General features: G+C 38.2%; 2 protein-coding genes across 3 annotated transcripts; both read left to right on the top strand.

Annotated features, from left to right (window-relative positions):
* Nucleotides 1-19,236: 19,236 nt before the first annotated feature.
* LOC113275841 (zinc finger protein 385A-like) lies at nt 19,237-21,883 on the top strand. Its single transcript, XM_026525404.1, has 2 exons — nt 19,237-19,735; nt 21,232-21,883. Exons 1-2 carry the CDS (start codon nt 19,391-19,393, stop codon nt 21,853-21,855), a joined length of 969 nt encoding a protein of 322 aa, XP_026381189.1. The 5' UTR covers nt 19,237-19,390; the 3' UTR covers nt 21,856-21,883.
* Nucleotides 21,884-22,330: 447 nt separating this feature from the next.
* Nucleotides 22,331-26,540, top strand: LOC113275842 (hyaluronan mediated motility receptor-like). Of its 2 annotated transcripts, none has more exons than XM_026525406.1 (9): nt 22,331-22,505; nt 23,045-23,125; nt 23,478-23,540; nt 23,888-23,990; nt 24,219-24,744; nt 24,996-25,131; nt 25,446-25,613; nt 25,716-25,826; nt 26,027-26,540. In XM_026525406.1, exons 2-9 carry the CDS (start codon nt 23,045-23,047, stop codon nt 26,216-26,218), a joined length of 1,380 nt encoding a protein of 459 aa, XP_026381191.1. In that variant the 5' UTR covers nt 22,331-22,505; the 3' UTR covers nt 26,219-26,540. The 2 variants fall into 2 exon arrangements, with proteins under 2 accessions (XP_026381191.1, XP_026381192.1); XM_026525407.1 differs by having other exon boundaries at nt 23,481-23,540.
* Nucleotides 26,541-72,089: the final 45,549 nt, after the last annotated feature.

The following is a 72,089-nucleotide window of genomic DNA, read 5'->3' on the forward strand; positions in this document are numbered from 1 at the left end:
CGAACATTAATTAATAAGAACTAATATAACATCAATCTATATACAGAACTAGTACCACTAGATAGATCTCGAAAAGTTATGCGAAATAGACTACTCGAACGTGTCGATCGGATATTGGATGAAGAAGATATCATCTAATTTATTTGAATGGCAAAAAAGTATTTTCGCAGTGGACCGACCTGGCTTCCCATATCTAAGTGATGGGTTCCTTTATCATTTTTCGGTGGTCTTATCACCAAAACTCGGTCAAAGAAAATCATTTCTTCTTATCTTCTTCTCTTTCTTTCTTTCTTCTCTTTCTTTCTTCTTGATCAAAGAAAATCATTTCTTCTTAATAGTTGGGTCTGGCTTCTCTTTCTTAGAATGTAAAGACACGCAAGCTCGTCAACGCTATTGGACCAGTCAAGAGACGCAGCCGATAATAACTCGATTAGTTTAACACGAACATTAATTAATAGGAACTAATATAACATCGATCTAGATACGGAACTAGTACCACTAGATAGATCTCGAAAAGTTATGCGAAATAGACTACTCGAACGTGTCAATCGGATATTGGATGAAGAAGATATCATCTAATTTGTTTGAAGGGCAAAAAAGTCTTTTTGCAGTGGACCGACCTGGTTGCCCATATCTAAGTAATGGGTGCCTTTATCATTTTTCGTTGGTCTTATCACCAAAACTCGATCGAAGAAAATCATTTCTTCTTATCTTCTTCTCATTAGTTCCTTTGTTCTCCTGTTGCTGTTTTGAGAGATGATTTTGAGATTCGGTTTGAGAGAATCAGTTAATGTGGGAATTTACATTTATCTCTTTTGTGATTATTGTTGTTTTCTTTTACAATGCATTGTTTCATTTATCTCTTTTGTCTGATTGTGTATTTCATGCATTGTTTTATTTAAAATTCCGAAAGTACTATTGATTCCTTTAATCTTTCCATGGTTTGGAAAGGAGTTGTAATGCTTTGTTTCTCTCTATGAATTGTTTGGGAGATAAGAATTTCCATTTGAATGCTTGGAAAATAAGATTTTCCATCTGTGGTATATAGGATACTGCTCCTTCTTTTATATCTACTTACTTTCAGATTTTATGCAATCACTAGGGAGATACACCGCAATATTATTATTGAGTGTGGTTAGCACAAATATAATACATTGTTTGACGAAGGAGTTAGTTCCATATACTTGAAAGTTAAATGTTATTTCCACTGGGCACCCCTTTTAGGGATGATGTCTCACCCATTCCACTTTCAGTTTCAAAGACAGATCAAGTTGCGCAGCGAAAGCTTCAAAGGTTGAGTATGTTAGTTGGTTAACTTCGGCTATGTTTATTATGTTGTTTATTCTATTTTTAAACCAAATGACTATTTTATACTATCGTATGAGAGGAGTTCTTGTATGTATATTTCAGAGAGAGGCTAGTTTTTGGGTTAATTTTTGTAGCAGATTTCTTAATTGAATGCTTAAGTATATGATTTAGATTCTTAGTGCCTCTTTATTTAGTAAATCTCTTGGATTAGTAAGTTGCTAGCTTTGGGGGCGCTACAGTTTCCCAGTTGATAGAGTTCTCCTTTATATAGTCTCTCAATCAGGGTTTGCAAGCAATGTTACCTTGGTAACAGAGCATTCAATATTCAGCGTTAGATGAAAACCTGATTAGATTCAAGCTAATATATTTCAACCGCTAGATCGAACTTAGCTTGTTATACACAAATGAAATGTACCATCATTTAGATAAAGGTAACCGTACTTAAACGTGTACACTTAGTTGGTTCAACAATAGTTAACCAATGGTTATCCATATGAGCACTTTCATATCAGCCTTATTCATCTTTATCACAACTAGTTCAAATGACTCAAATGAAACTAGTTAGAGAGTTGTTCAATTGCTTAGATCTCATAGAAGTATACAAGAAAAAATTGAAGCAAAATCGATTTTGATTCACTCGGATCATTTCATGAACATTATAGCCACGGTTTGCAAAATATTGCATTCTTTATTATATAAATGTATTAGTTCATGAACAACCGATTTTAGAACATAACCTACTTAAGTATGCAAACGGGTACGCATACCTAAGTAGCCGGACTGAGTTGCCAGTACGTGTACGAGTGCGCGTACCATTATACTTTGAATCTCCAGCAGATATTCACGGACTTGAACTTCTGCCAGTATGCACACGGGTACGCATACTTAGTTCCCGGACTTCCAGCAACCAACCAGTATGCGTACAGGTACGCATACCATGGTTCCCGGTTTCGGACTTTACACAAATTATTAGAGGATGACAATAGTTGTTTTCACTAGCTATTAGCATCAAAGCAATTTTCAAGTTATTGAAATAATCAATACGAAATATTCCAGGTCTACATCAAATGACTGTCTCACACAAATCATGTAAGATGTTACCAGGCAATTTTCACATGATCATCTTTTGACTTTCGTCAAGAATAAAATATGAACTTGGTTAAAGCGAAAGCTTACCAACACATATTTCGAGAAATAGATAAGCGAGATAAACTCCCTCGAAATATCAAATATGTATAATTGAAGTATATATAGCAATACGACTTATGTCTCAAATAGGTGATAGAGTAGATAGACTTTTGAGTGATAAATAAGTTCAAGTCTCTACATACCTTTTGTTGATGAAGTTCCACAAGTTCCCTTGAGTAGTTTTCCGTCTTCATTCGATGAAAGCCGTGGAGTCTAAAGCTCAACTACACTTACTATCCTAATCCGAGACTTAGCTATAAGTAGACTAGAAATCAAGACTTTTAGTTTTGGCAACTAAACTTGACAAACAAGCTTGAGATAGCAATGCTTGCGAGTTCGACCGAGCAGTGTTCTAACGACACACCATGATGCTGACTTAAAGTTTTGGAAAATCTCTAATAAAAAAAGACTAATTCCACATTTATCTAATTAATGATTATATTTAATTATATTTCGAGATGTTGTTGGGTTGAATTTTACACATATGAACTTGTGGATCAGGAAATCTCATATAAATAATCCTTAAATTTGGTTCAAAGTACAGTGGATTAAAGAGTAATTACTGAAATTAAATCTTGCTAGTCAAATTTTTTTATCGTGTTAAATTTATTTATTTTTTATAAAGCAAACAAAAACAACATAAGCTTGATCAAGCTTGGATTAATATACAATATCTTTAAGATTGTTTCATCAATCCATTTAACAACCCGAAGCATTTTACTAATTCATTTTAGTAAATAAATAAAAAAACACATATAGTTGTTATCTAGTTTACTTGATAATGAATTCGTACGTATTATTAAATTTATCTTGAAAAATATCTTTTTGATCGATCTCTTGTTTCTTCCTACTAACCTACAAAATAAGGGAGAGCATAACATGATCAGTAAAGGAATTCTTACCAACATACAAAAAGTATTTTATTTATTTTTTTTCAATTCTACTTGATTGACGAAGCTTGACCGAAAATAATAATACTTTTAAAATAAATTTGCATTGAATTTATTTGATTTGAATGAAAAAATTCAATCAATAATGAATTTTATGACCCTAATTCCGAGGGAACCCAATCAATTTAAATTCATAGTAAAAGAGGTTATTTGTATCCAACATGGTGATTCCAACATGGTTATTTGTATCAAATAATTAGATAATTAAAGCTTGTAATGACCCGTCCCTCCACCGATACTGTCCCCACTTAGACACTGCGGTTATCCGACAGTGTATGGTTTTCAACGGGAATCCCTGCGGTAATCTAGCATCAACTTCCCGGGAGGTCACCCACCCCTGGATTACTCCCGCCCGAGCACGCTTAATTGCAGAGTTTTCTGCCAACTCTTGAGCCAATTGTGTTGAAAAGGCCTCGGTATTAGGAAAGGACAAACCATTACTTATATTCTATCCGGCCAACCACCGCCGAATATCGGGGTATTACAATACCACCACCTTAAATTGGAGCCTTCCTCGGCTTCTGAATATATTCTCAAGCCCAGATCTCCGGCGTTCCCTTCCCCTCATGAGAGAGGTAGCTGACATATCCCTTCCAGTGTACTCTCTCACCCTCGGAAGGTGAACCGTCCTCGCCTCTGATACCATTTGTAATGACCCGTCTCTCCACCGATACTGTACCCACTTAGCCACTGCGGTTATCCTACAGTGTGGGGGTTTCAATGGGAATCGCTGCGGTAATCCAGCATCAACTTCCCGGGAGGTCACCTATATCTGGATTAGTCCCGTCCGAGCACGCTTAACTGCAGATTTTTCTGCCAAATCTTGAGCCAATTGTGCTGAAAAGGCCTCGGTATTATGAAAGGACAAACCATTACTTATATTCCATCCGTCCAACCACTACCGAATATCTACAAAGCTAATGATTTTTATTTGTATTTATTTTTTTCATATTCAGTTTTATTTATGATCTAATTATGAGGGAACCCAATCAATGCAAAGCCATAATGAAAAGAGGTTACAACTCTTACGTCCATCGGATGTCTTTGGCTGGGATGAGACTGTGGTCGGATGCAACGTTTGTCTCTCAGAATGTTATCCGACCGTTCAAATCTCAAAAACCCCTTTTATTTTGTATTATAGATTGCTTTATATAAACAATATGAACCTTGCTTTACATATATAATAATAATTACTTTCTTCGTTAATGTTTATGCATATGTCATCTGATTTTATATGTATAAACATTGCTATACATATAGAGTATGATAATCATTACTTTCTTATGCTGCAGATTCTAGTAACATGCTTTGTTGATGCCAAGCAGAATTTAACAGAATACTCAAAGATTAAGGTGGAGGTCTTCCATTTGGATATAGTCCTTCAATTTCTTATCATTTTAAAACTTATATTTGTCTATATTTATCTAACCAACTTTTTTTTTTTTGGGACTGAACATGGCATCTCCAAATGAAGTTGGCAGACATGGTTACCACCTATGAGAAAAACCTCTCTTTGGTCACAAGTGTAGAAGTTTTAAACATGAAATATTGTATCGGAAAGGCCAATTGTAAAGTGCGAGTAGGTATTGGTGTAAGGAGTGATATCAAGTTGTGGGTAGTCAGCTTTACTCTTCAATTAAGCAATAAAAATTACACCAAAGTGAACATTTTGATACATTAGGAGAAAATACACTGAACCGAATCTACGTGCTTATTGCATATCTTTAGAATTTTCGGTTATGAAAATTCCTCGGTGTCCAAACTACATTGGTCTATAAATAATGAAGTTTGTTATTCTTACAAACTTATCATGAGGCAGGCACTCCATTTTTTAATCAATGTTGTAGCCGACTAATAATATTATTTGTAATACTATCTTGGAGAGGAGAGTAACCTAATCAGGCGAGATCTCTTATGTTTGCTAGTTTAAAGACTTCTTTGGGATCAACAAGCGTCTACTAGTACTGTTGGTGGGAACTAGCATCTTCATTTTTATTAATTTTAGTTTTTGATTATTGATTTGATTGACCAACGTTTGTTAACTCTTGATTGTAGCTAGTTTTATTATTCTTGAGAGTCCTCTTCTGACATAAGGTCACTCAAACTAGATCAAGAGATTAGCGGTAATTCAGATCTGATTTTTAGATCTAAGGTTGACCTGTGATCATCAATTGTTAACACACTCAGTTTTGTGTGTGATCGATTATAAGTTGGAATCAAATTTTTTATTCAGGTACTGAAGAAGACTATTTGTTAGAGCACTGATCAGTTGAACCCGCCAAACGCTGGTATGTTAAGGTTGGTTGTCATATTTTAGTATCAAAACTCATAAGTCGCTTGATTATATTACTAGAGTCAACCTCGTTAGGTTAGACTAGGAAGTCTAGAAATTTTGAGACATACAAGTATTACTCTGAAGACCTGAAAAATCCGAAGACGTGTTGGCACCATCTTTTCACTTGAGATTAGTAATGTAACACCCCGAGTTTCGGACCAGGGTCATACCCGTATGGATATCCGATTTCGGAGCGTTATGGGACGAAATACAAGACTTATGCGTATATTTTGACAATATATCAAACATAATTGAAATTTACATATACATGAATTTAAGCACAAGAATTCGCTAATCATTTTTAACAACATATCTACAAATATATTAATTCAAATTAAACTTCAACAAATACAATTAATAAGCTAACTTCTTAGTTTCCACTTCCATATTCGGTAATACCTGCAAAATTTAAATTGGGGTTAGATGACACCTCAACAGAATATACTCCCGTTCTTAAAATTAAGATGCAACGAAATATCAAACAATCAGAAATAACATACAACAAGAGATTCGGGCACAACTTCAAGGATTCAGTTATATATTTGATAAACAAGCTCATGATACCAATTCAACTTTAAACTTATGAGTTCACAATATTAATAAGTTTCCAACAAATCGTACATTTATGATTCAAAACATCAATTCACAATATTAATAGGTTGCACGAGTTTCCTCAGTTTGTTCCCTGACAATCCGTATATCGGGGTCATTCTGATAAGTTTCAAGAGTTTCCTCGGTTCGTTCCCTGCAAACCTCTTATCGGGGTCATTCCAAAAAGTTGCACGAGTTTCTTCATTTCGTGCCCTGCCATTCAAACGAACATATCGATTAATTTTTAAACCATTTTTACAAACAATATGTAGTTCGCAATTACGATGCTTTCAATATTACTGAAATCTTCAGGTCTTCAGAGTAATACTTGTATGTTTTATATTGGTATATTATATTACAAAGATTATGTTTTGACAACAACAACATCAAACTACATCAAATCCAGCGATATCATCTCTATAGAGTTCATAGCATTCACAATGTTTAAACTCTCTTCCGTTTCTTCAGTAAACTTGACTTGAGCGATGGGTTTCTGAAAAACAAAAACAATAAGTTAGTTAAGATATTTTATGATGAAGTTTCTCAATGAGAACAAGGGTATTAAGATATATACTCACCAGTTCTTCGTTGGACAATCCATAATTACTACGGTGTACCATTCATAAAACTTATGTATAATATTTGATATCATTAGTGATGAATTCAAATCTTAGTTCTAGGCTACTGTTGTTTCTTATATATTCATTTCGGAATGCCACAAACCTTTGCAACACTCTTTCTCAGAAAAGATCACTGCTTACTTTTCTCGTTATACGATGTATCCAACATTGAACAAGAGTAACATCTTCTTCCATGGTGTTTTGGGGTAAAAAATGTTTTTGCTGGTTTTGGTAAATTTGGGTGTGTTGATGAGAAACGAATTTAGACCTAAACAAATGCACTGCAAGAGAGAATTTTAGATTCGAGAGACCAATCTGTATAATCCTTCCCTAAACCAAGAAATGGCATTCCATTTTTGCTTCTGTCACAAAGTGAAGGAGAGGGTTGGTCTTAGGAAGGGAAGCAAAGAAGGTGTTGAGAACTGAATGGTTAATTCTGAAGGTGTGGTTATTTTATGACTTGTATCAGAATGTGGAACTGGCTTGCGGAATGTAAGCTATCAGTTCTTTTGTGTTTTTCTGGATACTTGTGTTGTTGCTAACGAAAAACTCTTGTTATTTGGTGGAAACAGGTAGAAACCTATTTATACAAGTCATAATTGAAAGCACCCTGATCTCGTAGAAGTGGGAGTGGTTGAGTGGTGGAGAAGTACGGTAATGTGTAAATGCTAGGAATCACTTCCCCATTATGAAGGAAACGGGTTAGTTTACACCCACTACTTCATGCCGCCACTAACTGACTTCTTTCCTGACACTTTCTTATAATGGGCGTGTTGCACGCCGCATGCTGTAAACCTCCAGACCAATACCCTGATGAGCATCCCCCAGTTTGTGACATGTTTGATATCTCGAGTATTTTCGTGGAAAAGTGTAGAGGATTGCTGAGTGTGTCTTGTGTGCAAGACCTAATTATTCTGATCAATTGTGCGCCAGCTAGGTGGCGGATGATCATGTTGTGGAAAGTCAATCCATGAGACTTGCAGCAGGATAATGGCGTGTGAACCTAAGACTTATTATGGGACGGTTAACTCCGTGGCGAGATTGGATGACCGTGATCGCAGTTTATGAAAAAAGGCGGTTGTTGATTATGGCCACATCTCGTTGGCACCTGGTGATGGCGTAGTGGCGCATTTGGAACATGCCAGTGGCACAGTGGCGCGTTTGGAATGTGCTAGTGGCATAGTGCGCGTGAATAGCTCCTGACGTACCCGCGGTCGTTATATCTTTGGCATTTGGTGTTGAATCCAAATATGCGTCGACAACATTGGATCTAGTTTCCGTATTAAATTTAATGCCCTGGGTAGCATTATTTGGCATGGTTGGCGTAGCAACATTACCTAAATTACGGTTTGGTATGCCAAAATCCTAATTAGCGCGTGTGGCATGTGGCTGCGGCACGGTGACATTCTTTGTGCATGGTTGCGCCAAAGGAATTATGACAGGGCCATAATGTGGTAATGAACACAGGCGCAAGGATAACCGTGGGTGGCCATGGCATGGCACCATTTTTAGGGTTTCCTGGGCACTTCATGGCTCGTGGCATGTTGTGGAGCCAAAGTGGCGTAATTTGGGTCACGGACAGAAATTAGGGTTTCGACTAATGACACTGAAGCAAAAGTCGTGTTTTGATCATAAAACCCTAATTGGAATTTGTTATGGCGTTGTCTACAATTAAAAAGTGGGTTATCACGTAGCCGCGCTTATTGTGGCATGTTGGCGCGAAATGGAATGTTTGGCATTGTGGCCATTTAGTGTAATTTTCCTCTTTTAATACTGTGGCGTTTTTAGAGCGATGTGATTGGACGGTGGAAAAGAAGGGGTCCGGCAAGGCCTATCCACAGTCTAAGTGCGTGTGGCGCATTTAAAGCGACCTGATTGGTCGATGAAAAGAGGTCCAGCAAGCAGCATGGGGACGTCCTCATTCTAAATACGTGTGGCACATTTAGAGCAACCTGATTGGTCGATGGAAAGAGGGCCAGCAAGCATCATGGGGCCGGCCTCATTCTAAATGTGTGTCGCACATTTAAAGCAACTTATTGGTCGATGGGAGAGGGGGAGGGAAGAGAAACATGGAGCGTGACCAACGGCCACAGGCGGCGCCTATTGGAGCGGATTGGCCGGCTATGTGGCGTGGCCGCGCCTCTTTTGTCATTGCTCTTATTTGCCATAATTCCTCTTTTGTTTCTTGTTTTCTGGTAGGACTTTGCTCTTACTAGCTCCATGGCGGATCAGTTTCCTAGCTTACCTAGGTTTGGCCTCGACCAATAGGGTTCGAGATATTTGCACAAGGCGCAAAAGACCTAATGTTTGAAAATTAATTAAGCCGAAAACTTGAATCTTGTGAGTTATCACAAAATTGAACAAATTTAACAAATTCTATGTGTTGAGACAAAATTCTTTTATTCTCAGAGAGCAGTTATCATGTCTTCTAATTGAGCATTTTCATGCAGACCTTAACTTTGATACTTCGGGAAATTCGTGTTACTCAGCTGCGAATGAACAATAATTATCATGTCATACCAATACTAAGGGTTCAGCTAGGGAACATAGCATAGGAAAATACTCAGAAATTTACAGAATATGTGGGGTTGTTGCTACACGCACCATTCTGGATAAATTTTACATAAATATACTGAATTGATCAATAAATATGTAAGAGGCTTAGGCACTCATCACTTTTAAATGGCTAAATATTCTTTGCAGAATGATGGCGCATCAATTACATGGTTTCATAATTTTATCCCTGAACTGAAAACCACCATCAACATTAAGTCCTCTGCTTAGTATGTAACAGTTACATTTTTGCGGGGTAAGCACTAGATAGTGACAGACAAAGCTAAAAATCAAAAAGGCAAGACATGTAGAGGTTACCAGGAAAAGTTCGACTGACCTTTGGCAGCAAGTACGAGCGGCTGGTGAACTTTGTACTGGTGCGATGTTAGCTTGGCCACGGAGCGTTGCAGATTGAGCGGCTGGCTTGGCCACAGAGCGTTGCAGGTTGAGCGACTGGCCTGGTCACGAAATATTGCAGATTGAGCGGCTGGTGTTCGTGATGGCGCGCTGCTGGTTAGGTCATGGAGGTTGGTTCCATGGAGCGTTGGCGCCGCGGGCCCAGTTGCCTTCTTCCGTGCATGGTCCAAACTCTTCCCTACTCGAATCCCAAAAATGCTATGTATATAAAAGGGCATGCTAACTTCCTCCCCTTTTATTATTCGCTCGTCTGCTTTTTGTGTTCGTTTGCAGCAGCTCGATCATAGGTGTGGCAATCTTCAGCGGCAAGGTAAGTTCATGTTGTCTTCGTATTTTAGATGTGAGTGTAATATTCATGAGTAGTTGATCAAACTTGGACATTTAGCTCGGTGTGAATGACTTTCTTTGTTAGCAGCGTCAACGGCAACAAAGCAATCTCCAATAGTTATAATCAGCAGCAAGACGAGCCAAGAGAACTCAAGGTAGGTGCTCTTTTCTATTTTGCTCATGTAGTCACCCAACAGTACCATCGATCTTCTCCCGAATGTGTAATAAGGTTCTGAGTCCAGAAGCATGAGCATCTAAACTCTCCAGTGGATTTTAAAATTTACCAAACTCCATTGCACTCCTGGGATGGATGGATGAAATATATGCTCGACAATGATCATGTCAGGGATAATCTTGGAGAGTGTAGCTGCATTGTTGATCCGTCCTTGACTTTAAGTTATTTGGTGTCTGGACTGCTGAGCCAGTGTCTGGAAGGCTTATTCTTGACTTTCTGATTGCGATGATGACATACTGTGGATGCTTGTATGGTCGAAATCTTCCGGAGCCGTTGGGTGAAGTAGATAAGATGAGACGCGTTCCGTTGCCGACATGATGCTATCAAGTCCTCAAGGACTTCTTTCCAGGTGACATCCTTTGAACCATCTTCTGAATCTTGAACTATTGTATGAAATGGGATACGATGAGCAGTCCCCAGTTACACTTTTGGCTGGTCACCAGAGTAGATCCGACGGCATGGCCGGATATGTGAATATATCTGTGCGGCGTACTTTTATATGAAAATATCTGTGCGACATACTTTTGGAGTCTTTGATGCAGTATACAGCCGTGTGTTGAGAAATTCCTGCGGCTCGTAAAGCTTTGACAGTGACGATGCGGATATCAGAAATAACCTGGTTGAGGGACGTGAAGACATCCAGTGCTGGCAGTCCCCAGGTGTAATTATCCAGATCCTATTTTCTCTTGAAAGACGTACTTCTATTGCATTTGTTGGTAAGGTGGTGACTGCGTTTAAACTTCTAAACCTGAAGGAGGCTTCGGTCCCCAAGTGTAGCCTACTTTGATTGTATCACCTTGAATCCACGCCTCTGGGATTTGATACAAGCTTATTGTACTCTCCTGGATGCGATGCTGGCATGCTTGGAGCATCACATGGACTAAATATTCTGGATAACAAAGAGGTAGAAGTGAGAGAGTTATGTTGTTAATCGTGCCTCCCCCTGTTTCTTCAATAAAAATGTTTCAGCCGCGTTTCTGAAGTTATCTCATGAATCTTTGATTGTTTTCGGGGATGAATGCGATGAGCAGTCCCCGGTCGCACTTCTATTTAGTTACTGAAGTTGTTTTCTCTAAGTAGGCTTGGGATCCGTCGCGGCCTCGTAAAGTATTGCAGGCGCCTTCTAGACAGAGAGGTGATGATATTTTTACGCTACGCCTTTGAAGAGTAGATGACCTTGTCATGGCTATGACTTTTTGGTTGACCGTGTCTTTTTAGCTTCGACAATGAAGGGATTCCGTGTAGAGCCTCAGTCCCCAAGTGTGGTTTACATGTTTCTATCTTGTATGGTCGGTGGGTTTACCATGATAAAGATATCACCATCTTGCATCCGTACTGGTGACTCTATTACTTCTTCCATGTGAAACTAAAATATGGAGAAATACAGATTACCTTTGTAGTTGTGGTTTCTATGGTGAAGCTCTGGATGGTATCGACAAACGAGCAGCGACGGTTCTTGGCAGCAGATGTGATCAGAAGAGACTACATTGTCGTGGGAACAAAATAGGTTGGATGGAATTGCATGGGAGTCCATGGAAGCAAAGGGATTGGTTGGATGTGTAAGCGAGTAAAACTTTCCACGACCACGAGTTTTGGCGGGATGGGACAAAGTGGCCACAAATACGAACCTTGGACGGTTGCGATCACGATTATTGACATGGAGGAGTGTGGCGGCTACGACACGATCCTTGGCAGGAAGGAGTGGCGGCTACGGGCACGAACCTTGGAAGGAAGGAGTGGAGGCTACGGGCACGAACCTTGTCAGGAAGGAGGCGTGGTGGATATGGCACGATCCTTGGAAGGAAGGAATGGTGGCTACGACACGATCCTTGGCATGAAGTATTGGCGTGGCGGCCACGTCCACGGACTCTGGTAACACGCAATGATTTGTTCGGACATTATGTCCCAAAAGAAGGATTCTTTCTTTTTAATATAACTCATGTCCGTGAGGTTATTTCTTCTTGTTATTCTATTTTCTTATTTCGAAGAAGTATCTTTTCCATGATTCTCTGCGTGCGACATCTTTCCTATTGTTGCTTTCCTGTGACCTTGGTGTATTGACTTGATGAAAATTTCAGATTCGTGTCTTCTTTCCAAAATGCCGCAAAATCTTCGTCCGATATCGAAATGAGGTGATTGAACTCTCATTTTTTTGCTAAGAGGAAAATCTAACTTTTGAAAAAAGAATTTATTCATTCGGAGTCCGTTTGGTGGGTAAAAAGTACCTGACACCGAGAATTCAGAACTTTCCAGGAAGAATTCTGTAGGTTTTCAGCTGTCACGTAGTCGAGAGTTTCAGCTTTTATTTATAGCTCATTCATAGGATTGATGTACCCTTTTAGTATGTTGTGGAAGACTTCCATACGAATCGTCTAGTATATGTATCACTCCCAGATTCTTCACCAATTAGCACCAGTTTCAATTCTTCCGGAGAGTAGTGTAAAAACGTTTCTGATGGAGTTCTTGCAAAACGACCCGTAACCTTTCTAAACCACATGCCATGTCCTTGGGTGACGTTGTTGATGAGGTGTCTCTCTTTGTGAGTAATATTTTGATGTGGTAGCACCTGATGCGGTTTGTCTGTGTGACTTGCTAAGGCATTGAAGCGGCTTCGGATTTTGGAGAGGATATCGAAGCGGCTTCTTGAGGAACTTTGAAGATAAAGAACATTGAAGAGAAGCGGCTTCTGGAGCGAACGTTGTAGCGGAGCGTCTTCTGGAGAGAACTACAGTGAGGGTGACATTAACCATTGACTTCGAAAAATGAGTTATACGATATGGCAGATGGAAATACGACATACAAATAGTGTTGGTCGGGCGATGCGCCTTGGAGAAATAGAGAATCTCACAAACATACTTCATCATAGATTACACGGTTTTGCAAACAGATTCCCCAGAAAGAATTAATACGCAACTCCATCAATTGATGTTCACTCACATTGGCCATGTCCGTCTGCGTTTTGGCAAGAACTTCTTGTCTCCCCATTAAATCGATAATGGTAATGGGAGGTTGGTTTCCTCTGGCTCCTCCAGTCTCTCATCCTGAAGAAGAAGTGGTGGCAGCCCTGGTGATGATTGTAGGCATCATGCTCGAAGAAATATTAGGTGAAGCGGCGTCTCTGGCTCTGTAATAGGAGGCGACACGCCAGAGGGGACGCTTCCGGTGTTGCTGGTATTGGTGCTAGAGTATGTCACGCCATGGGATGTGTTGATTGTGCTTGTAGAAGGTACATTGGTGTTGGATATTCCTTTTTTTCTCTTGTTCGATACGGCCACATACTCTGTCTGCGTCGTTGGCGGAGGCACAGACCTCAGACAAGGATTCAATATTTTGTGTCATCTCTGAAATTGCTAGCATTCTCCGAGCAAATGTTTGTTGTCTCTTGCCACAGCCGGTTTTCCATACTCTTTTAGGAGAAGAAATGTCTCATTTTGCTGCTTGACAACACCAGCTTGATTTGCGACAACATCTTCTAGCATTTTTTTGCCATACCTTCTATAGTGATTGGGTTTCGAGCATTGGATTTGGAAGAGTTTGGATGACCGGGTACATCATGAAGCGGAAAGTTGGGATTGGTGATTGAAGTGAATCCTGGTTAATGATTGAATTTATATCTAAGATACACCATCTTGAATTTGGGAAGATTGTCAATGAAATTAAAAATTGATATTGCAACCGTGAGATTAATCTCCCACTATGGTCGCCAATTGTTTTGGGTTAAAAATTGTTTCTGCTAGTTTTAGTAAATTTGGGTGTGTTGATGAGAAACGAATTTAGACCTAAACAAATGACGGGAGTACTTTAGATTCGAGAGATCAATCTGTACAATCCTGCCCTAAACCAAGAAATGTACGTTCCAGTCTTGCTTCGGTCACAAAGTGAAGGAGAAGGGTTGGTCTTAGGGAGGGAAGCAAAGAATGTGTTGAGACCAGAATGGTTAATTCTGATGGTGTGTTTATTTTATGACTTGTATCAGAATGTGGAACTGGCTTGCAGAATGTAAGCTATCATTCTGGATACTTGTGTTGTTGCTAACCAAAAACTCTTGTCTTTTGGTCGAAATAGGTAGAAACCTATTTATACAAGTCATAATTGAACGCACCCTGATCTCGTAGAAAGTGGGAGTGGTTTAGTGATGGAGAAGTGGGGTAATGTGTAAATGCTAGGAACCACGTCCCCACTATTAAGGAAACGGGTTAGTTTACACCCACTATTTCTTGCCGCCACTGGCGTGTTGCACGCCACACACTGTAAACTGCCAGACCAATACCTTGATGATCATCCCCCAGTTTGTGACATGTTTGATATCTCGAGTATTTTCGTGGAAAAGTGCAGAGGATTGCTGAGTGGGTCTTGTGTTCAAGACCTAATTATTCTGATCAATTATGCGCCAGCTAGGTGGCGGATGATCATGTTGTGGCAATTCAAGACATGGTACTTGCCGCAAGATAATGACGTGTGAACCTAAGACTTATTATGGGCCGGTTAAATCCGTAGCGAGATTGGACGGCTGCGATCGCAGTTTATGAGAAAAGGCGGCCGTTGATTATGGCCACATCTCGTTGGCACCTGGTGATGGCGTAGTGGCGCGTTTGGTACATGCCAGTGACACAGTGGAGCGTTTGGCATGTGCTAGTGGCATAGTGCGTGCGAATAGCGCCTGGCGTACCCGCGATCGTTATATCTTTGGCATATTTGTGTTGAATCCAAATATGAGTCGGCAACATTGGCTCTAGTTGCCGTATTAAACTTAATTCCCTAGGTAGCATTATTTGGCATGGTTGGCGTAGCAACATTACCTAAATTAGGGTTTGGCATGCCAAAACCCTAATTAGCGCGTGTGGCATGTGGCTGCGGCACGGTGACATTCTTTGTGCATGGATGCGCCAAAGGAATTATGACAGGGCCATAATGTGGGAATGACCACATGCGCAAGGATAGCCATGGGTGGCCACGGCATGGCGCCATTTTTAGGGTTTCCTGGGCACATCATGGCTCGTGGCATGTTGTGGAGCCAAAGTGGCGCAATTTGGGCTACGGCCAGAAATTAGGGTTTCGACTAATGGCACTGAAGCAAAAGTCGTGTTTTGATCATAAAACCATAATTGGAGTTTGTTATGGCATTGGAAACGATCAAAAAGTGGGTTATCACGTAGCCGCGCTTGTTGTGGCATGTGGGCTCGGAATGGCATATTTGGCATTGTGGCCATGCGGTGTAATTTGCTCCTTTTAATACTGTGGCGGGGTTAGAGCGATGTGATTGGCCAGTGGAAAATAAGGGGCCCGACAAGGCCTAGCCACACTCTAAGTGCATGTGGCGCATTTAAAGCGACCTGATTGGTCGATGGAAAGAGGGCCAGCAAGCAGCATGGGTTCGGTCTCATTCTAAATGTGTGTGGCACATTTAGAGAGACCTGATCGGTGGAAAGGGGGCCGACAAGCAGCATGGGGCCGGTCTCTTTCTAAATGCGTGTCGCACATTTAGAGCGACATGATTGGTCGATGAAAAGGGGGCCAGCAAGCAGCATGGGGCCGGCCCAATTCCAAATGTGTGTCGCGCATTTAAAATAACCTGATTGTTCGATGGGAGAGGGGGCCGACAAGAGAAACATGGAGCGTGTACAACGGTCACAGGCGACGCCTATTGGAGCGGATTGGCCGGCTATGTGGCGTGGCCGCGCCTCTTTTGTCATTGCTCTTATTTGCCACAATTACTTTTTTATTTCTTGTTTTATGGTAGGACTTTGCTCCTACTAGATCCATGGCGGATCGGTTTCTAAGCTTACCTAGGTTTGGCCTCGACCAATAGGGTTCGAGATATTTGCACATGGCGCAAAAGACCTAATGTTTGCAAATTAATTAGGCCGAAAACTTGAATCTCGTGAGTTATCACAAAATTGAACAAATTTAACAAATTTTGTGTGTTGACACAAAATTCTTTTATTCTCAAAGAGCAGTTAGCGTTTCTTCTAATTGAGCATATTCATGCAGACCTTAACTTTGATACTTCGGGAAATTCGTCCTTCTCAGCTGCGAGTGAACATTAATTGTCATGTCATACCAGTACTAAGGGTTCAACTGGGGAACATAGCATAGGAAAATACCAGAAATTTACAGAATATTTGGGGTTGTTGCTACACGCACCATTCTAGATAAATTTCACTTAAATATACTGACTTGCTCAATACATATGTAAGTAAAGAGGCTTGGGCACTTATCACTTTTAAAGGGCTCAATCTTCTTTGCAGAATGATGGCGCATCAAATACAGGGTTTCACAATTTTAGCCCTGAACTAAAAACCACCATCAACACATGGTAAAAACAGGGAGTGCCCTTATGATGTAGTGAAGATGTGATTGAGATGGACCATTTTTTAGAATGTTGAAACAAGCTTCGTAAAGAAAACACTTGTCGTGAGTTTCCTCCCAATTACCCAGAGTTGTTTGGATCACTTCAGCTTCAGTTACACCAATGAATTTTTCTCGATCAATTTCCCTTACCTAATCAAAGAATGGAGTGACAAAACGATTAATTGAATGATAATGAAGATACAAACCATGAGCATCTCGATTTTCGGGGTTCCCCATTTCTAAGACGAACATTATGAAAATGTTCTGCCAAAAAGACGCGTCCGACATGTTTGGATCTTGCATAATATTTTCTACCCTGTGAAAAACGTATGTTTCACGTATAGCTAAATCCTCTTCTTTAATAAATTTAGGACCACGAATTCTAACAGACATTTTTCAAATTTTTGTGTAGTGAAGGTGTGGTTTTGGAGTTGAAATCGTAAGAATTTTGTAGGAAGTGGAATGAAAGTCGTTAGTTGATACTAGATGTTGTCGGCTCAACCAACGCGGATCGACCTATTGTGAGACGAAAAAACAGCTTTATATTGTAACGGTCAATCTATCCTTATATATATCATACACTTTCTCCAATATTTTCCAAACACAACCAAAAACATTCTCATCTGAATCGTTTTCCAATATTTTCCAAACATTCTTCATCCAACACAATGTTTTCCAAAAGCAAAGGAAGAAAAATACTATGTGTGGAAGCAAAATAGGTTTGTCCATTATGTTTCATGCATAGTCTCATGCAATGTCCTTGGATGTATTCCAAGTGTCCACAAGTTGGATTTTCAGCTAACAGAATGATCGTTGAATCACAACCAGAAAATATCAGGTATTTGCAATGTCAAGATCGTAACTGCCGTGCAAAACCACGAATGTTAACTGATGTTATTAAGGAACAAGAAGAAAACAAGCTAGCAGCATCTTGGAGAAACTTGAAGCTTAAAGTCAGGTTGAAGAAGCCACAGCCCGATTATTGCGGAGAAGTAAAGTTTACAAAATAGATGATTAGGGATTGCTCAAGCCCTGGTTGCAATTTTTTTTATGCATTTGCACACTTCTACGGAAGAAGACACATATGGAAAAAAATTCTGGGAATGTTTTTCTTGTTTTAAGTTGGAGTGGATTGGTTAAATATATGAATTGATTCCACCATTATAATATCGATAATAGCTTAAATAATGAAAATGTCTATGCATTTGCACAACTCTTATGTTTATATCAAACAACATTAGATTTCATTAATCGTTACATTAGCCTCACATTAGCTTTCATTAAATATTATATTAGACTTAATTACTATTAAATCCTAGAAAGGAAGCAACAAAATATCCTCATTCATGGAGCGGATGGAGGAGCGACTTGTGGTGCGGCTGGAGGAGCAACTTGTGGAGCATCTAGAGTGCAGAAGAGGTTGAACCTGTGAAGAGCTCTAAGGATGTTAGTACAAGCTAACAACTGAAAAGGACTCCCGTTATTTACTGCCACATCGCTCCAGCTCTTTGGATCACTTCATCTTCAGTTTCACCGTTAATCTTATTTCGATTAACTTGCATCACCATATCAATAAATTGGTGGACGGCATGAGAAATTGTTTGAGTCCATTAACGTCACGATCCCTCAGGTATCCCATTTCTGCAGCGAACATTACAAAAACTTGTTGCCAGAAAGTCGTTTGCGTAAAATTCGCAACAACGTGGATACCATTTCTTGTTTGAGAAACATAAGTTGTGCAAATTGCTAAATCTTCTTCCAGAGAAAACCTAGGACCATGAACTCTGACAGCCATTTTTTGAGATTGAATGATGAAGATTGAAGTAAAATTATGAAGAATTTGTAGGTGTAGATTGTGGAAAAGTGATTTTGGAGTTGAATCAACTCAATTTATAGGGAGGGGATTCATAGTCGTTGGATGGACTAGCCGTTGTCAGTATGAACCGGATGGCTCTGTGTGACATGACTCTCGGATCTGTAAGAACCGAGCCTCAGCTCAATATCCACCGATCGAACTTGATGGAACCGCTCGTCCCAAATTGAGTCGATCGACTCAATCAGAGATGCGATGAACAAACCCTTGTATCTGGAATTTGCTCGTCCGTTTTAATGATTTGTCAGCCTCACTATAGATGTATAATGGGCAAACCTGGATGTTGTGCCCATTGGAGTTGCTATAGCAAAATAACAATAAAGTTCATTTTTGCGGATACTCTAAATCTAAAAGCATCAATCAAGTGTGAGCTTGTAATATGGTAGTACGATAGTATCCAACGGTACATTAATCGCGTGTCAGAAAATAAACAACTAAGATCTTAATATAACATCGTTCGCAGCAGTCAACAAATGTTGCTAAAACAACCTCATCATTTCTCCATATGTATCGTCTCTCCGTGAGAGAAAAGAAGAAGCTGGTCGGTCTAACTGCAGGTTCTCTCTGATGTCTTTCCCCTTCCTCCTATTCTACTGATTACATTGCAAGAAATTCAATCACAAAACCCTAATTCACTCTACAATGAATCCTCCTCCTCAAAATCAATTTCAAATGCCAACTATTTATCCCCATTATTACCCTCCTCCTCCTCATCAAGACCCACTTACTCAAATCCCTAATCCTAATTATACAAACCCCTCTTCATCATCATCGCAATTACCAGTATATGCATCTTCTATACAACCACCTGGAGTTGAATCATCTAATTTTATAAATACATATCAACTTCCACCTCCTTCACGTTCTTGTTATGAAGCTGCTCAAGCTGCTGCTGCTGCAGCTTATCAACAACAAATCCAGGAGTGGCAAGCAGCTCATTTTCATCACAAACCAGATGCTGCTGCTGTTTCCCTGACTACGACTGCGGTAGAATTTTTTCTATTCATTTTTATTTTTGGAAATTTGAGCTCTTTTTTTTTTGCATAGAAAGTTGTATTTAGCTAAAATGTGCTAATTTGGGTGCAAAATATGTGAATCTAGTTATATAATAGGAGTAGTTTTTAGAATTGAAGATTTTATGTTTAGGGTATGTACTTGATTAGTAAATGGACCGTGTTTTATGTGGACTTCCTTTATGAGTGATTCTTGTGGTAGTTCTTCCATTTTTGTCCATTATGATGTTATGGATTGAGCCAGTTTTGGAGTGTGTCCGTTCAAGGAGATGGTTTTCTTCGTTTTCTCCTGTGTACCACTCAATGACCAATTGTTGTTTGTGCAAATTTCATATAACAATGGTTTTTTTCTTATTCATTCTCGTGCTTAATTACATACTGAAGTGGAAATGTGTCTATTCAGATTTAGTATAAGGTTATTGTCATGGGGAGAAGGGTCCCAAATTCTTCAAAGGCTTCTAGTCTCCCTGCTTTTCCTGTCGTAAGAGTGTATAAGTGGTTTTGGAGAATATAGCATGTCAGAATGGTTGACCTATAAAATAACCAGCTACACCTTGTCTTGCATAAATTTGGTTGTGTGTTGATAGATTTTTATTTTATCCACATTTCAACCACAATAATTTCACACCTAAATGTTCTCTTGGGTGCTTGCTCTCTTTTTTTTTTAGCTTACCTGAATCCTAGAACAGGAGAGATTTTTCATCTAAGTCCAAGCATAGAAATGTGGTGGTTTCTCCATCACTATAATGATCTCCCAGAACTCCAACTGCCTTCACTTAGAAAATGATAGAAAAAGAAGTTATTCTAATGAAAGTACTGTTTGTGATGGGGCATGACTATGATAAGGCCGTGTTGATCCTTCTGTAGAGAAATGGCCTGTGAATGTAGGATCACTGTGGTAAACCTGTGCCATTCTCATAAAAATCCTTGTGAAGGTAGAGTTTCACTATAGTAAAACCGTGTTGATCCTTCTGTAGAGAAATGGCCTGTGAATGTAGGATCACTGTGGTAAACCTGTGCCATTCTCATAAAAATCCTTGTGAAGGTAGAGTTTCACTATAGTAAAACCGTGTTGTTCTCCTACAAACTGACTGAAGCATACATGCTGTGGGTGCACGTTCTCAGCCTATAAAACTCTACCCCTGGTTCCTTTCCTTCTGTTGTTAATCCTACTCTGCCATCATTTATGGCAAGTAATGTGGCGAGTCTGGTGACTGAGAGCAGTTGTTGGATTTTCTCATGTTCTTTATATTATATGCTGTAAAGAAACCATAGTATCAGCATAGCTTTAGTATTCATTTTGTTATTCACGATTATTTTGCACTTTAAATGTTGTTCTTGCTCCTGCAACAAATCCCACATCAATGAACAAGTTGTAAATATATGAACTGTATCTTAATGCCTTTAAGTTTTAGGTAGGACTTGTTTATATATTTCTCAAGATCAAATTCATTACGATATTCCTTGCAGGCTACATCGATGGGTACATCAGTGCCAGCAGTTGCTCCAACTCTTAACACGTCCGCTCAATGGACCTACCCGGCGGTTCAACCTTGTGTGAACGGTACTGCTCTTAACAAGGGGTTAAAGAAAAACAAGGTCGTACAATCTGCATACTGTGAAGTCTGCAAGATTGATTGTACCAGCAGGGATACACTTGCAAACCACAGATCAGGAAAGAAACACAAGAAAAAACTGGAGAAAATCAAAGAAGCTAAGCGAATTGCAGTTCAACCTCCCGAGGTTATTGTCCCCCCTCCAATCGTTCCTTCACCAACACCTATTCAAGTTATTGTCCCCCCTCCCGTTGTTCCTTCACCAGCACCTCCTCCTCCAAATGTGGTCACGGCTCCCACTGTTGGTCCACAAGAGAAGCCATCAAAAAACAAGAAAGCAGCATTGTCATCAAAAGAGAGCTGGGACACCAAAAGAAGGAAGCTTTTGGAAGGTGGTACAGCAGTTGAAGCTGTTAGGATTTGCAAGTTATGCAATGTTGTATGTAATAGTCAAACTGTTTTCCATTATCATCTTGCTGGGCAGAAACATGCTACCATGGTTAAGAAACTTACAGCAGCAGGAACAATTGCAACTTAAAGTAGGATTAATAATATTTATCTTCTTATCTTTATCTTCTTATCTAGTAGTGTATTATACGTCCATAATGTCATTTCAGTGTAAACTTTCTGGTGATACCATGGAAACAGAAACCGAAGATTTTACCTTGCGGTTCTGTTGCAAAATAATCAATGTATCTACTCTTAACAGCCAATTTAGGGAAGAAAATAAGCAGTCATGTTCCTCATAATTATATAGGTTAAGAAGATAAAGTAGCCGTCGGCGACGGTGAATTGTCTAGCCGCAGTAGCTCAGTCGTTGGAGGTTATCACTTTGCCAGCCGGAAAATGTCTTCACAGAGTGCCCAAACATTTCTACTAAACAAACATAGTTATGCAGCCAGCTCATTTGTCACGTGCACATAATCACCTTGGAACAGGATACAATTAAGTGGTGCCCCTCCAGGATTATAAAAACTTTAGATTCAAAACTTTTCTCTGTTTACACAGCTTCCGTCATTTCTGATATGTCGGACCAAACTCTAATCCTTTTATTTCTTGTCTGAATAAATTTTTCAAAAACTAGCGCTGAAATCTGAAGACAAATTCTCTTTGCTCTCCCTGTCTGTCTGTCGAGGTATCAAGAAAGAGATTAAGAATTACATGTATTGAGAAGCAATTTATTCATCCGTAAGTGGGTATTTTTTTCTTTTATTATCTGTTTCAAACACTCAATCCTCAGGTTTTGCCGTATTTTAGCTCAAATTCAAGCAAATTTCTCGTTGTTTTCAATCAAATATTTCATTTTTATGTAATTCTCAATTCTGGGTATCTTATGAAATTGCTATATTTTTTATCTTAGAATTACAAATATATGCCCCAAACCCAAAAAGCTTCCAATAGACATAGTTGGAGATATTGTAAAAGCATTGTAATGAAATCAGCACCAATTGGCCCTTGCTATTGCTAAATTTAATTTGATTATGTTGTTGGCATGTTTGAGCTACTAATCTGTATGTTTTGTATTTTGTTTTGAGTATTATCGGCTAGGATAGTCTCCTATTTGTGCTTTGACTGTTTACAAAAATCGCATAATTTAGCGACCAAGACTGCCGGTTTTGTGATACCTATAGGACCATAGCGGCAGTGGATTGGATTCTCTTAATTTGATGTGAGAGCAAGCAGAAATGTTTATTAGTTGTTCTTCATCCTTACTTTTGTTCTTGCAGATGTCTAGTAACTTCAAAATTGGTCACAATTATTCTTTCAATGCCGATGAACTCTTACATATGGGAGCAACGCGTTCGGAGGTATAAATTTCTCCTTGTCTCTCTCTATTCCCCGTAACAATGCGCACATTTGTAAGAAAGCTCAAAGCAAATTATTTGCTAATTGTGGCCAAAACAAGAAACTGATAGAAACATTACTCTTCTCGGCATCACCTGTCCCTTGCAAAGTCCACTTCTATAAACCTGTTAGTCTTTGATATAGTTCCAGGATTAAAAAGTTCAGGGTTCACAGATAGGTTCTGTTTAATTTTTGATTGATTAGTTTGTACATAATGATGGTATGATGACGGTCTTCAGTTATAATTAGGAATCTGTTAAAGCATTTGTTTTTTCTTTATTCCTTTAAACATTTGTGATCTTATTGTCTTGATAGCAGTTGAGGAAAGAAAGAGACATGCTTAAAGAATCACAGTCCAAGAGCGATGAGGAGATCAAAGTAAGTTTTAGCATTCAGAAGATTTTTTTTTTTTGTTGTTTGTTACTTATATGTATGTGCAATTCTATGAAACTCTTTGAAGATTTTACCAGTTATAAGATTTTTTTTTTGAAGCATACCAGTTATAAGATAAGAGACTGTTGTCTAATATTTCGGAATATCTGCTAGGCAAAGGGAGTTTAATATTTGGGCTGGAATCCTGCGTTTTCACTAGAACAAGTGAAACTGGTTTTGGAGGGCATAAATTGTTCCTCTACAGCAGATGAACTTTGCAAGTATAATCTTGTAGAGGTATAATGTTTTAATTTGGTAGAAAGTATCTCATTTCCAAGATATGTTCAATGCAGAAACTAGAACTGGATTTACAGTCATTATCAGAAGCTCATGCAGCAGATAGGAAACACATTCAGGAGTTGCAAAGAGAACTGAGTAACTGCTCTCAAGAAATAGGTACTTATTCTTGCATGCATTTTTGTTATTTTCACTGTAATTGTTTATAGAAACCCGTGGACCTGCACAACTAGTTGCAGGAATAAACTTTTCGTTGTGTAGCATCAAGTGCATGCATATCTGATATCAAAAATGCAGAATACTAGTATTGGATTTGCAGCAAAAATGTGTTGCCTGAGAATCGAATTCAGTTTCTTGCATATAAAGTTATCCAGCCTTTCTTTACAGCATACCTTCAGGACCAATTAAATTTGAGGAACATAGAAGCAAACTGTTTGGGTGAGCATGTACATAGCCTTGAACTAAAGCTGGTGGAAGGAGGAAAATTACGTCAAAATGTTAGCGAACTGAAGGCGGAGTTATCTAAAGCCAATTCCGATCGTTTTTTCTTGATGCGCGAATTAGAAAACAAGGAAGTTGAACTACAAAATTCTTCCTTATTTATTGAGAAACTGGAGGATACAATATCATCTGTTGCATTGGATTCGGAATGCGAAATTGAGAGCTTAAAGCTAGATATAGCAGCCTTGGAAAATAGTTCCTTTGAGGCTAAAAAGTCTCAGGAACAAGCTGTTCAAGAAAAAGATAGGTTTGAGTTCCTATATCATGATGCCAAAAAGATGATCAAGCGCTTGGAGAGAGAGAATACAGAATTGAGGAAGAATATAAGAGATTCAGAGGAGAATTCAGGAATGTATTCTCAAAAGGTTGGGGAGCACCTAAAAGTCGAGCTTTCAGCATCAGATGTAGTCGGGTATGTTGCATTAACTTCTGATTTACTACTATGAAATGACAATATGTCACCTATGTATTTAGTTCAGTCAAGGAGAAGAACCTCTTTCAGTGTATGATGTAGTTGGTAGGCTTAAAGTCTCCTTCTGGTCGAGCGTTCCTTTTGATAATCTTTGGGGATTCCTTTTGAAAGTTTGTGCATATACATATTGAGACCTGACGTGCATCAAAGTTCAAGAATTTTATCTTGACGTTCTTAATTTATTTCTATAGCACTGCTGAGGAACTTCTTAGCCCACTACTATCAAGATTGGCTGTTGCAGCAGAGTCGGATAAAACATTAAAGGATGACATAGATAAGATGTCCCATCAGATCTTCGAATACGAGCGTCTTGTGAAGCAGCTAAAGGTTTGAGTTGTTTAACCAAATTGTAAATTTTCTTGGGAACAAGTAGTTAAGGAACTTATCGATGGGTGGAGGTTTTGGCCCTCAATTTGATAAAGTTATACACTCAGATTGATTAGATCAAGTTTCAAATGCTGCTAAAATTGAGATGACACCTGGATAACTTGACCTAGCACTTGAAAACTGTCATGAATCAGTATCTAGTTGTCAATCAGTTTGGGTTGGGTGCTTTTCAGTTTGTCTTGATCTCTAGATCTTTTTCTGCGAGTTAATTATGAAGGAGTATTTCTTAGAGTAACATTGTGTACTTTTACTAGGAGGATCTGAGAGAAGAAAAGTCAAAAGCAAAGGATGAAGCAGAGGACCTAACTCAAGAAATGGCAGAATTAAGGTACCAAATCACGAGCATGCTCGAACAAGAGTGCAAACGCCGTGCTTCTGTTGAACAAGTATCCTTACAAAGAATAGCAGAGTTAGAGACACAGGTAATATTATTATTATTTGCTTTTTTCTACTTGAAAATGCAATGTTGTCCAGACATATTTCTTCAATTAACAAACTCTCTTACTCTATGCATTGCCCTCCAGGTTCGGACAGAACAGAGAAAAGCCTCCTTGGCTAACAGGAATTTTCGCGAGGCACAGATCCTAGCTGATACCAGATCCTTGGAGATCCTCCATTTGAAAAATGTCTTAAAGGTAATTTCTCTGAATAGCCACAGTAGATTAGTGCATGACCAGACAGAGTAGCTGTTTTGGAGAACAACTTAAATAGAAAACTGAAAAGCTAAAGATGGTAAAAATGGTCTTCAAAGCTCGAAGAATCACTTTCAGATACTGTATTTCTTAGTTCAATGCATTTGCTTATAAATCATGATTTCTGCAAATATCTTTTTCAGGGAGTACAAGTAAATATACATAGAAATGATATGTGCAGTTGCGGCCAGTGTAAATTAATGGTAAATCTAATCGGAGATTGCTTTGACAAAAAACCTTTAGAAGCTGAACCTTCAAAATCAGTGGGTTCCATCGCGGATGATGAGATAGTATCTGAAGAATTGAGAATAGCATGGAATCCGGAGGAAACTTGAAAGTTAAAAAAACTTCCAACTACTTTGAGTCGTTGACACTTAGTGGTGAGAAAACATGAAATCTCAGCACTTAAAAGGCCTAGATAAATAAAGCTCTCAAGCGGTGATGAAATCCTCGCTTCCTATCAGACGAAATAGGGTCGTTTGTTTTTTTCGTGATGCATCAATTCTGGTGAGGACAGTTTCCAAAACTTGATTGGTGTTAAGTATTTTTAAGGATCAGAAACTTAATCTCCAATTGGCAATTATGTTTAAAAAATATTACACTTCTTTTAAACTCAATTTTCTTTACTAAGTTTATCAAGCCTTGGAAATTCTAAAATGCAGTTCAACCCAGTATTTTGTGCCTCAAGCAGCAAGCATGGAACAATATTTTGTACATAAAACAATGGGCACTTTGTCCGATTAGGACTTGACTAACCTTAATAGAGTTTTAATGATTTAGGGATAGTCATTTCTTATTTCTAATACTTTTTTTTTTAAACTAAAATTAATCATAACATAAAAATGCACATAGTATCCCACTTGCTATACACATTCTAGAAAGGAAAGAAAAGAAAATGATGATGATATTTAATACTAAGACTGGACTGATCATGATACTAAGACACAAATTTTTATTGGTAACAAACCTCTGAGATAGAAGACAAGTAATTTAAATAGATATAACGTAGTGACCACGTACGGCGATTATGATGAGTCAATGATGAGAACGATGTTATAAATGTATGTGTTCTTTTCTTCATCGACAACAAGCTCGATTGTGATGATACCAGCAGCAGCACTGATGGTGATTAATCCTACCTGTTAGAGATGGGATTTGGACCACTTGGGACTTCATGGTCACTTGCTTCAAACTGTTTGGATGAACGCTTTGGATGATTGTCATCATGAGACGTGGGTGTAGATGTAGTTGTAGTTGTAGTTGTAGTTGTCAATGAAGTTGTAGATGGTTGAGATAAAAATCTCCTTGTAATCAGCGCTGAAGGATCCATGGGTATCATCATCTTCGATTCGTCTGTACCCATAACCCATGTTGGATTAGGGTCACAAAGATGAGTAAAGAAGATAAAGCTTATAAAGAATAAGAAAACAAGTAATGTTTTTGAAATGTTCCTTTTGATGATGGTTTGATCATGAGCTGATGAAGAAGAAGAAGAAGAAGAAGAAGATGATGATGATGATATTTTAACTGTTGCCATGCAACCAGGACTACCAGTAATACACCACCCCCCAAGAGCCAACAAGAAATCAATATCCATGAACTAGGTAGAACCACCAAGGGCTGGGGTAGCAAATTTAGAATAAGTAAGAATAAAACAACAAGCTTCAAACAAAAGTAGCTAAACAGAATCGAGAGAAGATAAAGATGGGAAAGAAATAAAGGAAAAAAGAAAAAGAAAGTAAAGGCTAGTTTTGATATTTGAACCACATTCGTTCTTTTTCTTAGTACACTATTTTTTTTTACGACGATTGTCCACTTTCAAAGTGAATATACAATAATTACACCAGCAAGACATACCGGAGCAGTAAAAAAAGAGCATGCTGCATGGATGCCAAAAGCAACAGCGGCGGATTACACCACAATATGTAAATTAGCAGATTCGAGAGGAGTTCAAAACTTCAAATAGTTGTTTTGTTTTTCCTCTAAGCATTGAGTTCAAATAGTGGTTGACATTTAATTTGACAGTAAAATAAAATAACACCAAAAAAAATTGCATTGACATTTGATGCATCAAATGCCAAATATAGGAGTACTAGTCAGTGGACTCAGTACACACCGATCTCCTCGCCTGTATATATGGAAATCAAACAGTCGAATCCACGTGTCTCTGCTCTCTCCCGTCTCTAAGGGGACCCTAAAATCCTATAAAAGGTCTACTGCCGTCAACTATTAAGTCTGGTCTACTTTGGACCGCGGGGTCTTTTTTTTTTTTTTTTTATCAGTAAGGCCGCAGGTTACTTCTCAGATACTTGCTTTCTTTTTTAGTTGTCTAATAGAGGTCGTTGCTTTCAATGTCATATTTCAACGTTTTTTTGTTTCTTTTTACTTTGACCCATTTGTTCGTGCTTTTTCCTTTATGGATATTCTCTTTGCATTTTTATGACATTTCTTTGTGGTTCTAATAGAGATGTTTTGTGGACATTCTTAAAGAATGGTGATCTAAATTCAAAATTTTGGACATACTGCTCTCTTTAATGAAATTATCTTTTTTTTTGGAAGAAAATTTCTATCAAAATGGTTGGATAGATAGTAATGGGTTCCTTCAATCTTTGGATTGCTCGGTACTCTTGTTGGAATTTTGTTATTTCTCTTGGTGGAATACTCGATGTTAATACCTTTTGCTTGTAATTTGAATTTTGATCATGATGTTTTTGGAGTCCATGTAATCTATATTTTATCATGAATGAAATTATATGAGATGTTATCAAAAAAAATAAAAATAATTCCACATGTCTTCTCCAGCTGCAACAAACATATTTCCATGTTTTGACTTCAATGAAGCCGATTCCACACTCATGACATGTCATAGCTCATCAGTAATCCAAAAACGCAATGCAACAAGATAAAACATGTGTACATGATATTTATAAGAGGGAGGATAATAGTTTAGTTTATAAGCACTTTATGTGTGGTCATACATACTAAAAACGTCATTAAAGAAATTGCTATAATTTTAATTAAGAATACAAAGCACAGTTTGGCTAAGTTAGTCTGTGTAAGTGGCGGTCCAAATTTACTTTCCAAGAGATAAATTTATGGATGTGGTGCATTCTTGGTAATGTTCATAAAGAATTGGGAATTAAGGCTCTTCAATTTATATGGAGAGAAGACCGAAAGTTTATTATTCTTTTTATCTGAATAAGAAAAACAAATATTTTGGGAATTTTTTTGTAGGGAGTTAAACTTAAACATTATAAGTATTTTATTGATTGCTCGTAATATCAATAGACATTAATGGCGTAGTGGAAGAAGCAGTGGGTGGGGGAAGTGGGGACGATTCTTAGAAAATGTTGGAGCGGAAACATTAGTGTTGGTCAGGGGCGGATCCAAGCCTAATTGTAGTTATTTTTGGTCTTTTATCATAAAATGGTCTACTAAGAGCGTCCACAATGGACGACCAAAACTAAAAATTTGGTTCTTAAGCCAAACACAGTGGAACAGAGTAAAGACTAAAAAGTGGAGTAAAACCAAATATCAGATTATATTTGGTCTGAAATCCATACCAAAACCATATTTGGTCGAGCGGAAGTTAAAAGTACGTTCGATACCCGGTGCATGTATAAATTACGTTTGAGGTGAGCGGATGTATATTTCCCGTGCGTGTAGTGAGGCGTAGATATAAGTTACGTCTCAATGAGGCGGATGTATAAAATTGTTGATAGGTTTCTAAAACACCTAATTTGATATTTAGTATTTATGTTTTCTTTGCAAGTTTTCACGTAAATTATGTATCTTATGTGTGCTTTCGAGTTATTTAGGTACTTTGGAGTCATTCGGAGCGAAAAAAGAAGAAAACGTCCACTTGAAGCGTTAAGGGAAAAAAGGTCAATTCACATGCGAATGATACTTGGAGCCGACGAAGGTTATGCAACAAAGGAGGTAAAGAATGAACTGTCAGTTCCCCATAACTGACAGCTGAGCAAGAAAGAGAATAGGCTTCTCAGTTCTGCGAAACTGACAGGCCACATACTAACTGTGGCAGCCCTCATCAAAGTGGAAGGTGCCAATATCAAATTCATTTTGTTAACCACACAACAGGTCGAGAAGAATCCATTTCCTTCTCCATTTTCTGTTACTGCTGTTCTTCATGGAAGTGAGGAGATTGAGAGGATTTAGTCACGGATGTGAAATTAAGAAGGAATCACAGATGGAATTTGAGTCTGGAAGTAGTTGTATGGCGAAACTAGGTTTTTGTTGATGAAGAAATTATGTATGAGAAAATGGGTTAGATTCAAGTTTGAAATCAGGAATTAGGGTTTGGTGATGTTTGAAATTGGCAGTTGTAGATGAACTGAGATGAAAATAATTGAAGAATGGGTTGAGTTTCAGAGATTCAAGACGAGTTAATGGAGATGCTGCCATGGATTTGAGTTAAGAGCCGATAGAGATTAAGGGTTTGACTGGATTCAAGTCTACAACATTGGTGGTGTTGCTGAGGTCGACAATCCAGTGAAGGGAGAATCTCTGTTGAAGGATGAGAAATTGTGTTGTTGGTGGTTGTTGCTCAAGATCAAGACCAGGAAACTCTGAACTCAGAGAGAAGGGTTTGAGTCTGAGTTACAAGGTTTGGAGCTGTTGCTGTGAAGGGATAAAGAACATGGAGTTTTGGGTGCTGGTGATGGCAACTGGATGTTAACTGAGATGACTCCGGTGGCATTGGACTGTGAATGGTTTGAGAGCAAAGAATTGACAGTGATGCAGATCGAGAAGTGGAATCAGGAAGAACATGAAGGAAATATGGGTCTTGGTCGTATGTGGCTCTGGTGATGTTGCAACTTAATGAACTGTTTAGATGAATGTCTAGGGCATGTACAAACTACAAGTGCAGTCATGATTCTACAGAGATGGTCTTGAAGAAGTGCAGCTGTAATCGCAAGTAGGAATACAAGGGTTCGCTTATGGAGCTTAGTAAAGTCAGCTGGGAGATGTTGCTGCCATGGATATTTATGAGCTGTAATCAGGAGTTGGTTGTCTGAAATGGTGTTCTTGCGGTTGCAGTTACAAAGTGTTGGCTAGAGTTGCAGGTCAAGAGCTGGACATGGTTCAGCTGGACTGGAGTTATGTTTGAAGTGCAGTGAGTTGCAAGTGAACTAAACAAGGGATTGGAGCTGAACCTGTTTGCGGCAACGATGGCGATTTTGGTTCTGGCAGTAATATCAGTTGAAGAATGGAGATGCAAATGGGTTTGAGGAGTTAAATTGCAGGGAGTTGTGGCTTGTTCTGATTGATTTGGTGCTGATGTTTAAGGTGCAGCTATGGTGCTGTTGAAATGCCGGAATCAGTAGATGTTGCTGCTGTTCAGTTGAGCCGGGAGGAGCTAGAGCTGCAGAATATGGCATTGGTTGTGATCTGAGAGGGAAAGGCTCTTGTGGATGAACTCAGGTAGATGAGGAAATGAACTGGTGCTTGTGAAGATGCAGTGGTGCTTCTACTGGTGATGTGGTGGTGCAGATAAGGAATTGGAGATACTATGGAGTACTGGTGGTGTGATTTCAGTTGAGGAGAAATAGCACAAGCACGAGGTGTTGCTGTTGAAGCCAGATGGGTTGCAGTCAGGTTCAAAATTAGTAGCTGTTATCCGAACTGGTGCAGGGATATTGCAGGTTATGAAGTTGCTACAAGATAGTGGTGTTGTTACTTTGCAGCTGGAATTATGAGTAAACAAGTCAAGTACGAGATGTTAATGGAGCTGTTGAAGTTACAACTGATGCAGTGAAGAATAGAAAGCAAGACAGGGAGATGTAGATAATGGTAATGCTGTCCTGGTGAGATTTTGAGCTGAGCTCGAGTCGATGGAAACGGGACTGTGGTTTACAAAACTGAGGCTGTGTACTGGTGGTGATTGGAGCTACAAAATAAACTTAGATGCATGCTAGGAACTTTGCAGGAAATGGAGTTGGTAGTACTGAGACTGGTAGAATGGCTAGGCAGTGATGGTGTTGTTGCAGTTATGCAATTGCAGAAACAATGGGACTGGAATTGGTTGATGCTGCTAACGATTGTTGTGGATGGAGAGTTATGAGGCAGACAATGGAATGGTGTTGCAGTGGTCTGTCAAATCAAAACCTGAAATGGTAGATGTTTGTTAGGCTTATCTTTAAGGAATGTAAGAACTGCAGGGCTGTTGGAAGTGAAACTGAGCTTGAGATGGAGTGGTGCAGATGGAATTGATATGTCGCAGAATGTGTTGTTCTTGCAGACGAAGATTACAAAGGTTGCTGTTCATTTCATGGATGGAGAAGATGTTGGTGATGGAACTGAACTGTAGGTAGAGTGTGCAGGGGTGACGAATGAATTTTGGTCAGGAAACTACATAAAAACAGCCATAACTCGGCTGGGTTCCGGTTCAGGCGAGTTAACCCGCCGATTCAGGTGAGCTGATGGACTTGTTTTGCCCGGGCTTCACTTGTGGACTCAACCTCACGGCCAAACTTGGTTAAGTTTTGGCAACAGATTGGAGGAGTTTGTGTGCACGGGATTTTTACTACTTGACACCTATAAAAGAGAAAAGTCTTCTCATTGGATCTTTTTTTTTATCTTCTTTTCTACTTTTTGTTCTAGGGTTTAGAAACATGAAAGTTTTTCTTTTTCTTCTTGTGATGAACTCCTTTAACATGAGTATTTAATTTTATCATTGGTTATGGATTAGTTGGATTTCCAAATATGGGTTTTTGTTCAATAAATTAGTTTTGTCTCCATATTATCGTTTATGATTCATTGATGATATTGTTACATGATTTGAATGTTTGTTTGGTTGAGTCTAGAATCAATTGAGTTTGTTTTCATCTCTATTGCTAGATTAGGATTTATTATACGCAAAAATGATAGATTCCTGATTACAAGTAGCATAATTGTGATTATTGCTTACATCCTAGTAATCACAAGTGAGTCATAACCTTTGTTAAATCGGATTAGTGCTTTTACACGTTCGATTGCTTTGATTGGCCTGATTTCATAAAACTTAATGCATCTAGGGAATTAAACTTGATTAGTGCTTTTACACGTTAGGTTGTTCTCTAAGGTAAAATTCATACTCGCATCTTTTAATGTGTTTGTTGATGAAAATAGGAGATATGCGGGATATACTTGCGATCAAGGTATCCTAGGGCTTTTGATAAAAGAGAGATTAAATATCAATTCTAGTTATTGTTAAAAAGCATGTTTGTGAATGAAGATGAATCCTTAACCAATATCTGCTCTATTTGATTTGCTTGTTTATTTCTTTGTTTTGTTTTTATTTTATTTTAGTATATAAAAATCAGAAAACCCCCCATTGGTATTTATAGGAAACTGAAACAATTTGACAACTTTAGTCCTCTCTGTGGGAACGATCCTTTCTTGCCCTTGCTATATTTAATATTTTGAGTAGTGAGAAAGTAATTTATTTTTGACGCATATGGCAGCAATCAGTTATCCTGATGGGACAGATGTATAAAGTGATCGTGATGTATACCTTCGCCAAGCTTGAGAAAAACATTATACGTGCGCTCGACCAAATTTTCTCTTCCACCCTAGCGTAACACCACAGACTACACAAATTTTTTTTAGTTTTTTTGGTTTTTGATCTTTGGTTATGCTCGCGTGATTACAGTTGCTCTAAGTTCATTTTACGCCCTTATGAAACTTGCCAAGAATTTTTACACCTCTTACTCAAAACATAGTTCAGTCCTTGTGGTGGTAGATAAAGTAGTGGATGTGGGTGTTGGTGAGTAATACTAGACAATATTAATTTGTTTCTTTACAACAAGGGCAACATTGTATTATGAAAGACGTAATTAGTTGTTTTTAGTCCGTTCGATAAAGGCAAATATCAAATATGGCATGGATGATATCAATTCATATAAGAAAAAAATGATTATGATTGTGGAATCACCTAAATATTCTGATGTTTTTGATACCAGATCGTATAAATCATGGTTTTCGGGGTTAAAATAAAATTGGTTCCAATGTAAGGAGAATATAACACCAAAGAATATAATGGTTAAATTAATTGAAGACCTAAGCTTGTTCAGTTGAAAATTTAAATTGCGCCCAACAACCTATAAGGGGTGGGTGGCGACGGTGGTGGCAGCGGAGAAGCCAAAAATTGACAGTGAGGGAGCTAATTTATTTATTTTTTAAGAAACATGAAAAAATTGGTGAACTAAATCCTAAAATATAGGTTAGGATAAGTACTATTTATAGGATAAAAGTGAGGATTTATATTTAGATTTTATTTAGTTATTAGAATGTCAAGAGGGGCTAGAGCCATGGCCAGTCAATCCTTGGCTCCCCCATTATGTGGTGGTAGAGAAAGAAATGGTATCAGGCGTCCTAAGTTTGTTCAATTGGAAATTAGAAATACGCCGAACAACCTATAGGGGTGGGCGGCGATGATGGTGGCAGTGGCAAAGCCAGAAATTGGCATTGAGGGAGTTAAAAAAAAGTTAAGATACATGAAAACTTTGATGAACTAAATTCTAAAATATAGGTTGGGATACGTATTATTCATAGGATAAAATTGAGGATTTTTATATTGTTATTAGAATTTTAGGAGGGGCTAGAACCAGGGCCAGTCAACCCTTGGCTCCGTGGTAGAGAAAGAAATGATATCAGGCGGTGTTGTTGTGGTGGTGGGTGTTAGTGAGTAATAGTAGACTATGCAAATTTCGTGATACACAAAACGTGTAACATTACAAAGTATAAAATATGGTTGATCGTTTTAATATTAAAATAAACTAGGTTATAATACATGACAATAGAAAAAATAATAATGGAATCGATTGTCACCATATTGAATAACTACAGACGAATGCACGAATCAAAATCAAAACATATGAGATTATTTATCATCGAGTCGTGCCGTTACGACACGGGTTATGCTCTAGTCACATATAAAGTAAATAATGATAGAGGATAGGTTTAACCAAAATTTAATACATAATGCATTACCAACTTGGAAAATAAAATAAAAAATAGGTCATTACGTCGAAGATATTGAATATCATTATATTTTTTGCAACAATCTCTATGAATCTCTAAAATACCTTTTCTTTGAATGTCCCTATGCCAAATCTATATGGATGTTACCTCTTATTGTAAGCTTGAATATTAATCTGAGTACAGATTCTCCTTTTATGGAAATCTATTCTAACTGGATTACAAGTATAAGTGATAACAGAGTCATTGAGGTTGTGGCCACAAAATGTTGGTTTATTTGGAAGGAAAAATGTGTGAGAATCTTCCAAAATAAATCAAACACTATCCTTCAAATTTCTCTTGCAATACATGCATTTAAATTTCTGGTGCCCCTTGAATGATTCAGATGGCTATGTTGTTGGAATAACTTCTGCCCATATAATAAACAACACAGATAACTCTAATTCTATCTCTAACCAATTGCAAACATAATTTAAATTAAAATTTGATGCATCTTGGATAGATTAGTTTGCAAATGCAGGACATGGACTATTTTTTCGTAATGATACATATTTAGCTATCACAGCTCGATCTGGGACCTTCATTGCAACCGAACCTGAACATGCAAAAGCTCTAACTCTGCTAGAAGCAGCAAGGTGTGCAAAATACATGAACCTTCACGATTTCTGGATTGAAAGGGACCGTCAAAGAATTATAGATTTTTCCTAGGGAAGAAACAATATAATGCAATGAAGGAATCAATCCATGATCAGTGAAGCTTTAAAGATCCTGAAAACATGTGTTAATATTTTTGGTTTGTTATTTAGTCATATGAAGGGTAACCAGGTAATAGATACACTGGCAAAGGGAGTAGGGAAACACAACTTTCACAAACAACAATGGAATGCTATGCCACGCTATATTCTTTCTGCACTTTATTTAGATTGATAAACTTACTTTTAAATGATGTTTAATTTTCAATATCTGAGGAACATAGTATGTTGGTGGAATCCCATATTTCAAATCTATTAACTGAATTAGGGGAAACCAATATCTAATTTTCAAAATCAGAATAAAAATACAATTATAAAGATTTAAGTCGTTAACATACATTAGGTGCTTCTTTAGGACCCGTATGTATAATCGTTCTAAAATGTCATAATATATGTCCGTTAATTGTTGTTAAAGAAGCACCTAAAGTTTATTATGAGCATATGGGACTATTTCACAAGTCAGGAGAGATACATAACGTTTTTTAATGCATGTACATTGATTTTTCAATTGACACGTCCTTTGGGAAAGATTATGTATGGTCATATGTTTCTCAGACTTGGTATACATATCCATTTACTCTTGATATTCTTTTTATACAATGAGCGAAGGACCAAAAATCAGTTGATTTATAATGTCGACACCACATTCATTCGTGAGTTTGGTGAAGCCATGTCAACGATACTTTATAATCACTATCCACATCAATATTACATGTCACGGAACATCAATGACCAAATATTATCGTAATGGAAATCTATAGGCATATTTTTACCGCATGACATCAAAAGTCATGTTTGGTAAAAGAAATCATTAGGTACCTTTTCTCCACACACACACATATATATGTATGTATGAGCCATAAGGTATGATAAGTATGTTATATGTCATTTGGTTTCTCTTCTAAAGTAACAACCTATTCTCTCGCAAGAATTACAACCATCCCCACAAAGAAAAAAATAAATACGACTAACACATTGATCGAATTGTTTTCTTGGTTTGAAATATTTAATCATGCGAAATCAAAATTAAGTTCTCGTCTTTGTTAGAAAAAATTTATTGAATTTTTTGTCATTTGCAAGTTTACAAAATTATAATTCATCATCATATCTACAACTTTCGTTTGTATGAAAAAATAAAATTCCATATCGGCTTTAAGTCAATTCAAAGAACCATGTCAATTGCATTTCTAACTCTCTGATTACTAGTGTTCTCTACTTAGCTCCCAACATCCCCTCTTCTGATGGTTCAAAACGAAATGTAAAATGATACATTGATAATCAAAACTTTACCATATTCTTGCCTTTATAATTTTCAAAACAACTTCCTGTAAATCTCAATTAATACATACATAGTGTTTTGCATATATTATTGTCCGAAAAAAGTAATATACATTAAAGCACGCTAGGTTGAACCTACAAGTATTCATATGTCAAGTTTATTATTAATGTTAGATGACCAAACATATAGATTGATTGATTGTCTACTAACGCCGGTCTCGGACTAGGATTAGATTTAGATAGTTGAGTATTATAAATTACCGAATACCTTTGAAGATTGAATGTTGAAGAAAAAAGAAGACATCTGCGAGAACTTCGTCAACAAAGTTATGTGAAGACTGTCTATCCTATTTACTCATTATTTCAACCATTATATCTTCTGAGACAATATCATATGGATTTAGTTTATGTGATGTATTAAAAAGAAGAAGTTTTGAGTTTAAGCTAGTACTTGATTAATCTCGAAACCCGAACTGAAGCATTGGATATTCATAAGACTTATCGATTTTGAGGTTGAGAATAATTTTTATTGTTCAATAAAAGTTGTCTGAGAAAGAAGATCCTAAAAATATTAGATTGCATATTTCTTCATGAATGTAATAATTTGATATTGCTGAACTCTAAGGAGCATAAGAGTTCGCGAACTGATTTTCCTTGTTCGCGACCTATGCGAATGTTCCTGAAACTTTTGAAATTTTCTCGTATGTTCATAAACTAAATTTTTAGTTCCAGGAATATTACTTTTAGATATGTTCTTGGAGCTCCAAAACATCCCGAGTTCGTGAACTTGTTAGTTTTGGGGTGCTACAAAACTCCGACATTATTTGATGGTTCATGGACCATATTTGTTAATTTGTGAGCTAACTTCTGCACGGTCCTTAGTCGAAAAATACGCAATTTATATTCTTTTTTGTATTACAAGGAAAACCTCTCAAATGGTTACATGGATTCCATTCTTTGGAATCAATCTATATTGAGAAGTTAAAATTTTCTTGGGATCAACGTAATTCGAAACATAGAAACCAGTTCACGAACTTGCTTTGGATGCAAGTAGTTATTGCTTGAATTTTAAGCAACCTAGCATGTTTTATTATTATAAACAGAGAACTTTATGCAATTAAGAAATTTAACCTTGCATGTCGTGCACTAGTTTCTGTCAGAGTCGTCCTTTAAAGACCTAAGTTCTCCAATAAACATAATTAAGTTTTGACTCTAGAAACTTCACTTGGGATTAGTGAAGATCGGTCAGACTATCGTTCAATGAATAGATATTTATATCCAAAATCTTATCTTGATCATCGTAGTTCTCGTCTATTTTAAAGGTATGTCTCTTCTGTTATGCAGTAATTCAAAAATTATTAATTGAGGATTAAGATTGATAGAAACTGTTAGAGCATCGCTCGGTCGAACTCGCATGCGTTGCTCTCAAGCATGTTTGTCAATGTTAGTGGTCAAAACTATAAGTCTTGTTTTCTAGTCTATTTATGGCTAAGTCTCGGACTAGTATAGAAAGTGTTGTTGAGATCAAGACTCCATGGCGATCATCATACAAAGACGAAGAACTACTCAAGGAACTTGTGGAACTTCATCGACTAAAAGGTATGTGGAGACTTGAACTTATCTATCACTCAAAAGTCTATCTACTCTATATCCTATCTTTAGACAAAAGTCGTATTGCTTTATAGACTTTGATTATACACATTTGCTATTTCGAGCCGAGTTTATCTTGCTTTATCTATTTATCGAAATATGTGTTCGTAAGCTTTCGCTTTGGCCAAGTTCATCTTTACTAGTTACGAAAGTCATATTAGTTTCAATTACTTGAAAATGGCTTTGACGAAAAATGGTTTGTGAATAACAACTATGTAACGTCCTCTAAGATGTTTCAATGATTGAAATGAGAGTTTAGAATATATAACCATTATTGTATATAAACATTGTGTGATAACTCATACGTGTGTAAGTCCTTATTCCTTGAACCAAATTATGCGTACTTTGCTGCTCAGGAAAACCAGAACTAAAGTCCGCGTACCAGTAAGCGCACCATCGGAAGTTCACGTCCCGTGAAAATTTACTGGTATTTGTGAACTGAAAACAAACTTATTCCGGGTACTTAAGTCCGCGTACCAGTCCGCGTACTTAGGTTGGTTATTTTCTAAAAACGATTATTCGTGAACTTAAACTTATATAAACTAAGGAATGCATATTTGCAAACCGTGGATATAGAGTTTATGAATCGATTCGAGTGAATCAAATCATTTTTGCTTCGATTGTGTCTTGTATACTTCTATAAGATCTAAGCAAATTAACAACTCTCTAACTAGTTCATTTGAACTAGTTATGGTAAAGAAGAATATGGTTGATATGAAAGTGCTCATATAGATAACAATTTGGTTAACTACTGTTGAACCAACTAAGTGTACATATTTGGGTACAGTTACACAAACCTAAATAAACGTGCAATTCATTTGTGTGTAACAAGCTAAGTTCGATCTAATGGTTGAAAGATATTAGCTTGAATCTAATCAGGTTTTCATCTAGCGGTGAATATTGAATGCTTTGTTACCAAGGTAACTTAGATTGCAAACCCTGATTTGAAAGTCTATATTAAGGAGAACTCTAGCAACTGGGAAACCTAATCCCCATACCTCCTGTATGATACTAGTTGTATAATCTAGACTCGATTCTCTTTTAACCTTAAGTTTATTCTCTAGACCCTGTAGGTTAACGACTTGAATACTTCATTGGGATTGTGAAGCCAGACCCAACTATTTTCTTTGTAGTTGCGCGATCTAATTTTGTTGTTTCTATCGTACTAAGTACAATCGTAAGATTGACTTGAGATTGATTTCTCTGATAGGAAAGATTAAAAGAAGTCACAAACATCTTCGTCTCATCGTCTGTGATTCCGCAATATCTTCTTTCGCTAGTCGATTAAGATTATTGTGAGGTGATTGAAAATTCTAGGTTGTTCTTCGGGAATATAAGTCCGGGTTATCAATTGGTTCCTGTTCAATTTGATTTATCAAAAGACGGAACAAAAACTCGTAGGTATTTCTGTCGGAGACAAATTTATCTATTACCGTATACTTTTCTGTGTGATACAGATTTGTTTATTAAAGTATTCGACTGTGGGTCGTAGCAACTCTTAGTTGTGGGTGAGATCATCTAAGGGAATCAAGTGCGTAGTATCCTGCTGGGATTAGAGATGTAAGGAGCGCAACTGTACCTTGGATCAGTGTGAGATTGATTGGGGTTCAACTACAGTCCACACCGAAGTTAGTTTGCAGTAGGCTAGAGTCTGTAGCGGCTTAATACAATGTGTGTTAAATCTGGACTAGGTTCCGGGGTTTTTGTGCATTTGCAATTTTCTCATTAAAAAAACTTCTGGTGTCTGTGTTATTTCTTTTCCGCATTATATTTTGTTATATAATTAAAATATCACAGGTTGTGCGTTGAATCGATCAATTGGTAAATCCAACCTTTGGTTGTTGATTGAAATTGATTGATCCTTGAACATTGGTCTTTGGTACCGTTCAAGTGTTTTCTCTTGTATTCAATTAGACTCGCATATTTCTATTTGCTTGAGTAAGTATTGAATCGAGAAAGAGAGATATAACTCTTCGATATACTTTTATTAAGATTGAGTCTGATTGTCTAGTTGATTCTCTTAAAAGTATATTGGAGTTAGTCCATACATATTGCTAAGAGAAATATTGGGTGTGGTTGTTGTACCCCCGTTTTTTCAGAAACTACAAAAAAGTTCTTCGTCTCTGTTTTTTTAGTTCCACAAGATTAACATCTAAACTCGATTTAGATTGATCTTATGACATAAAATCAATTATTGCATCTCTATAAATTTTTAATAGAATATGTTATCCTAATTGTTGAGGTTTGCTTGATATCTTTTTTACTTGGAGATCCTTTAAAGAAAATAATTTTTCATTACCTTGATTAAAAGATATTTGAAGAAAATCAAATAAGTGTCATGTTAGAGGCAGGGTAGCATTAGTCTTCACGAAGGGCTGTGGAGAAACCCCTAGGCTTGTAAAGGACGTCATCTAAGAGAATCAAGTGCTTATGGTCTTGCGAGATCCAGGAGACCTAACAAGGAAAAATGAAGTTGAGTTTCTAAAAGGATTGATTTGGTCTCAATTAAATTCAAACTCAAAGTCTGATAGTAAGCTAGTGTTTTGTAATGGCTTAATACAATGTGGTGTTTAAACTGGACGAGGTCCCAGAGTTTTACTGCTATATTACATGTTTCCTCATTAATATAATTTTTGGTGTATAGTATTATTTATTTTATGCATTATATTGTTGTATATGTATGATTGAAATATCACAAGTAGTACGTTAATCAACCTAGATAGTTTTAGTTTGGTAGTAAAGATCTTACAAGACTTGTTCTTGTTGAATACTGATCTTGGAATATTGATCATACAAGACTTTTTCTTGATTGAATTCAGGTCTTGAAGGTTCAAGTACATTCTAGGTTGGCCTTGAACATTTGTATCATAATTAATCAACTAAAGGATTACTTGTTTTACAATCTTGAATACTGATTTTGTTTCGGAATGTTTAGATTGTACAAGGATTGTTCATACAGGTTCACAAATAAAAAATTTAGTGATGCACTAGTTGTCTGAGTCGTCCTCTAAAGACCTAGGTTTCTTCGAGAAACATAATTATGTTACGACTTTGAAAACTTCACTTGGGATTTATGAAGCTCGGTGATCAGACTATCTTTTACCTGATGGACCATTTTTATCAGGAATCTTATCTTGATCATCGTATAGTTATTGTCTATTCTAAAGATCTGTCTCTTATGCTATATATATATATATCCATTCAAGAACTATTGATTGAGGAATAATATTGATAGAAAGTAAAAAGAGTTTTTCAAATAATATAGTTTCGCAAAATTAACGCATAAATTTGATTTAGACTTATCTTATGAGGTAGAATCGATAAAGCATCTTTATAACTTTTGAAGAGAATAAGTTATCATAATTATTGAGGTTTGATTAATATATTTTTTATCTGGAGATACCTCAAAGAAATACCTTGATTGAAACATATTCGAAGGAAATCAAGTATGTGTCTTATTAGAGGCTGAGCGGCACTAGTCTTCAGGAAAGACTATGAAGCAACTCTTAGTCTTGTAAATGACGTCAGCTAGGGGAATCAAGTGCATGGGCATTGCGAGATCAAGAGACATTAAAAGGACGACTTGATCTGGATACCTCAGAGGGTTGATTCAGTCAAAATTACATTCCAGCATGAAATCCGATACTGGGCTAGTGTTTGTAGATGCTTAATATAGTATGAATTTCAAAATGGATGAGGTCCTTAGGTTTAATGTTGTATTGCAGGTTTCCTTGTTAACAAAATTTCTGGTGTCTTGTGTTATTTTTTATCTGTATTATATTATTTTATTTGTATAATTCAAATACCACAAATAATATGTTAATCAACCTATATAGTTTTAGCTTGATAGTAACGACCTTACAAGACTTCTTCTTGTTGAATTCATATCATAAAAGACTTTTTCTTAATATTGAATTCGGATCTTGAAGGTTCAAGTACATAATATGTTGACCTTGTATATTTGTATCTTAATTAATCATCTCAAAGGTCCCGTGTTTTACATTCTTGAATACGGAATTCGTCCTAAATATATAGATTGTATAAATATTGTTCATACAGGTTCACAAACGAAAACGTTAGGGGCGCACTAGATATACTTTATTTTCAATATAGATACATCATTCTCTTTAGTAACATATAAGCAAGATACAATATGTAAATTCAAGTTAAACAATTGTTATAATGTACATCGGAGATTTAGATTGTTATAATTTCAACGAGAGATTGAGACGGTTTTACCGGTGAGATTCATATGATAAATTACCGTTTGTTTATCATTTCCCCATTTGGAGCTTTCATGTGAGATATTGTATGGAGCAACATCGTGTGAGACAGACTCGGCGTTAGTGCTTTATTTCATACCCCTTCATATTTTGGTATTAAGGAAACGTCAACTGTCTTGGTATTAGTTTCGTGGCTAAGGGTTTTTTTATTTTTTTATGCCTAATTTTATTTTATTTCATCATATTGATTTTGTCGATGAGTTGGTAAACATGCCCTAGCTTATAAAAGGTGAAATATTTATAATTATTATTACTGAGAACCATCAAATGGCCTGATGGTTCTCATGCTCTCTCCCTTAGAGGAGGTAAGGATTTGAACCTTGGATCTTTTAATTGCTAGTAGTATTTAGGATCCCCAACTAACCACTGTAATAACTCATCAAATATATATATATATATATATATATATATATATATATATATATATATATATATATATATATATTACTAATTATTTTTTTTAATCAAAAATAATTTGAATCAAAGTTAAAGTCAAGGATTGAGATCAAATATCTAAATTATCAGACCTTTACACAACTAGGATTTTCCAACACCTTCATATATACCCAATAATACGAAATTTATTAAAAATATGAATAATAAAATGAAGAACGGAACAAAAAGTCATGGAAGGATGACCACTTTCGAAGTAGATATTGTTGGTTTTTTTGCCGCTTTGGAAGAGTCAGTTACTCAATTATACACGAACCAGAAGAGATGAGATTCACTTCGTAAATCCCATACCTAATTTTATCAATGATTTTAAGATGTTAGATGTGCACCTTAATGATGGGATGAGATGGAATGGTGGAACCCTTCACCCAACAATAAGAGAAAAAGCATTGTGTTACTGTTTGGGGGTAAAAACTGGTTCTGCTGTTTTTGGTAAATTTGGGTGTGTTGATGAGAAACGAATTAAAACCCTAAACAATGCACTGCACGGGAGTACTTTTAGATTCGAGAGATCAATCTGTAAGACTCTGGCCTAAACCAAGAAATGGACGTTCCAGATTCAATTCGGTCACAAAGTGAAGGAGAAGGGGTTGATCTTAGGGAGGGAAGCGAAGAAGGTGTTTGAGATAAAAATGTTGAATTATGAAGGTGTGGTTGTTTATGACTCGTATCAGAAAATTGGTTTCTGGCTACTTGTGTAGATAACACTTGTATTCTGTTGTTGTCAAAATAGGTTGAAAACCTATTTATACAAGTCATTTGAGCGCAACCTTGATCTCGTAGAAAGTGGAGTAAGTAGTGGAGTAGTGGGGTTGTGTAAGAGGTGGTGATCATCATGTTTCTATTATGAGGGAAAACTGATCACACGTTCAACCACTACTTTCATATCTGTTAACCGTCCGTCTTTCCCGACACTTTCTCGTAATAGGCGCGTTGCACGCTGCACGCTATAAACCTCCATACCAATACCCCAGTGAGTATCCCCAAGTTTGTGATATGTTTGATGTCTCGAGTGAATGGGTCAAGTCATGTGACTTGCCGCTAAAATCAACATATAATGCTTTTAGGTCAAAATTATTTGTAGAAGCAACATTCATGAAACATCGTTTATCGATGTATATAAAGCATCATTGTTTCCAAGATCGTCTAAGTCAGTTGAGGAGATTAGTGTCTTAAAAGGAGTGTGATCATCCTCTTTCAGGGAGTTGGTAGGAGCTACGCACGCATCCCAGGGAGTGGCCGTTCATGCTATATAGGAGAGTGGCGACTGGTAACCATTCTAAAATCCTATCGGTCAATCCCGTTTAGATCTGGGCCGCTTAAATCGGCTAGCCAAGTTGAGTGGCTGAGATGATTTGCGGCAGTTATGTATTGTCGTTGACATAATTTTAGGATTTGGAAGCCGTGCGGCCATCCCTATTATGGTTAGTCGAATCAAAGCATTGGGCGCTGATTCGAACAGGCCGATTGGCCATGTGCAAAGACGAGCCACCGGTGTGCACGCTGACATCTCTTGGGCCGTCTAAAATTAGATCTAAGCCACTCAAATAGGCTGGCGAAGATGAGTGGTCACGATCAATTTGCGACATAAAGTGTTACCGCGAAGCGTTTTTAGGGCTTTTGAACAACGCGTTCATCCTACTTTGGGTCGGCGATTTGATGCGCTTTGGTCTTGCTATGAGCAAGTCGATCGACCACGTGTGGAGTTGGTTCGATGGTGAAAATGTGTTGGCATCTCCTTGATCGTTTGCAACGGGATCTAAGTCGTCCAATTAGGCTGGCGAAGTTGGACAGACACGATTGATTTGTGCCAGTTGTATAACACTGCTTATTCAATTTAGGGTTTTATAGGCTGCGTGATCACCCTTCTTTGGGCGTGTGATTCAACGCGTTTCTGGTTCTCAGTGGGCAGGTCGATCGACCAAGAATATAGTTGGGTCGTTGGTGATCACGTCAGTACCCTTTTGACCATTCGAGGGAAGATCTAAGCCGTCCAACTAGGCTGGCGAAGTTGGAAGGATTTGATGCATTTGAGACCGTATTTGTCGGTCTTAATTCGTTTAAGCTTATTTTCAAGTAGCGCGAACACCCATGTTTGGGTTAGCATTTGAAGCGCTTGCGAATGAACTAAATGGGACTCGATCGACTAAGGCATTAGTGGGCCCGCCGGTTGTCAATACGGTGATTGCCTAGTAACGCTAGAAGTAATCTAGGCTTGCTGAATCGCACGGCCAAATCGTGTGGCCGTGATTATTTTTGGGACTGACATGAACAGTCTAGATTTCCTTTAAGGAATTTAAACACGTTCGATCGTGCTAATTTTTAATTAAAAGGTGTGTAAATACGCTAATCTCTCTGTCAGAGGATGATGCAACCTGTGTGAGTATTTTTACGTAGATCTCAATACTGACACTTCGGGAGATTCACGCTACTCTGCTGAGAGTGAACATTTAATCGTCATGTCATGCCAATATTAAGAGTTCGACCGAGAACATATCATAGGAAAATACTAGGCGTGCAATATGTTAGCAAATAATGCCGTAATAAATAAAATTCACAGAATATTTGGGATTGCTATTACACGCACCATTCTGAGTGAATTTCATACATATATTTAATTGCTCAATGAGAGAAGAGGTTTTTTGCACTCATCACTTTTAAATGGATTTATCCTCTTGAAGGGCGACAGCGCATTAAATACAGGGTTTACGATTTTATCCCTTGAACTAAAAACCACCATCAACATTAAGTCCCCTGCTTAGTACGTAAAAGTGACATTGTTGCGGGGTAAGCACTAGATGGTGACAAATAAACGTAAAACTTATGATACAAAGTTAGATGTTACCAGGAGAGATGGGTCGGTCTGTCCTTGGAACATGTCACGTTCAAGAGGTGTCCAGGTCAGCGTTCCCCTATCATGACGTCGGTTGGCCCCAGGTAGATTAGGCATACTGTTGGTTGGGATCTCAAACTGCATTCCAAGTCCCTTGTACATCTGAGTATCGTTCGAGAGCGTTCCCAAGCTTTCCTGGCTTCGGTTAGCATGGAGGAAAAGTGGAGGCGCGATGCATCTCAGCTAACAAGTGCTAGGGCTGAAAGGTTTGTTTCCCGGCTAGAGTGAAGGAAGGTGCTTAACATGAATTCCTGGATAAACATGAATACCATTTTCATGAAGACGTCATAATCCTCAACTATGATGTGGACGAGCCCTATCATGAGGAATATCCTTAAAAGGTTGTTGAAGCAATTTCTGAAAAAGATGTTGAAGCAGCTGAAAAGGATGTTGAAGCGGCTCGAGAGAATATTGAAATGGCTTCCGGAGAGGATGTTGAAGCAGCCCCGGAAAGGAATCTAGTGAAGGTACTGAAAAAGCGAGGGTCTAACAACACCACCGAATATTTCGCTTAGCAATCTGTATGGACAGTCTCAAATATACTTTTAAGAGAATCAACAAGACTCAATCAATTAAAAGTATATCAACGAGTTTATATCTCTCTCTTAATTTGATTTACTCAAGCAGGAACTGCGAGTTCTAATCAAATGCAAGGAATAACTTGGATGGTACCAAAGACCAATATCCAAGGATCAATCAATATCAATCAACAACCAAAGGTCGGATTTCCAATTGATTGATTCAAACGCACAACCTGTATTATTTCAATTATAAAGATAAAACAATATAATGCGGAAATTGAAATAACACAGACACCAGAAATTTTGTTAACGAGGAAACCGCAAATACAGTAAAACCCTAGGACCTAGTCCAAATTGAACACACACTGTATTAAGCCGCTACAAACACTAGCCTACTCCAAGCTAACTTCGGACTGGACTGTAGTTGAACCCCAATCAATATCCCACTGATCCAAGGTACAGTTATCATCCGACGCCTCTGATCCCAACAGGATACTACGCACTTGATTCCCTTAGATGATCTCACCCACAACTAAGAGTTGCTACGACCCAAAATCGCAGGCTTTGACAATAAAAAAAATCTGTCATACACAGACAAGTCTATTAAAGGATCAATCTGTCTCCCACAAATAAACCCTAAAGATTTTGTTCCGTCTTTTAATAATAATCAAGGTGAACATGAACCAACTGATAATCCGATATTATATTCCCGAAGAACAGCCTAGAGTTATCAATCACCTCACAACAATCTTAATCGTATGGTAATGAAATAAGATGTTGCGGAATCACAAACAATGAGACAAAGATGTTTGTGATTACTTTTTATATCTTTCCTATCGGAGATATCAATCTCAAGCCAATCAATCTGATTGTACTCAAACGATAGAAGATGCAAGATCAGATACACAACTACGATAAAAGTAGTATCGGTGTGGATTCACAATCCCAATGAAGTCTTTAAGTCGTTAGCCTGGTTTTAGACGAAGAAAACCAAAGTTTAAAGGAGAAACAACTCTAGCACACAAACTAGTATCAAAAGTAAGGTGTGGGGATTAGTTTTGCACAATACTAGATGTCTCCTTTATATAGTCTTTCAAATCAGGGTTTGCAATTAAGTTACTTTGGTAACAAAAGCAATCAATATTCACTGTTAGATGAAAACCTGATTTAGATTCAAGCTAATATTTCTCAACCGTTAGATCGAAAACTTAGCTTGTTACACACACTTGACAATGCACACTTCTAGGTTTGTTAACTGTACCCAAACGTACGCACTTGTTGGTTCAACAATAGTTAACCAAAAGGTTAGCCATATGAGCATTTCATATCAACCATGTTCTTCTTAACCATTACTAGTTCAAATGACTTCAAATGAACTAGTTAGAGAGTTGTTCAATTGCAAGGAAATCTTATGTACTACACAAGACACAGTTGAAGCAAAGATGATTTGATTCACTTGAATTGGTTCATGAACTTTTATAGCCACGGTTTGCAAACTGCATTCCTTAGTCTTTTTAAGTTTAGGTTCAGAAATCATCTTCAGATATATAACCTTCTCAAGTTCGCAGACTAGGTTCGCGGACTTAAGTTACCGGGCAGAGTTTACAAACTCCAGCAGAAATTTTCGGGTATGAGAACTTCGCCGGTTCGCGGACTGGGTTAGCGGAATGAGTTCGCGGACTTAGATTCACGCAAGTAGTTTGTCAACTCCAGCAGAAATTCTCGGGTTTGAGAACTTCGGCAGTTCGCGGACTTGGCTCACGCCATTCTTCCGGTTCTCTTGATCAACAAAGTTCGCAAACTTTGGTTCAAGGAATAGGACTTATACATAAATGTGTTTCCACAATAATGCTTATGTCCACTATTGGTTATGTAATCTAAACTCTCATTTCAATCATTGAAACATTCTTAGAGGACGTTATACAGTTGTTACACCATTTCTCGTCAAAGCAATTTTCAAGATGATTGAAACATATCATGACTTTCGTCACATGGTAAAGATAAACTTGATCGAAGCGAAAAGCTTACCAACACATATTCGAGATATAGATAAGTGAGGTATACTCGGCTCAAAATACCAAATGTGTACAATCCAAGTCTATATAGATAGCATACGACTTCTTGTCTCAAAGAGTAGGAGATAGAGTAGATAGAATTTTGAGTGATAGATAAGTTCAAGTCTTCACATACCTTTTTGTCGAGAAGTTCCACCGGTTCCTTGAGTAGTTCTTCTACTTGTATGATGAATCTCCATGAAGTCCTAGAGCTCAAATACCTTTTCTATCCTGGTCCGAGACTTAGCTATAATAGACTAGAAATAAAGACTTATAGTTTTGATAACTAACATTGACAAACATGCTTGAGATAGAAACGCATGCGAGTTCGACCGAGCAATGCTCTAACAGGTTCCATTGGCCCTGGCGTTGATGACACTTCTTTGATGTTTAGTAGTCTTTGTTTCATGTGGCTGGAGCCAGGGCTTGATCGAATAATAATCCCTCATTCATGCTCGAAACTTTTGACGTAGCGCTCCTCGGTAAGGTTATAGTAGAGCATATGTACATAATTTTGCAATCTGAGCTCTCCCATTCTTTTGTTTGACATTCCCCTTGCAGATTACACGCTTCTTGAAGATTTGTGGCGTGCCGGCTAGGTAGGTAGACGGATGGACGTTGTGCCGCGAATCTTTAAGGACTTCATTCCGAGCGATATCTTTTGAACCTTATTCTGAACCTTAGATGGTTGTATGGAATGGGATGCGATGAGCAGTCCCCAGTTACACTTCAGAATTGATGGCGTGGCTGGACACGTGAAAACATCTCCGATTTGTACTTTGGAGTCTTTGATGCACATGTACGTCTTCATGTTGAGAATTTTTTGCGGCTCGTAAAGCTTCAATAGTGATGATTGATGATATTTGAAATAAACTGGTTGAGGGACGTGAAGGCATCCTGTGCTGGCAGTCCCCAGGTGTAATTATCCCGAGCTTATTTTCTCTTGAAAGACGTACTTCCATTGCATTTGCTGGTAAGGTGTTGAATCGGCTTCGGCCTCTGAAGAGAGCGTTGAAGTGGCTTCGGGAGAGACTTCTGGTGCGGCTTAGGAAGAGAGGGCGTCGAACCGGCTTCTTTTGGAGAGAGCGTTGAAGCGGCTTCAGGAGAGAGCGTGCGTCGAAGCGGCTTCTGGAGCGTGTGTTGAAGCGGCTTCTTCTGGAGAGAGCATTGAAGCGGCTTCTGGAGTGTGAGTTGAAGCGGCTTCTTCTGGAGAGAGAGAGCGTTGAAGCGGCTTCTGGAATGTGCGTTGACTTCTGGAGCGTGCATTGAAGCGGCTTCTTCTGGAGAGAGTGTTGAAGCGGCTTCAGGAGAGAACTCCAATGAGGGCTCCCTTAACCCTTGATTTAGAAAAATGAGTTATTCCCATTTTTCTGAGGCGATACGATATAGAAGATGGGAAGACGACACACAAATAGTGCTGTACGGCAAGTCTTGTTTTCTCCTCATGGGAAAGAATACCGTTTCTATTGGAACATCTCGACACATGCAACACTCTCTTCCGGTAATTCGAAATAGGGGAGATAACAATAATGGTTAAGGATTCGACCAACCTTCAGTTTTATTTTCTTTTGCAAATTACATGCTTCTTGACTGACCGTATCTCTTGTGTTGAAGAATTCCTTGACAGTGAAGGGATTCTGTGTCGAGCCTCAGTCCCCAAGCATGAGTTACATGGCTCTATCTCTGTCTGTAGTGGTTGTTGCTATGGTGAAGCTCTGGCGAGCAACAACGATTCTTGCAGCAGTTGTGATCAGAATAGACCGGCAGGGAAAGACGTGGTAGCTACTTGCACGAACTTGGCAGTCTTCATATAATGGTAGAGATCTTCTTGTTATTAGAAGGAGAAGCTGATGATGGAATCGATAGCTTCCTTGATGTTTCCTCATGGAATGGAAAAGAGGGAGACAGTCCTCTGCCCACGAATATCTATTGAGATTTCAACTTGATAGATGCGCTGGGTTTTTGAAGAAATAATTTGGAAGAGAGTTGGAGTTGGACCCAATGTTGATGAAGATCGTACGAGTTTTCTGATCATGAGACTGTCTTTGCGTCTACGTTGCGTTTCATAGACGTCCATGCATATCATTGGTCTTTGACAATACGTCTGCTGTCTTGAGTATGTCCTCGTTTTTGGACATCTTGGAATCATAATGATAGCTTGCTTGCATCTTTGAGATGGGTAGTGTTGAGAAGTCCCCAGCCACACTCATTTGCCTTTATCATCTTTGGATCGTGTATTTGAGGAGTAGGGAATTTCCCTCATGCGGATGAATTAACTAACATGTTGTGCAAATATGAAGAAGCTCTTGACATGGAGAGTTCGTATGTACCTCTTAAGTCCTTGGTGCGACCTCCTTCGATAATGCAACTAATTCTTCTACGGGAGACGAAATTCTGAAAGCGTCTCTCACCGATTTTGTTGCCGTCAAACCAGATATGGTATATATCGGACGTTGTTTTATCATTGTGATAGTCATGCATGTGGTACTGAGGTTGGAGTTGGCGGTTTTGGACACGCAGGATGTTGTATATCGGTGGTTTTCCTCTTGCTGCTTCAGTGAAGCTGCTTACAGAAGGCTGAAGGTTATATTGCATGTTGGTGAAATGTATGCTTCCACGAATATCATGAGGCTCTTCATTCCTGGAAGGCCTGGTTCTTTCTAGCATGGCAGGTGATGTTATAGCCGAGCATTTAACAGCTTCACGAAGTTCAGAGAATGCTTGAAATTGCAGATTCTCCAGCATAGCACAATAGATGGGTACCATCCTATTAATGCATAATTCCACCAATCTTTGTTCAATCATATTTGGATCGTGACAATCCAGTGATTGGATTTTGAACCTCTTGACATAATCATTTGGATGCTCATTGTTTCTTTTGAACATCCTCCCCAAATCTGAAAAGGTGATTTTCTCGGATACGAAGAAATACTTCTTGTAGAAAGCGGTTACCATCTCACACCAGTTGGATACGATGTTTGGTGCAATGTTGTTGTACCAGGTGTACGCTCTCCCGGTAAGTGACTTTGAGAACTCTTTCAAGCGGAGGACATGATTGTATTCGTGCTCTCCTAATACCTCCAGAAAACGAGAGATGCGTTCACGAGCATTACCAGTTCCGTTATAAAGGGAAAATTGAGGAGAGGAGTGCCCTCTCGGAAGAGGAACTCTTTGCACATCAGGAGGATTAGGAGGCTGATGTTGGTGCAGGTCTACCGGGTTTTCCTTGCCTCGATGTTGGAGAATTCGTTCTAGATCCTCACGCGTGATGAAATTGAACGACTGATTCCTTTCCCTTGAGCGATCAGGATTTGAAAGGGACGGTGATACTGGACTAAGCTCTGGTTAATCTGGTCGAAGTCAGGCAACACGAACTTCTTCATCTATGAATGCATGCCATGTTGAAGTGCTTGCGCGAAATTTTTTGAAAGTACTACTCATGGGTTCTATGGGTTGATGCGGCTCTTGTAATAGTCGCTCTATTAGCGTCTTGAGGAAAGTGAGTACCTCTTTCTGAGTTGTAGCCATGTCCGTCTGAGCCTTAACGAGAACTTCTCGTTTTTCCATCAAATCAACAATGGTGATAGGGGGTTAGCCTCCTCTGGCTCCTCCGATATCTCACCATAATGGGGAAGTGGCAGTATCTCTAATAACGACCGGGGGCGTTACGCTCGAAAAAATATTGGTGGCGGCAGCGGCTCTAGCTCAGGTGATTGGAGGTGTCACTCCTAAGGGATTGTATTCTGCGCCGTTGGTGTTGGTAGTTGATGCGTGTCGTAACCACAACAAATTAATTAATATTTTTCCACCTAATTAACATTTAATATAGTGTAGTCAAGTTCGTTCCCACGAGGAGCAAGAGGTTTTAGTTGTTTAGTTGTCACAAAAAGGGGGGGTTGGTTTTAGATTTTAAAAACAAAAGAAAGTAAAAAACGCAATTAAAAGTTTAAGTTGAAATCAATAAGAGAGATTATATCAAGGAATCCTTCTTCGTTGCAAAACAATGATTCAAGTTATGTTCTTTTTCACTTTTTATTAGTCACAGATTATCACCAACCGTAGGTAAAGCATCTAGCTCAGTGTTAAACTCCTAAATCCCTAGTATCACCGGATACGGAAGTTCTCGACTACCAGATTCTATTCACCAAACCACCTAGTAGTAGCTCACTCAAGATGTAATTTATTTAAACGCATTAAGATTTATGAATTTATTAGGTTGATATTAGTAGTTAGACTCTTAGCTCAAGGTCTACTTGCTAACATTGTTTCCAAACAAAACTGCTCCACGGAATCCCTCCGTAAGGTCTCGTGTTTGCTACTTATGTAAAGAATAAAGAAACGATTACTTATCCCCTAACTTTCACTAGCTTTAGATCAATTAACAAATCAATTTAGTAGGCCTCCTAAACAATCTATCAATCAACCATGAATGTATAAACATTCCTATTAGTAAAAACAAACGATAATCATGTGAAAAACTTCAAAGTAGATTTAAAAACAAAACTCAAAATATGTTAAGAACTAGGAATTCATACTCAATCAATAAGAAAATTAGCTACTCATGTTTTTGAAATTCACACAAATAATTAAAGGGAGAATTTTTAAAGTTCACACAAATAATTAAAAGAAGAATTTTGAAAGCAAGCAAAAATACAAGTGTTGTGTGTGTAGAGAGATGTGTAAAAGTGTATGGAGAACTTCTCTATTTATAAGCTTCAATATCCTTGCAATCCTCTTAGGAATAGAATCCCTTTCCTTTTGTAGTTCAAATTCCAAATCCTTGTCTTTGTAAAACTCTTCCACCTTCTCCTTCCAAATTCAAGCCCAATTCCTCAAACCCATTCCAATTCTAGGTCTTCACACCCCATGAGAGAAACTCATACAAAAATCCGTTATTTTGGTGGCCGGGAAAATCCTCACGGTCGGTCAAACTAACGGTCGTTGTTAGTCAATGGAGTCAAGGGAAGAGAGAGTCAGCCATTGATTCAGCAACGAGTCAGATGATAACTCAGCTGACTGGTCTTACTTGCTTGGGTTGAATCGGCTGATCGTCCGGTATTGAGTTGACTCAGTTGAGAAATGATTTCAGCAGAGTCTCCCCTGTTTCTGGCTGTTTCCCGACCATTTTTCAGGCCATTATTTTTGGTCTTCTCCTGTTAAGAATCCTAAGCATACATCTATTCATTTCAAGCACATTCATTCAAACACCACCAACAACTATTCTTTTCTATCACCGGAAGCAACAACAGAACCCATTGTTCATCTCTTAATCCAGAAGCAGTTGTTTTTTATCTGAACCTGACTGAACCCAAGTTTATTTCATCATCAATTATGTTCCAAACCCATGTCTCCAATCAACAGCACAACCATCTTCTTTCTCAATTTTAGTATCACCAGCTATCCATCCTTAATCCATTGACATGATCATCACAAACCCGTTCTTTAGATACGAATTGTAACTCGTTCCAATTTCATCACCAGGAACTCAATTCTGCTCTGTATCTAACACTAATAAACACCCATTCTCTGCATTTGAGCTTCTTCTTGTCTGCAAAACCCTAACTTCAATTTCTTCCATTACCCCTTAACATCAATTTCTCTTGTTCATCTCAGAGAGCAACAACAACTCAATCAAGCCCAACCCATCTTCAATTTCCATTACATCCGCACAATCAACAACATCTCTCTGAATTCAATTTATTCATCTGATTTTTGTATTTCGAGTAGCAACATATCAATAGTTATCTTCATGGCTATAATCTTCCAGTCAAACCCAACACCCTGATTTGAAACTCTCGAATTCCTTTCTTTCACTTCGATTGGATCTATCACTCTGTTTTGCCTCTATTTCTCTTTCTCAATTTCAACAGCACCAAAACAAACCCTAATTTCTTCATTGTTGTCTCATTCACTAACAGCTCGGCTTCGATCTAACAGCTTGAGTTATAACTGTCGGAGAATCTCACCGAAACCCCGTTTCCAATCTATGGCTGTTCCATCATCTTCTCTATCTCGGATTCATTCTCTCAATTTCACCTCTCGGTTCTGCTTATGGTTGCGCAACTTTTCTTCCTTCTCAATTTCAGGTGCAAGGATAAATGAGAGTAATGAAACACTCTCTCAATTCTAGGGTTACAAATGATTGGGGTGGATTTAGACACCCCACTGTATAAGAACCACCCAACTGGAAATCCCCTTATCTTCAGCTTGACTATATTTAGTACTCCTCCAAATAGAGTTTCCCCTTAACCTTGATTGGGCTCCAGATAGTGTTCGCCCATGAAATGACTTTTTTCCCTTTATGCTCAAATTGGGTGATTTCTTTTTCTTTTCCTCCGTGCGACTCCAAAATACCTAAAACACTCAAAACAAACGTAAAATACAAAATTCACAAGAAAAAATAGCAAAGAAAGCATAACTACTACATAGTAAATTAGGTGTTTTAGACACCTATAAAATTCCCCCATACTTAGACTTTGCTAGTCCTCGAGCAAATCAAACTAAAACTTACAACTTCAAAGCGTTCCGGCGTCCCAAGCATCCAAAGAGTTACGAGGACATAGAGTTTCTGCATGTTAGTAATAAGAAGTTAGAAATACTAAAGAACATATTCTCATTCTTAAATGTTGAGTGAGAAATAACCACACCATAATAAGAGAATGCGTGTTTGATAAGTGATCAATAAGCATTTCGCCTCGACTTCTGCCTCACCAAAAAGGGTTTTATGAAATTGCACTCAAAAGACGTACTTTTATGGTTCTCACATGTGTGCAGGTAGGAATGAAGAGAGAATTCCTGCAACACGTTGAATGGTGGGAAGGACAACTTCCGAAATATTTTAAAAAACCACATCTTTTAACATTTAGAAAAACCATTTTTCTGACGATCTCTAAGAAAGGAAATCAACCACTATTATCGAGGATGAGATTACTTACTTACCTTCACATCCGATTGCAAATTATGATAACACCACTCTCACGGCATCCAATAGAAACATCTTCGCTCCTCGTTTTCATCTTCTTGGTCGTCGTCTTCGGCTTCAATTATTGATGATAAATGCTCGAACTTCGTAATTCCTTGACAATTTGTAACCTTCTTCCTCAAAATCCTTGTCGCTTGAAACTTCCTTATAGATTTTCCTTCCCCACGTCTTATTAAATAAATAAAACCAATGATAAATTTTTCTCTTGTCTCATTTTTTTTTTTTTTTAAGACAAGAGAAATAAATTACAAAACAAAGTGAAAATAAAAACAAACCATGGCCATGGGAAAAATACTTTACCGCTTGATTCTTCACAACGTGTATCGTCTCGAAATCATAAACTTCAATAATTCTTACCTTTTGATTTTCTTTGCTCTTGTAAATAAGTCTTCAACATGTATATGTAAAAATCCGCTCATTATATGTTGCTTTACTTGGATATGAAATTTGCTCTTTTCTTATTCCGTTGCTTGTAAACCTTGAACATTTTTCAACTTTCCTTGTAGATTTTGATGTCGCTCCTTTGTTGATGATGATGGTGTTTCTATGGATCCGTTGTTGTCGAGAGAGAGAATGGTGATAACTTCAAATCGAACTACAAGAAGGAGGCTTTCATCCATAGACGTCACCCTCATGATTGAAAAAATTAGCACTCAAGAGATCAAAGAGTAGTGCTTCTATTGGTGGGAGGTTGGGTAGCTCACCATTCTACCCGGAATTAACGTACGGTGACAGACACTCAAAAGAAAGCTCTTTAGTTATTTATAAAGAAATCTGGTCGGTGCCTCGCATGATATAAATAGTGTAGTCTCCACTAATGATTGATCATCAACTCTAATAATGCATGTCTCCCTGCTCCTAATCTGCATCTCCGGCATGATTAAATCCATTATTTAACACTCTAACAAGCAAGAAATCCGAACGTAGTTCCCTAACACTTCCAAGTTCAGTTATGTCGGTCAGAATTCTCTATGTAAACATACCTAGAAGTATGCTAGTGACTCTAAAATCTCTACAAGTTGGAGGTTTTATGCAAAAAAATTTTTTTTTTAAATAAATGCTTAATCACTCCCCCACACTTAAACCTTACAGTGTCCTCAATGTAATTGAATCCTCCTAGTAAAGTCAAGGTGGGAAATCCTAACATGATATGGAACAAGAAAAATAAATAAACGAAACAAAAACAAAAAGAAAATAAAAAGTAAAAGGATGAGAAATACAAAACCTATGGGTTGCCTCCCATTAAGCGCTTTTTTTAAAGTCGACGACCCGACTTGGCTCTCGCTTCACATTACTCCTCCAGAGGGAGTGAATCCTCAAATGAAAGTTCCTCCACATTCACATATGCGATGTTCTCGTAGTATAGCTTCAATCTATGGCCGTTGACATTGGAAACCGAGTTGTCTCTAAGACTAGTAATTTCAACTGAACCATAAGGAAAAACATTAGTAACAACATATGGTCCAATCCAACGGGACCTTAACTTTCCAGGAAATAGTTTAAGGCGATAATGATATAAAAGGACTTTTTGTCCCATTTTGAAGCTTTTCCGAGAAATTATCTTGTCATGAAAAAGATTGGTCTTTTCCTTGTAAATCCAGGCACTCTCGTAAGAATCATTACGTATCTACTCTAGCTCATGTAGTTGTAAGTTTCTTTGCTTCCCCGCTTCATCATACTCCATGTTGCATTTCTTTATCGCCCAATAAGCCTTATGTTCAAGTTCAACCGGAAGATGACAAGCTTTACCATAAACCAACCGATATGGAGACATTCCAATTGTTGTCTTGTACGCCGTTCTATACGCCCAAAGTGCATCATTAAGCTTAAAGCTCCAATCTTTCCTTGTAGTATTCACCGTTTTCTCAAGAATGGACTTGATTTCCCGGTTTGAAATTTCCGCTTGTCCACTAGTTTTTGGATTATAAGGCGTACCAATCTTATATGTAATGTTGTACTTCTTGAGGAGAGCGTGGAAATCCTTCTTGAAATGTGAGCCTACATCGCTTATCACCACTCTTGGTGTACCATGCCTAGTGAATATGTTTTCTCTTACAAAATCACAAACAACTTGAGAATCATTAGTTTTGGTGGCTCTAGCTTCCACCCATTTCAAAACATAATCCACCGCAAGAAGTATATAAAAATTTCCATTTGAATTGAAAAAAGGGCCCATAAAATCGATTCCCCACACATCAAAAATCTCAACGGTGAGGATTGGTGTGAGTGGCATTTGATTTCGAGCACCTAGATTGCCCGTTCTTTGACAACTATCACACGATTTGCAAAAAACATGTGCATCTTCAAACAAGGTTGGCCAATAAAATCCACTCTCGAGAACTTTGAGAGCGGTACGTTTAGAACCAAAATGGCCACCACAAGCAAGAGTGTGACAAAAAGAGAGAATAGATTGAAATTCGGAATTCGGTACGCACCTTCGTATCATTTGATCCACGCCATATTTCCATAAGTATGGTTCATCCCACACATATTTCTTGGCTATCTTCTTAAGTTTCATCTTTTAGAAGTTAGACATTGTATTAGGTACCTTCCTTGTTACCAAGTAATTCACTATATCCGCGTACCAAGGTGTAGAATTTTCCAAGGAGAAAAGTTGTTCGTCCGGAAAGCGGTCTTGTAATGGAAGTTCTTCTTGAGACATAACAAGTCTACTGAGATGATCCGCAACGGTATTTTCCACACCTTTCTTGTCTCGAATTTCTATGTCGAACTCTTGTAGCAATAGGATCCATCGGATTAGCCTTGGCTTAGCTTCTTTCTTCTTTATTAAGTATTTAAGTGCGGCATGTTTGGAATATACAATAACCTTTGTGCCCACCAAATATGATCGAAACTTTTCCAATGCAAAAACTATAGCCAATAACTCCTTCTCCGTGGTAGAATAGTTGATTTGTGCATCATTAAGGGTCCTCGATGCATAGTAGATAACATGGGACAATTTGTCCACTCTTTGGCCCAAAACGGCTCCAACCGCATAATCACTAGCATCACACATTAATTCAAATGGAAGATTCCAATCCGGTGATTTGATAATTGGCGCACTTGTCAACATTGCCTTCAATTTGTTAAAGGCATCCTTGCATTCCTTGTTGAAGTCAAAAGGTACCTCCTTTTGTAATAACTTGCACATTGGCATGGAGATTTTGGAGAAATCCTTGATAAACCGCCTATAGAAACCTGCATGGCCAAGAAATGAACGGATTTCCCTCACCGAAGTGGGATATTGTAAGTTTCTTATTAAATCTATCTTTGACTTGTCCACTTCGAGCCCTCGAGAGGACACGATGTGACCAAGTACTATGCCATGGTTTACCATAAAGTGACATTTCTCCCAATTAAGGACAAGGTTTGTGTCTATGCATCGTTTAAGAACTAGTTCAAGGTTGTCTAAACAACTATCAAAAGAATTGCCAAACACTGAAATCATCCATAAATACCTCGATGATGCGCTCCACATAGTCCAGAATATACTAACCATGCATCTTTGGAAAGTAGCCGGTGCATTGCAAAGACCAAACGACATCCGTCTATATGCAAACGTTCCAAACGGACAAGTAAAAGTGGTCTTCTCTTGGTCCTCCGGTGCAATAACAATTTGGTTGTATCCCGAATAACCGTCCAAGAAACAATAATAAGAATGCCCCGCTAACCGCTCCAACATTTGATCAATGAAAGGTAAAGGAAAGTGATCCTTTCGAGTTGCGGAATTAAGCTTTCGATAATCAATGCACACTCTCCAACCGGTTTGAACTCTTGTAGGAACAAGTTCATCGTCTTGATTTCTAACAACCGTAACACCGGACTTCTTTGGTACCACTTGTACCGGACTAACCCATTTGCTATCGGATATTGGGTAGATCACCCCACACTTAGCAATTTGAGTATCTCTTTCTTCACAACCTCCATCATGGGAGGATTAAGCCTACGTTGAGCATCACGTACCGGCTTCACGTTCTCTTCCATTAGAATTCTATGCATGCACACGGATGGACTAATGCCTTTGATGTCCGCAATTGTCCACCCAATAGCCGTTTTGTGCTCTTTCAAAACTCTAAGCAAACGGTCTTCTTGTACCGGTGTGAGGTTCTTTACAATAATCACCGGAAGCTCATCTTCATCTCCCAAGAAAGCATACTTCAAATGTTCCGGAAGTGGCTTCAATTCTAGCTTAGGCGCCTTCACAATAGATGGTACAAGTAATTCATCATCCATGGGTAAAGAAATATATGAAACATTACCCTTTTTAGCTTCTTGCAATGTCGTCAGGGCACCACACATCTCCACCAATTCCTTGGAGATTTCAACATCCAAATTAAATAACCCGTGGACGTCCAATTCAATGCTCTTTTGCAAGACCACCTCAAGTTCGTCCTTTAGACTCAATTCCACCATTTGTTGCGCTAACGAACTAACCACATCAATGGAGTAAGCGGAATGCACATCAATTGGGTAGCGCATGGCTTCAAATATGTTGAAGTGTATTATCTCCTTATCGAATTCCATAGTAAGTGTACCCTTGTCAACGTCAATCTTCGTCTTTGCGGTCTTCATAAATGGCCTCCCAAGAAGTAAAGAAGTAGATGACCGGTTCTCATTGTTGTCCATATCCACCACGAAGAAATCAACCGGAAAAATTAGCTCATTCACTTGCACTAGCACGTATTCTACAAGTCCCTTAGGATATATGTTAGACTTGTTTGCTAATTGGATAATAACTCTTGTATCTTTCAAAGGTCCAAGATTCAAGGCATCATATATATCGGCCGACATTACACTTATGGAGGCTCCCAAGTCAAGTAAAGCGTGTTCAAACCTTTTTGTACCAATAGTAATTGGCACCGTGAAACCACCGGGATCCGTGCACTTTGGAGGCTTCTTCTTCAATAGCATAGCCGACACACTCTCGCCAACTTTAGTAATTTCATTATCAAGCAACCTATCCTTCTTTATGCATAATTCCTTCATGAACTTAGCATACCTTGTCATTGTCTTGATGGCCTCTATGAATGGGATGTTGATTTCTATCTTCTTGAAGATATCCATGAGTGCCTTGTCTTGAGCTTCTTTCTTGGACTTAGCAAAACGACTAGGAAAAGGAGGTGGAGTAGTGAAACTAGGAACCGGTTCCTTGGATTGGTCGGTTGGTGTCGAATTATCCTTTGGTGCGACTTCCTCCTTGTCTTTGACTACCTCTTCACTAGTTTCTTCATGATGATTAGGAATCTCCACTTGTCTTCCACTTCTTAACGTCACCGCATTAACATTCTCTCTTGGATTCACAAATGGTTGTGAAGGAAGCTTTGTGGATTCTTGAGATTTCAATAGATGCACATCGGTTTCCAATTGTCCCATTTGGGTTTCCAAAGCCTTAATGGCCGATTCATTCTTTTGTTGGCTTTGTTATAACATAGAAGTAAGACCTTGCATGCCTTGCATTAACGCATTGAGCTTGTCATCACTCGAAGAATCACGCTCCTTGACTTGTTGTGGTTGGAATTGTTGTTGAGGTTGGAAGCGTGATTGTTGGAAACCACTTTGTTGCACATATGGATTAGGAGTCGCCGCTTGCTTATTGGCATAACTAAAGTTAGGGTGATCCTTCCAACCGGGATTGTACGTATTGGAGTATGGATCGTACCTTGGCCTTTGATTTGGATATAAAGAATTTACTTGTTCGGTCTCATCATCCGGAATAATTACCGCGGCCATTCGTTGCATTACCCTTTCCATGCTCCCCATCCTTTGTTCAAGGTATGATGATGAATCACTAACTTCATGCACTCGCCTAACCGTTGTTTCTCCTCTTGTGTAGAATTGTTGCGAGTTCGCAGCCATACTTTTAATAAACTCTCTAGCTTGGGTCAACGTCTTGTTCATTAGTGCACCACCACCTGCGGCGTTAAGAAGAGATCTATCACTTGGGTGGAGAGCTTCATAGAAATATTGGAGTATCATGACGTCACTGAATTGATGGTGTGGACAGATTGCCACCAATCTCTTGTATCGCTCCCAACATTCATACAATGACTCTCCCTCATTTTGCTTCATCCCATAAATCTCCTTGCGAATTTGAGTAGCTTTTGAGGCAGGAAAATATCTCTCGAGGAAAAGTTTCTTCATCCCATTCCATGTGGTGATACTTCCGGAAGGCAAATAATACTACCATTCCTTAGCATTGCCCGCCAAAGAGAACGGGAAAGCTTTCAACATTGCTCCATCCGCATTAGTCTCCGGTGGAAGCATAGCCATGACTATGGTAGAGAAGTCTATAAGATGTTTGTTTGGATCGTCATTCGCCATGCCATGAAACTTTGGTAACTCTCTAATCAACTCCGGCTTGATCTCGAAGGTTGAATTAGTTTGGATACACCATTGTTGTGTATCGAGATTGTGAGAAGATAGATCCTTGAGTGTACGATCAGCCATTTCTTCTTCGTCTATATCGGAATCTGCGAACTCACTAGATGAAGAAGGAGGAAGCGGAGTGTTAACCGCTCGAAAGAGGTCCTTTAGTTGAGTTCCGGATCGAAGACGTATACCAATTGGACTTGGTTTTCCCTCTTTAAGCATTCACCAAAGATATAGTACCTGAAACAAGATTCTCGAAAACTAAGTTAAATACGATATAGAATCTAACAAAGCAAGAATAAAGCAAAATAAAATAAAATAAAACAACTAAAATCGTCCGCTGCTCCCCGGCAGCGGCGCCAAAATTTGGTGCGTGTCGTAACCACAACAAATTAATTAATATTTTTCCACCTAATTAACATGTAATATAGTGTAGTCAAGTTCGTTCCCACGAGGAGCAAGAGGTTTTAGTTGTTTAGTTGTCACAAAAAGGGGAGGTTGGTTTTAGATTTTAAAAACAAAAGAAAGTAAATAACGCAATTAAAAGTTTAAGTTGAAATCAATAAAGATATTAGATCAAGGAATCCTTCTTCGTTGCAAAACAATGATTCAAGTTATGTTCTTTTCCACTTTTTACTAGTCACAGATTATCACCAACCGTAGGTAAAGCAGCTAGCTCAGTGCTAACCCCCTAAATCCCTAGTATCACCAGATACGGAAGTTCTCGACTACCGGATTCTATTCACCAAACCACCTAGTAGTAGCTCACTCAAGATGTAATTTAGTTAAACGCATTAAGCTTTATGAATTTATTAGGTTGATATTAGTAGTTAGGCTCTTAGCTCAAGGTCTACTTGCTAACGTTGTTTCCACACACAATTGCTCCATGGAATCTCTCCGTAAGGTCTCGTGTTTGCTACTTATGTAAAGAGTCAAGAAACGATTACTTATCCCCTAACTTGCACTAGCTTTAGATCAATTAACAAATCAATTTAGTAGGCCTCCTAAACAATCTATCAATCAACCATGAATGTATAAACATTCCTATTAGTAAAAACAAACGATAATCATGTGAAAAACTTCAAAGTATATTTAAAAACAAAACTCAAAACATGTTAAGAACTAGGAATTCATCCTCAATCAATAAGAAAATTATCTACTCATGTTTTTGAAATTCACACAAATAATTAAAGGGAGAATTTTTAAAGTTCACACAAATAATTAAAAGAAGAATTTTGAAAGCAAGCAAAAACACAAGTGTTGTGTGTGTAGCGAGATGTGTAAAAGTGTGTGGAGAACTTCTCTATTTATAAGCTTCAATATCCTTGCAATCCTCTTAGGAATAGAATCCCTTTCCTTTTGTAGTTCAAATTCCAAATCCTTGTCTTTGTAAAACTCTTCCACCTTCTCCTTCCAAATTCAAGCCCAATTCCTCAAACCCATTCCAATTCTAGGTCTTCACACCCCATGAGAGAAACTCATACAAAAATCCGTTATTTTGGTCGCCGGTAAAATCCTGGAACCATCGGAATTCGCCCGGAAAAGTCACTGTCGTCCACCTGAGTATCACTGCCGGTCACCGGAGGAATATACCGTCTGATGTCTTTAAAGTGAACTGTCAAACTAACGGTCGTTGGTAGTCAATGGAGTCAAGGGAAGAGAGAGTCAGCCATTGATTCAGCAACGAGTCAGATGATAACTCAGCTGAATGGTCTTACTTGGTTGGGTTGAATCGGCTCATCGTCCGGTATTGAGTTGACTCAGTTGAGAAATGATTTCAGCAGAGTCTCCCCTGTTTCTGGCTGTTTCCCGACCATTTTTCAGGCCATTATTTTTGGTCTTCTCCTGTTAAGAATCCTAAGCATACATCTATTCATTTCAAGCACATTCATTCAAACACCACCAACAGCTATTCTTTTCTATCACCGGAAGCAACAACAAAACCCATTGTTCATCTCTTAATCCAGAAGCATTTGTTCTTTATCTGAACTTGACTGAACCCAAGTTTATTTCATCATCAATTATGTTCCAAACCCATGTCTCCAATCAACAGCACCACTATCTTCTTTCTCAATTTAAGTATCACCAGCTATCCATCCTTAATCCATTGACAGGATCATCACAAACCCGTTCTTTAGATAAGAATTGTAACTCGTTCTAATTTCATCACCAGGAACTCAATTCTACTCTGTATCTAACACTGATAAACACCCATTCTCTGCATTTGAGCTTCTTCTTGTCTGCAAAACCCTAACTTCAATTTCTGCCATTACCCCTTAACATCAATTTCTCTTGTTCATCTCAGAGAGCAACAACAACTCAATCAAGCCCAACCCATCTTCGATTTCCATTACAGCCGCACAATCAACAACATCTTTCTGAATTCAATTTCTTCATATGATTTATGTATTTCGAGTAGCAACATATCAATAGTTATCTTCATGGCTATAATCTTCCAGTCAAACCCAACACCCTGATTTGAAACTCTCGAATTCCTTTCTTTCACTTCGATTGGATCTCTCGCTTTGTTGTGCCTCTATTTCTCTATCTCAATTTCAACATCACCAAAACAAACCCTAATTTCTTCATTATTATCTCATTCACTAACAGCTCGGCTTCGATCTAACAGATTGAGTTATAACTGTCGAAGAATCTCATAGAAACCCCATCCCCAATGTATGGTTGTTCCATCATCTTCTCTATCTCGGATTCATTCTCTCAATTCACCTCTCGGTTCTGCTTATGGTTGCGCAACTTTTCTTCCTTCTCAATTTCAGGTGCACGGATAAATGAGAGTAATGAAACACTCTCTCAATTCTAGGGTTACAAATGATTGGGGTGGATTTAGACACCCCACTGTATAAGAACCACCCAACTGGAAATCCCCTTATCTTCAGCTTGACTATATTTAGTACTCCTCCAAATAGAGTTTCCATTTAACCTTGATTGGGCTCCAGATAGTGTTCGCCCATGAAATGACATTTTTGCCCCTTATGCTCAAATTGGGTGATTTCTTCTTCTTTTCCTCCGTGCGACTCCAAAATACCTAAAACACTCAAAACAAATGTAAAATACAAAATTCACAAGAAAAATAGCAAAGAAAGCATAACTACTACATAGTAAATTAGGTGTTTTAAACACCTATCAGTGGTTGAGGATGTAGTACCGCGAGATGCGTTGATCGTGCTGGTAGGCGGTACATTGGTGTCACCGGAAGGAATGTGGACACCAGGGGTGTTGTGAACGCCAGTAACATCAGGATTTGTCGCTGATCCATACCTAAGATCCATCATCTTGAATTTTGAGAAAATTGAAATGAAATCGAAAATTGATCTTGCAACCGAGAGATTAATCTCCAACTGTGGTCGCCAATTGTTTGAGGGTAAAAACTGGTTCTGCTATTTTTGGTAAATTTGGGTGTGTTGATGAGAAACAAATTCAAACCCTAAACAATGCACTGCATGGGAGTACTTTTAGATTCGAGAGATCAATCTGTAGGACTCTGGACTAAACCAAGAAATGGCCGTTCCAGATTCAATTCGGTCACAAAGTGAGGAGAAGGGGTTGATCTTAGGGAGGGAAGTGGAGAAGGTGTTTGAGATAAAAATGTTGAATTATGAAGGTGTGGTTGTTTATGACTCGTATCAGAAAATTGGTTTCTGGCTACTTGTGTAGATAACACTTGTATTCTGTTGTTGTAAAATAGGTTGAAAACCTATTTATACAAGTCATTTGAGCGCAACCTTGATCGCATAGGAAGTGGAGTAAGTAGTGGAGTAGTGGGTTTGTGTAAGAGGTGGTGATCATCATGTTTCCGTTATGAGGGAAAACTGATCACACGTTCACCCACTACTCTCATTACTGTTAACCGTCTGTCTTTCCTGACACTTTCTCGTAATAGGCGCGTTACATGCCTCACGCTATAAACCGCCAGACTAATACCCCATAGAGTATCCCCCAGTTTGTGACATGTTTGATGTCTCGAGTGAATGGGTCAAGTCATGTGACTTGCTGCTAAAATCAGCATATAGTGCTTTTAGGTCAAAATTATTTGTAGAAACAATATTCATGAAACATCGTTTATAATCGATGTATATAAAGCATCATTGTTTCCAAGATCGTCTATGTCAGTTGCGAAGCTTAGTGTCTTAAAAGGAGTGTGATCGTCCTCTTTCAGGGAGTTGGTAGGAGCTACTCACGCATCCCAGGGAGTGGCCGTTCAGGCCATATAGGAGAGTGGTGACTGGTGGCCATTCTAAAATCGTATCGGTCAATCCAGTTTAGATCTGAGCCATTTAAATCGTCTAGCCAAGTTGAGTGGCTGAGATGATTTGTGGCAGTTATATATTGTCGTTGACTTAATTTTAGGGTTTGGAAGCCGTGCGGCCATCCCTATTTTGGTTAGCCGAATCAAAGCGCTGGGAGCTGATTCGAACAGGCCGATTGGCCATGTGGAAAGACAAGCTATCGGTGTGCACGCTGACATCTCTTGGACGTCTAAAATTAGATCTATGCCACTCAAATCGGCTGGAGAAGATAAGTAGTCACGATCAATTTGCGACAGAAAGTGTTGCCGCAAAGCGTTTTTTAGGGTTTTCGAACAACGCGTTCACCCTACTTTGGGTCGACGATTTGGTCTTGCTATGAGCAAGTCGATCGACCACGTGTGGATTTCGTTCAATGGTGAACGCGTTGGCATCTCCTTGATCATTTGAAACTCGATCTAAGCCGTCCAACTAGGCTGGCGAAGTTGGACGCACACGATTTATTTGCGGCAGTTGTATAATGCCGCTTATTCAATTTAGGGTTTTAAAGGCTGCGGGATCACCCTTCTTTGGGCGTGTGATTTGACGCATTTCTGGTTTGCAGTGGGCAGGTCGATCGACCAAGAATATAGTTGGGTCGTTGGTGATCACGTCAGTACCCTTTCGACCATTCGAGGGAAGATCTAAGCCGTCCAACTAGGCTGGCGAACTTGGACGGATGTGATGCATTTGAGACCGTATTTTTCGGTCTTAATTCGTTTAAGCTTATTTTCAAAATGCGCGAACACCCATGTTTGGGTTAGCGTTTGAAGAGCTTGCGAATGAACTAAATGGGACTCGATCGACTAAGGCATTAGTGGGCCCGCCGGTGGTCAATACGGTGATTGCCGGGTTCCGCTAGAAGTAATCTAGGCTTGCTGAATCGCGTGGCCAAATCTTGTGGCCGTGATTATTTTTGAGACTGACATGAACAGTCTAGATCCCTTAAGGAATTTAAACGCGTTCGATCGCGCTAATTTTTAATTAAAAGGTGTGTAAACACGCTAATCTCTCTGTCAGATGATGATGCATCCTGTGTGAGTATTTTTATGTAGATCTCAATACTGACACTTCGGGAGATTCACGCTACTCTGCTGAGAGTGAACATTTAATCGTCATGTCATGCCAATATTAAGAGTTCGGCTGAGAACATAGCATAGGAAAATACTAGGCTTGCAATGTGTTAGCAAATAATGCCGGTAATAAATAAAATATCACAGAATATTTGGGATTGCTATTACACGCACCATTCTGAGTGAATTTCGTACATATATTTAATTTCTCAATGAGCGAAGAGGTTTTTTGCACTCATCACTTTTAAATTGCTTTATCCCCTTGCATTAAATACATGGTTTACGATTTTAGCCCTTGAACTAAAAACCACCATCAACAGCTAGATGAAAATGAAACAATAACACCAACTGTTGTGATAACGAGCATACACAATGTGGATATACTGACGCTGAAAAGACGACAATTGGTTGTATCCGATAGGTTAAACACTATCGGATATTCGATATTCGATAATATCCTATGAGATATCAAAAATCGGATATCGATTCTGATAGGCTAAGCTATCGGATATTAATCCAATAATATTTGGTTCTGACAAAAACAAAAAAATAACCATCTAGAACATATTCAGAATTGAAATTTAAGTTCAATTTCTCAAACATATCATCCAAATTGTCTTCAAACACATAAACAGTCTTAAAAACATTACTTACGTAGTTAGGTCTTTTACATACATATGAAAAGAAACACAAAAACATATGCTAAAGAAAGTAAGAACTAAAGAAAACTTAGAAACACAAAGTTTTTGTCAGTCACTGCATTACAACAAGTCAACAAAAAGTCAACAACATTCAAATAAAAAGGAGGCATGATACAAAAAAGACAAGGGCTATTTAATGTTTGATATCCGGAAATTGACCAACGCATTCGTCTGGTACTTAACATTTTGAAAATTAAGGGTTGGTACCTGGACCCGTCATTGACCATCAAGTCAAGCATTTGAACTAACAGGTTGTTACCTATATAATAAAAAATATTAATAAATCTTATATAATTAACGGTATTAACAGTCATTAGCACGTGACTTTTGTAAAATTAGAGTGATCTCATAAAGTTTATTTTACTGGTTAGAGATGAATTGATCCAACGGCTACACCCTTTCCAACACCATTATCTTCTTCCCATTCCTTTTCTACACCTGCAACTCTGCTATTACATTTTTCTTTTTCCTTTTTAGTATGGAAGTTGTAATTCGAGATGGTAATAGGTTAGATTTTTGTTGTAGGTTGGTGATAGTGGATTGTAGTTGCATTCCGTTTGAAATCAATTACGCTTTCAATCAAAGAACAAGAGTGATTTCAGTGAATCACAAACATTCTTTTTCTTAACCTAACCCTCATACATGTATAATTAAGTGAATCAAACACAATCCCGATAGAAACAAATGATTCAGCATACACCATTTTTGATATTGTCTTTCACTTTTCACAAAAATTGTAAGAGATGAATCTGCATACATCAGAAGCATTCCACCAAACAGCCTACTCACAATAGTCTCTTCCCCATTTTCAAAACGACTAATTCAGGAATTTGATCTTCTATCAAAAAAATTTCAGGAATTTGATCAAACACGGTGTATACGAATGAAATTAGCGATACCCATGGTAAGAACAACACAAATTAACATTCAGCTTCTTTCGCACCAGCTAAATCAAAGAACCCATTAGAGGAATTTTCATTTCTTCTTTAATGATTTGGTCATCTTCTTCTCTCAATTCCATCTTTGAATACTGATTATCCCCGAATTGGATGATATACAACTAGAAACACTTGTAGATCTAACAAACCCCTATTATTAAACAAACTAATTGATAACAAATCACTCGAAACCCCAAATCCACCCAGAAACCTTAACCATAACTATGATTTTTGTTTGAGAAGCGGATGAGATATGATGGTTAGCGAAAATATCTTCTAATATGTCCAACTCGTTTTTCATCGTAGCCATACACTATGATGACTTTGTAGTGTACAAAGGTACAACTAAAAGGTTTGATCAAGATAATTTTAGCAGAGCCTAACTTTCAAGCAGAGCCTAACTTTCAATTTTGAAAGCAAATTAAATTTTCATTGATGATTTCATAGTCTTACAATGATTGGTTATATACCAACCAATCTGGGAAGAGGGACATCAACAGTCCGAAATACATCAAGAAGAAAAAGAAGAGAATTACAGTACTCGAGGAAATACAATTCCTACACATGAGTCAACAATTGACCCGGTTAACTAATCTGCTGAGTTACAGTCCCGGTTTGGTGAGTGACAAAGTGTTAACCTGTTGTGTGAAGATAACCTGCACTACTGTATGTGAAGATATCCTGCACAGTACTATCTATGCCATTAAGAGTCAGGTACATGACAATGCCTCTCCCTTCAAAATCCTTGTCCTCAAGGATAAAATTTGGAAATTGTGTTTGTATGTGCGCCCTGTCTTCCCATGCATCTTCGAACGTAGAATTGGACCACTGAATGAGTAATTGAGGGACAGATTGGTTACCTCTGAGAGTATTCCGAGTGTTCAGCACAACTACCGGTTCTACAACAAACTGACCATTATCATCTACCACAGGAAGAAAGGGTAGGGTAGAAGCTTTGACTCCAATTTGCTTCTTAAGCTGAGATACATGGAAGACCGGGTGTATCCGAGATCCCACTGGAAGTTGCAACTTGTAAGCTACAACACCAACCCTTTTCAACACTGCAAATGGACCAAAATATTTGGCAGACAACTTGAAATTTTTTCTAATAACCACAGAAGATTTTCTATGTGGTTGTAGTTTAAGAAATACCATATCAACCACTGCAAATTCCCTATCCACCCTTTTCTTGTCTGCAAAAAATTTCATATGATCATGTGCCTTTGCTAAATCTTCTTTCAAGAGTTGCAGTATAAGATCTCTCTCTTTCAAATAATTTTCTACAGAAGCAACTGAAGTAGTGGCCATAATGGGAAAAAGAAGATGAGGTGGCTGATAACCATATAATGCCTGAAAGGGTGACATCTTCAGGCTAGAGTGATAGTTGGTGATGAACCACCATTCAGCAGGGGATAACCACTGAGTCCACTGCTTAGGGTTAGAACTAGTCATACATCTGAGATACTGTTTTACACAAGCATTAGTTATCTCAGTTTTTCCATCTGATTGAGGATGGTAGGCAGTTGAGAGCTTGAGAGTGGTGCCTAGGGATTTGAATAAAGCTTGCCAAAAATGACTTATAAAGATCTTATCTCTGTCACTAACTATGGAGTTGGGTAAGCCATGTAGTTTAAAGATGTTATTTAGGAATTCCTTGGCTACAGAGATAGCAGTGAAAGGGTGACTTAAGGGAATGAAGTGGTTGTATTTGGTAAGACTATCAAAAATGACTAAGATGACACTCTTCTTATTGGACAATGGGAGGCCTTCAATGAAATCTCTTGCCAAGCTCTCTCTGGAATGGATAAGGGTTGAAGTAGACCACTAGGAAAAGAAGTGGAGCCCTTGTTGCACTAATGTTAGAGCATTGCTCAGTCGAACTCGCATGCGTTGCTATCTCAAGCATGTTTGTCAATGTTAGTGATCAAAACTATAAGTCTTGATTTATAGTATATTATAGCTAAGTCTCGGACTATGATAGAAAGTGTAGTTGAGCTCAAGGACTTCATGGAGATTGATCATACAAGTAGAAGAACTACTCAAGGAACCGGTGGAACTTCTCGACAAAAAGGTATGTGAAGACTTGAACTTATCTATCACTCAAAAGTCTATCTACTCTATCTCCTACTCTTTGAGACAAGAAGTCGTATGCTATATATATAGACTTGGATTGTACACATTTGGTATTTCGAGCCGAGTATACCTCGCCTATATGTATCTCGAAATATGTGTTGGTAAGACTTTCGCATCGATCAATTTTATCTTTACCATGTGACGAAATTTATGATATGTTTCAATCATCTTGAAAATTGCTTTGACGAGAAATAGTGTAACAACTATATAACGTCCTCTAAGAATGTTTCAATGATTGAAATGAGAGTTTAGATTACATAAACAATGGTGGACATAATCATTATTGTGGAAACACATTTATGTATAAGTCCTATTCCTTGAACCAAAGTTTGCGAACTTTGTTGATCAAGAGAACCAGAAGAATGGCGTGAGCCAAGTCCGCGAACTTCCAAAGTTCTCAAACCCGAGAATTTCTGCTGGAGTTGACAAACTACTTGCGTGAAGCTAAGTCCGCGAACTCAGTACGCGAACCCATTCCGCGAACCAGCGAAGTTCTCATACCCGAGAATTTCTGCTGGAGTTTGTAAACTCTGCCCGGTAACTTAAGCCCGCGAACCTAGTCTGCGAACTTGAGAAGGTTATATATCTGAAGATGATTTCTGAACCTAAACTTAAAAAGACTAAGGAATGCAGTTTGCAAACCATGGCAATAAAAGTTCATGAACCGATTCAAGTGAATCAAATAATCTTTCCTTCAATTGTGTCTTGTGTAGTACATAAGATTTTCTTGCAATTGAAAAACTCTCTAACTAGTTCATTTGAAGTCATTTGAACTATTTATGGTGAAGAATAACATGGTTGATATGGAATGATCATATGGCTAACCTATTAGTTAACTATTGT

Source organism: Papaver somniferum, chromosome 4 (assembly GCF_003573695.1).
Source record: "Papaver somniferum cultivar HN1 chromosome 4, ASM357369v1, whole genome shotgun sequence".
Classification (NCBI taxonomy): Eukaryota; Viridiplantae; Streptophyta; class Magnoliopsida; order Ranunculales; family Papaveraceae; genus Papaver; species Papaver somniferum.

Bases quoted from the DNA above. Each gene is read 5' to 3' on its own strand.
- LOC113275841 (XM_026525404.1), top strand. From the start codon at position 19,391: ATGAATCCTCCTCCTCAAAATCAATTTCAAATGCCAACTATTTATCCC. The intron at 19,736-21,231 runs GTAGAATTTTTT...TATTCCTTGCAG, and splicing joins TTTCCCTGACTACGACTGCG to GCTACATCGATGGGTACATC.
- LOC113275842 (XM_026525406.1), top strand. From the start codon at position 23,045: ATGTCTAGTAACTTCAAAATTGGTCACAATTATTCTTTCAATGCCGAT. The intron at 23,126-23,477 runs GTATAAATTTCT...TTGTCTTGATAG, and splicing joins TGGGAGCAACGCGTTCGGAG to CAGTTGAGGAAAGAAAGAGA. The intron at 25,132-25,445 runs GTTTGAGTTGTT...TACTTTTACTAG, and splicing joins GTCTTGTGAAGCAGCTAAAG to GAGGATCTGAGAGAAGAAAA.